Below are 72,089 nucleotides of genomic sequence, written 5' to 3' on the forward strand. Positions count from 1 at the left end.
AAATTTTTATTAGAAAATTTTATTTTTATTATAATTTATGATTTAAATTTAAAAATTTCCGAGATATAAAAATCAGACTCTAATAAATTTAAATTAAAAAGAATTATGTAGAAAACGGCATATTATGATACGTTCGAAATAATTAGATATTCTATGTCTATATATTTATGTTTAATCATTGATAATTCATACAAATTATTAAATTTAATAATCTCTAAAAATTTTAAAAATTTTGAATACATTTTATATTTATAATAATTTTTAAAATATGATTTTTTTTATTTTTTTAATCTTCTTAAAAATCATTATATATAATAAAAAGTATAATTAATTGTAATCTTCACATAAAATCTATATAATAAATCTATATAATAATAAATAACAATCATAAATTAATAATTATATCTAATTTATTTTTTATTAATTTAATATTATCTATATATATTGATGCTAATTAAATTTATTGCCTAATTAATATGTAAATTATTATTTTTTTTTAAGTACTTTTATAAAACTTAATATTACTTAATTAATATATTATCATTTAAAATTTCTACATTATTTGTTAAATGTGATTTGTTTTGATAGCGGTTTTTTTACTTTGTAAAAATCAATCTATATAGGAATTATTTCTTTTATACGCCTACGGCTTACATTCATATAGTGCTTCTAGGCTAGGTATCAGAAAATACGGTCAACTCTGAAACGGTGAAGGAATGCCAGAATCCCCCACTGTTCTCGCATACTCGTTCCACTCCTACCCCCGGTCCTCTGTAAATTGTGAGGAGATGGAATCCCCACTTCATAGGCAGAAGCACCTGTTGCGCAGCTACCTGTTTTACTCGATCCATGGGTCTGTTCTCTCTTTTCTGTTTCTCTTAATGCTTCTCTTTCTCTTTCTCTTTAGTATCGTGCACAGTGTCACGACAGTAGGACGGTTTTCGATCTTGGTGCTGATTCTTTAGTAAAGGGCAACGACTCGCGAAGTGAAAATAATGTCTCCTTATGCACTTCAAACGGAGATACGGTGAACAGTGTGAAACTAATTTATTTAAAGGTTTAGGACGGATATTTGTTAAAAAAGAAACGTGAGTACGTTTGCAGTAAGTATGTTGGAAATGCATCGAAGAAGAATTTAAGAAGGAGCAATGGAGGACGAGCCACGGGATACCTGTTTCGGGGCAGGAAATGTGGCAGGGGCTGTGATCGGTACTTTCCTTACAACGATTCTCCTGCTGCTGATTGCTGCGCTCCTTTACAGACAGTGGCGTAGGCACAAGGGTAAGTCTTGGCATTTTTCTATAAATATCAAAATTATATCAACTGCCGGTAATAATAATCTGTCGGCAAGATTTGTAGTGATCATGATTTACATTCATGCTTTTACATATATTTGTTCAAACGCTAAGTTTGCGTTGAGTTCAAACTATTGCAACATCATTCTTGCGACAACTAATTTTCTGATATTTAATAATGTTTTATCATTGAATTTTATCATCGAGGACAATAATTTATCGTACTACCGATTTGCTATCGTGCTATTACTGCACTAGGCGTATGTAAACTCAATGGAATTTGTTGCACAATGTATCGGAATTTATTCCTACACGTTATTTCTCTGCAACTTCTTTAGAAATACATCAAATGCATGATGTAAAAAACTCTGTCTTAGCATACGAAACAATAGATAATTATATATCTATTTTAATATTTATTTTAATACTTATTTTTTATCGATTGAAAATTGAATAATTTGAACAACTAAGTCTATTGATAAAAACAACATAATTATATAACTAATTAGCACATTTTATTAAATAAACTTTATATTATAAAATATTCTAGAATATAACTTAAAAAATATCATATCATTGAAGATGTAAAAAGGAAAATTAAAATGCTTATAATATATATCAATTGAATTTTCATAAAAATTTTAGACGAATATGTAAAAACATGAAATATATATATATATATTAATGTAAAAAATAGCTGTAAAAAAGTATTCTTGATGATTTCTAATAAATTCTATCATTTACATGTTACAAATCTTTTCGTTATTGCGTCGCAATTGATGGGTATATTCACGCAAAAGATAGACCTTGGAATGCTTACTCAAGAGACACAATAGATCACGAAAATCTCTCTAGCTCGATATATTGAAATTTCTATTTGATAAAATAATTTATAGATTACTTTAATTTATGGATTAGAGTATAAAATGTTTTTCATAAAAAATATATTTCTTTGTAATCATTTTTAAAATTGACTTATTTGTTGTCATTGCATTAATGGAATATATTACATATGGAACTTAAATGACTCAGATACTATTACTATTAAATATTATTTTTAATAAAAAAAATCTATAAATATACAATTTTTGCTAATTCGAAAATACGAGTTTTTTTTTAAATTTATATATATTTTTCTTTTTCTTTTTTTTTTATTTTTTTTATTTTTTAGAAGTTCTATCTAGAAATAAAGAGTTAAAAGAAACGCTTATATAATGATCGTATTGCCTAGCGTAAATTTAAATTGCAGATATGTATAATTAAATTTTTTTAGATGTAAGATACAAAAGAGAACAAGTTTAAATTGTACAATTAGAAATAAAATTTTAACGTTTTCATTCAAGTATCCTGTTTAATACTAAGAATTTTATTAATTATATAATAATCTATATCTTTTTTATAGATTAAAATTTGTTTAACAAATAATTATTTCTTTTATTATTAGAATAATAAAATAATTAACTACAAATTTATCTTTATAATTATATAATCATGATTATATGATAAAGTAAAATAGTTTTTTCAAATTCCTATATTCTATTCATTGTTAATGAAAGTTCGCATATCAAAAATTGATTATATTTGAATATTAATTGCTATTCTTTAAAATTAATTTATAAAAATAAACTTCTAATTTATTGAAAAAAATAAAATTCGATAAATATTTATTTAACATAAATAGATAAATAATTATAAATATTGCTAAATTAAAAAAATATAAAAATTGGTAATATCATATAATTATTTTATATAAATAAAAATAATATATAATATAATAATAATAAAAAATAAAAAATAATATATTTAATAAATATATGTATAATTATATATATTATACATAATTTATAATATATAATATAATATATAATATAATATAATATAATAATATAATATAATAAAATAAAAAAATATCTATAAAATATAAATTATAATAATCTAAATTAATAATAATAAATTATTAATAAACATTATTATAAACAATATTATTATAAACAAAAATATTGAGACTAACAACATCATATAATAACACCGTTAAAAAGTCTTATTAAGCATATCGAGTTACATTATATCAGATAAATGGAACCTAAAATAATTGAAACACTGATCATATATATCAATAATTATAATATAATTAAAAATATATGATATATCGGATATAAGTAACAATTAATCTAACAATAAATATTTATTATATATCTGTATATAGTATCAATCAAATATATAATATATAAATACGTAAAAACACGCATTTTTTTAAAACGTTATGTTAATATATTAACATTTTTTATTAATTAAATAATAAAAATTATTATGTCACAAAATATATACATAACAAATGATGAAGAAGTGAATAATGATAAAATGGTAACACTTTAAAATATTAAAATGTTTTCAATGCTTAAATTCTTATAAGTATTTATTAATGTTTATAAAAATTTGTTGTTAAAGAATATTTAATAATAGATATTTGAAATTTATTATTTATATATATTTTATATATATAGTATTTTATGTAATAAATTTTTTGAATACATATTAAAAAAAAAATAATATGTATATTTTATTATACATATATTATATTCTTGTTATAAACTTATTATAACAATTTAATTTGCTTTAAGTCTCTTAACTGATAAAATCATGAAAATATTTGAGTAAAAACGAAATTTAACAATTGTGATAAACTAGTGTATTGAAATTAATGTACTGAAAAATTTATTACATATTTAAATTTTATTTATACAAGAATTATTTTATTTTTCCAAATATTTAATTCAGTATAGAATACAATTTATTTTGGAACTTAATAATTTTTAATCTAATTCGCCGAGAAAATATTAAAATAATTAAAATTAAATTAAAATTAAATATTTGCGTAAAAATATATACTTTGAAAAAACCAGAATAAAATACAAAATAATTTTTGTATTTTTGTATTTTATATAAATGTGTGTATGAATATGCTAAACATAATAAACAAGGATAAATCTACAACTGACGTCACTATTTCTAATATAATTTACAAAGTTTTAAATATCATTTTTAGAATTTAAACTAATGATATATTTTGTATATAAATTATACAATGTATATTGTAATTTTCCTATATTAATTATATAATTCATTCCATGCGTAAATTCAGTTATCTAAACCTAAGCCAATCTTAATAAGAAAATATATATATATATATATATATATATATTTAATATTTTTAATATTAATTCATACATATGCAATAATACAATAAATGAATATTTTTAATATACCATTTATATAAGATTCATATACTCATATTTCAATGTTTTTCTATTGCAATCCAGTTTTCTTAACGCTTATTAAGGTTCATTTACATACATTATAATGAATAAATATAAATAAGTAAACAAATTAAATATTTTAAGTACTATTAACTAGTAGCAATAATTACGATATTAGATAGAAGATCACAAACTATGATATTGAATATAACTATTAAAAATTATATTCATTATATATAATAATAATTAAAATTAATTTTTTACTATTATACATTTATATAAAAAAATCAAAAATATAATAGTATTTAATAAAATTGTTTAATATTATTATAATTTTAAATTTTTTAAATATATAAATATATAAATCAAAAGTTTTAAATCATTAATATATTCCATGAAATTCAAGAATTTGAAAAAATAGAATATTGTTAGCACAAAAATTTTTTCATGTTAAAATAAGTGACACTGTTGATATTTATATCTTTAAATTAATTAATAACAAATAAATAAAAAATAACATATAATAAATTAATAACAGATATTAATGGAAATATAACAGATTTAAGATAACTAAAATTAGTAAAATTTAGAAAACTTTTGAATAATGTAAAATAAAAAAAAGTAATATATAAATATATATATAATAATGGTAAAAGTAATATATAATAATGGGTAATATAAAAAAAATATAAATATAAATCTTGAATCCTTACATAAATTTTTTTAGCTAGAGATTCTATTGATTTATAAATTATAAAGAAATAGTTTAAATTATATTAATATTATCTTTATAAATATAATAGAATTTAACCTAACAAATCCTACAAGATTGAATCTTTAAATACATAAATACATAAATACATGATTTAATTCAATAATACATACATATATCGAATATTTTTTTAAAGATCCAAAGAAATGAAAGAAAAAAAGATTTTAGATCTTCTACAAAAAATATTTATCCAATGTAGATACTATTTTTCTATTAAATTTAAAACGTAAATATAATATATATATATATAATTATATATAATTATAACGTAATATATATAATGTTCTTTTCATATGACATAAGATTTGTATCTATTGTTAAATTTAAAAATTATGTGGAAGTTTGTTTGGATTCAAAAATATTTTATAATTCTTTCATTTAATTGATATCAATAATTAAAATATTTAAAAATGTAATTTTTTTATTTTTTAAAATTATCTTTTTGATGTGAAAAATTGCTTCTTAAATTTTTGAACATTTTATATAATATTTATTGTATATTCAAATTGCATAATAATTTTTCAATAATTTCTTATTTTTTTAAAAATAATTTATATTCAAATTACAAATTTTACATTTTTTAGCTAATATTTTTCTATTTCATACCAAAGTAAAAGAAATTTTAAATATAAATATAAATATAAATTAATAATATATACATAAATTAATGATATTAATGATATTATTTTATCATTATTAATAATATTATTGATATTTCATATTATTAATTAATAATATAGTAATTATAAAATAATATAAAAAAAATGATTTTTTCGTGTTTTAATCAATACTTAATTTTAGAGAATTTATTTATTTATTTAATTTATTATTTATTAATTTTTTATTTTAGAGAAAAAAAGGATTTAATAATTCTATGTATATTTACAAATAATTTCCATGTATATATTTACAAATAAAATATTTTTAGAAACTTTAACTTTAAAATGTTAAATTAAAAAAAAATTGAATCATAATATTTAGTTAATAAATTTTTTATAATTTTTAGTTTATTCTTCTTATTTTATTTCAAAATTAATAATTCAATAAATACAGTTATTTTTTTGATTAATATTTTCTTATTTATTTTTCTGCAACTTAAAATAAATATATGATCAGTTGAAACAGAACATGATATTTACAAGAAAATGATTTAGAAGATAGAATAATTTACCATTTTTATGACTAAAATTTTATATTTAATAAAATATTATTATTTGTAATTATAAGAAAAATTAAAATAATTTTAATAATTACTATCAATTAATTAAATTAAATTAATAATTAATTTATATAATAATAAAAGGTATAAAATGATTGATAATTTTTTCTTTATGTAGAAAATACGATGAAAAAAATAAAGAAATTTGTATGAAAATAATTAAGAATTGATCTCTTTAAATGAAGAAAATTATGAAAAAAAGAAATTATTTTATTTTACATAAAAGTCATCAAAAAATTATAAATTAAAAACAAGTATTAAATAGACCATAATAAAAATTTATTTAATATAAAATTAAATTTACATTGTATAAAAATTAATAGAAATTAATAAAATTATAAAGATTTAAATAATTTTTTTAAATTTTTACAAAAAAATTTTATTTAAATACAATATAATAATTTATATAACAAGAGATGCTAAAAACTGATATAAAATATATATAAAACTATTTTTAATATCACAATTTTTATTTATTGATATTTATAACACTTAATATTAAAATATATATTTTAAATAATTTACATCTAATGAAATTTAATGATTATACACAATAATTGAAATTGATAAATGATTAATTACATGTAACATTGTATCTCGTTTTATTTTAAAAAATATTGTATAAAATTTTTAAAAAATTATTAAAAATTTCACGAAAAATCTTTGAATATTTAAAAAATACATTATATATATTAAACATATATATGTATAGTGAATACATTTATAATTAATAAAGAATATGATTTGAAACTTCCTATTAATAAAATTATTAAATGTTTAAAATATTCAAATAATTAAATATTCATTTAGAAATTTTTTAAAATATCATGTCATATTGCGCTAAATATACATATGAATGAATAATGAATAGCTCTGTCTCCGTTACATCTCACTCTATCTGCTTCATTTAACGTATTTAATAAATTTAAATTACTTATAAATTATTTATAAAGATTCAATTAATACTTTTCTATATCAATTTTTGTATTTATTTTGATTTTTAGAATCGATTTTACAAAAATATCTCAGAAATATATTAACATTCTGTATATGAATGTTAATAAAAAAAAATTATTTAATTTTATAATATTGTTAATATTATTTGTATGTAATATTATATGTGTATAATATTATTTTTGTTTTTTATTTATAATATATATATATATATAATAATATATATATATATATTATTATAATATAATATAATATAATATAATATATATATATATATATATAATATAATAATATATATATATAATCTTAATCCATAATAATATTGAATAAATATTTATAGGAAAACACTTAGTATTGGTGACAGATCCAGAAATCGTCGAAGAAGCCTATGCCTTTGATAATCCTTGTTTCAAAGATGTTACGATATCGTCCAATCGAAATCGAGAGACAGCAATATCTCTGACATCTGGGGATACTCCAGGTAAAGATTCTTCACGATGGTCTACCTCTTGGACATCTTTAGGATTAGGTTCGACTAATCGCAATGATAAACGGAAAACTCTCGACGACTCTTGTCTTGGAGTAAGTTTTATCTTTTTTTTTTCTTTTATCTTATGATGTAATATGGAAAGTATGTACGATATTATACAAGTATGTAATAATTATCCATATTTGTAATATCTTTGATATTATAATAATTTATAGAAAACAACTTTTGTAAATATAAAGAAATTATTTATTTTAATTTATTAAAATTAATTTATTTAATAATGTATATGATACTTTCAAACAAGAAGATTTAACCTATTGTTAAATAAAAGCTATTATTTTACTTGTAAAAGTAATTTTTTTATAAAAATTATTTTTTTTAATACATAAAAACGAAAAAATATGAACAAGTATTCTAATATAAAAAAATTAAATTATAACAACAAACATTATCAATATGTATAAAAATGTATAAAGGAATTCTTTCTTCTTTTTGAAATTTATTTTTTTTTTTTTTGTAATAAATAAAGAAAAAAATTTTATTATAATAGAAACTATGGTGATTAAAATACATTTCGTTTTGAAATCATTCCAAACATCGAAGCTATTGTACATGGCCAAATTTAGATGCATGTACAGTTAATCTAGCCATGTTTGATATGTGCCCTTATGCTTCTTGACAAAGAGGAAGTCCGCAATGTATGAGTCGAATTATAAAATTAATTTTTACAAATGAATGTCAAATGAATATGAAGTGATAATTTTTTAAATATAATACAGTAAAATTAAAGTATCTTTTATTTTTTCAAAGAATATCGATTATTTAGAAGAATATAAAGAAGCTACTTAATAATTTTTATTAATTTTAATTATTTTAATATAATTAAAAAAAATAATTAATAGCATAATATATAATTTATATATTCTTTTCAAGTAATTAATAATTTCTTTTCTCAGCCAAAAGCAACAAGAATTAATGTAGTTAGTTTGAAAAGTCGAGATTTCACAGGACTAGGATTTAATATTTGTGGCAACATGAGAGAAGGTATCTTTGTTAAAGATCTCCTACATCGTGGACCAGCATCGGAATCTGGTCGAATACATCCAGGTTAGTAATTATTTTTATATTTGTAATCTATTTCAAAAGATTTGCATTTATTGTAATTAATATTAATAAATTATTATAAACAAAAATTTTTTTAATTATAATTTAATTATTAAGAATTTTAATCATGTAAATATAATTCAAAAATCATTTTTTATTGAATTATTTGTTTAATTAATGATTAATTTAAATGCTTCAAAAAAGTAATAATTATATTTGTATGTATATATTTATATGTATATATATATATATATATATATATATATATATATATGTGTGTAATTTAAGCAGTAAAGAACAAATCAATTTATCAATTTATTAATTTTTTGTTACTTTAATAATCAAAAATCATATTGTATTATTCAATTATTACGCTGAAATGCTAAATGAATAGTTTAAAATTTTAAATAATTATTACAATAAATTAAATATTAAAACGCAATAATTCAATAATATTTATATTTTATACTAATAAATTACATTTACTTTACTTTATTTTATATTTATTTTTCTATATTTATTTATAACATTTATTATCAATTGTTTTATTATCAATTAATCAATTTGATATCGATAACTTTCGATTGATATATTTTTCATTTTTTAAACAAATAAATCTATATTAAAATATAAATATTATTATTATTTTTTTAAATCATAAAATATATTGATATATAATATAATATTCATCAAGTATATTCTGTTTTTTTTTCTTTTTTTTTTTTATTAGATAGATATAAGTAAGAATATATAATATAAAAATTTAATTTTTATATTTTTTCTTATTTTTGTATTCCAGGTGATCGTATAGCTAGTGTAAAAATTAGTTTCCGCAATATGGTATACGAAGATGCTTTAACGATTTTAAGTTATGCTTCACCATATGATGTAAAATTAGAAGTAGAAAATGGAGGAATTGGATCGAAACCAACTACACTTTTGAAAAAAAGTGTTGGTCCTAGTGCAGCAAGAATTTGTCATCCTCTGTATAGGAGTCAATCGATTCCAGAACTCTCACAGTCAAAAAATATCGCGAAAAGACTTTTTATAGTAGATCCAAACGAATCTATGAATTCTAATTATTCGACAATGAATTCAACATTAAAATCTTCGAAATCTATATCAAATAGTCAAACATTTGAAAAGTCCCATGATGAATCCAAGAGTAATCACCATAAATTTGGTATCAAAGTCTTACCTTCCCTTGATGGAACTGTTCATCGTATTGAAAATCAAAATGAACATAACACGAATCTTGAAAGAAGACATTCAAAGAAACTAGGTACAGAAAAACATTTGCCAAATATGAATAAAACTTCTTTATTTGGTGATAAAAAAGAAGAAGTTCAACGTCAACAGACTTCACAAATATTGCAAATTACCAAAGGAAAAAATGAAATTTTCGAATCGCGTAATGTTGATGTATTAAATAAAAGCGGTAAAATCATTGATACATCAATTCATGTTCCATCAGAAGTACCAACAGAAGTCCATAATGCAGCTATGGCTGCCCGTAGAAATCGAAAAAATAGTTCTGAACTATTAAATAGCCCAAAAAATATAGAATTTATTGAAACAGAGGATTCTAAAAATCAACAAAAAAATAAAAGAAAAGCTCCACTACCACCAAAAAGTAACAGTTACGATGAGTCTCCAAAAAAGGATTCATCATCCATAAAAGTATACGATTCAAAAAAAGAAGATGAAATTAATAGTATTACTGATTATAAAGATTCTTTATCTGATTATATAAAGAAAGTACATGAAACGGAAAAAGTAGATTCATGTGTAGAAGAAAAAGTAGAAACTTTAATAATTGATGAGAGACATTCTGAATCTGATACAGACAGTGAAATACAAAATAGTTTTACAACTATTGAATTGAATTCTGCTGATATTACAATTCATCGGACACCTGTACCTGAAATAAATAATGATGAAGATGAAGAAGATGATGTTTATAGGAAAGCTGCAAGCTTAGGTGATTTATCAAAGTACGAATGTAAGACATCAACAACTCTTGAAAGAGCACAAAGTTTAGATATGACTGATACTGGCACGAAAAAACGTAAAGCACCTTTGCCACCAGAAGATATTAATGAGTCTACTGAAGATTTAACTAAACTTGATCAAATAGATACGTTTGATAGACGATTATTAAAGAAATCAAATGAATGGGGTAATTTAGAAGATGTTGTTTGGTGTAAAAAATTTGATTCAGAAGATAAATTAAAAAAATTAAATGTTAAAAAAAAAAGCAATGGCTCACTCGAACGATCTAAATCTGCCGTAGAAATTAAATTAAAAAATGAAGATTCTGAATCAAAAGAAGAAAATCCTGCAGATGATGAAACTAGTATAGAACTTTATAATCTTCCTTTGAGTAAAAGACTTACAGAAGAATTTATTCATACAGAACGAATGTTTAATCCAGATGAAGATAATTCTTTGATCAGGATTATTAACAATGGTAATGTTATTAAAAGTCCTACACTTGAGGAAGTAGAATTACAATTTAAAAGAGAAATTTCATTACCTAGTGATCTTAATGATGATATTAAAATACCAAATGAACAATTTTCAGATGATGATGAAAAAATATTACATAAAAATTTTGGAAAAACATTGAAACATTTTGAAACGTATACACAAAAGCAACAATTTTCCGATTGTTCTAAACACAACTTATTTCGTTCAAAAAATTGGAAGGAAGATAATTTATTAACAACGAATGATATAATTTCATATACTGATAATAAAATCGATGAAGAACCAATGACAAAAATTAATATCAAAAGAGGATGCCATGCATGTGATGAAAACTGTAATCGTCATGAAACCTGTAAGAAAAAATCTTTTTCCACGAAACGATCATCTACTCCAATACCTTTGCAAGACTATTCTTCCAATTCAATAGAAGGTAATGATTCCGATTCGATAACAATTAATGATATGGAAGAATCAAATTCAATGACGCATACATATCCATCGATGTTTAAAGATAAAGAAAGTACAAATGAAAAGTCATCAATAAATTCAAAATCGCTGTCAAAACGATTTCTTAATCAAAGAATTGATCGAGAAAATGATGAAGATGAAGATGAATATGAATTTGGTTCTGGTGTAACTATAAATAACAAAAGTTTATTTGATCGTGAGGATCGTCGTAACATTAATAATATTAGTGTTTCAAGTGGTGAAAACAGTGAAGATAGCGGGTTAGTTGGTGAATCTATGGATTATAATCCACAAGACTTTGATAATAGACCACCACTTCCAAATACGCCAATGCCACATAAAATGACTTATATTACAGAGATCAAACTTTCTGCTAATAGAGAAAAATTTCAAGAGAATGATAATGAAAGCAATGAGACAGTTTCCACAATCGAAAGTAAGGGTAAGAAATCAGTGCAAAACGAAATTAAAACAACAAATGGAAAAGCGACTTCTAATAAAAAGCCTCCTGTTCCTCCTAGAAAAACAGACATTACAAAATATAATAAAAAAGAAAGTACTGAAAAACAAGTTATTTATGTATCCGAATATAAATCTAATGAGTCTAAAGAATCAGATGATTCAGATACAAATCATGAAATCAAATAATCAGATAATTGATCCGCAGAAATATAATCGATAGATTATTTAAAAAAATAAAAAACAAAATCCGTACAGTCACAAAATTAAATTATTAGTGAATTAGAAATAATCAATAATGTTCTTCGGATCTTTAATCTATAATTTTCAATCATATTTTTTTGCATTACAATTTAAATTAAAATAATTAAAAAAGGAACTCTTAGATATTGCAAATTATTAGCAATTTTTTTCTACTAACCGTTTTTTTTAATTATTATAAGAAAATTAGATAAAGAATAAGTAGAATATACTGTACTTAAAAGTTTTTTACGCAAAAAAATCAAATTTCGGTCATTATACGTAATATATGTATGTATGTATGTATTTGTACTCATTCTTAACAGATCTGCTTTTAAACTAGTCGAAAAAATTTAAATTATCTAAGTTTCTTCGATATTGTGAAAAGACTGGTACTTATTTAAAAACAATGTTTATTATACATTTCTTATTTTAAAAATGATTATAATTAGAATTTGTATTATGTAAAAATATACTTGTATAAAATAGTACAGTATTATAAAGTATCATACATATCAAAAATCGTACATAATTTGCAAATATTTTTCTAAACATTATATTTTTATTATATGAATAGTATTACAAAATTAATTCATTTATGATGTCTTAAATAGTTTTACAATTTGATATAAATTAATATCTTATATAATATCTTATATAATATGTGGTTATAAATCTATCATGAAATTTTATTACTAATGATGTCAATATTTAATGTTAATTAATTATAAAATAGAATAAATTTAGATAGATATTATAATTTATATTACATTTTATATAAATATAAAAGTCATATTACAAAAAATATTGACTAAAACAAAAATACAAAAGATATAATATAAAGTAAATATTCAGATTTCACAAGTAAATCTTTTGAATAGTTTAAAATTTCTTATAAATTTCATTCATAAATAATTATAAATTTTATTCATAAAAATTTTATTAATTGTATATATTTATTATTATCAATAATTTACTATTTAAAATATTGCAATATGCATAGCTATATTTAACAAATTAGTAATAACTAAAATTAGATATAAAAAAAATTGTATCTAACAAAATTAAAATTTTATATATTTATAATTCTATATATATATGTACATAAAAATTAAATTTATATAATAGTATATTTTACATATCAAACTTAACATAAATCAAACTTAACATAATTGTAAATTTTTAAAGTTCAGATATAAAAATAGAAATAATGTGTTTAATATATTATTTATGATTTGTGTCATAATAAAAATATTAAAATACTGTTATTTGTATATATTTCAATTTTTTTTTTGTTGTAATATCAATGATATATGATTTATTAAAAATTTACATGTAGAGTAATAACCACATGACATCTACATAAATAATAAAAATTTTAATATTAAGATTTTAAGATTATTTTATACGATTATTGATATTAAATGATATTTTACAATCAATAATGATTCAATATGAGATAAAAAGATTTATACAAATTTTTTAAAATTAAAAATATAAATATTTATAAATATGGTTGGTAGAAAAATGTTTAATACTCTTATATTAACAATATTAACAGTAATAGGGTAACATGGGGCAAAGTAAAATGATAACAATAATGTAAAATAACATATATATATATATATATATATATATACATACATATATATATATATATGTACATATACATATATATATATATAATGTGAAATATCATATATATGCTATTTTTTTAATTAATTATTAGTTCTTATAAAAAAAATAAATTAACAATTAAAATATTATTATTTTTAAAACATAAAATGAATATTTATGAATAATTATAATTTTTTGTTTCTTTATCTATTAAATACTAAAAAATTTAATAAAAGTTGAAAATATGATTTTTTACAGAAATATATATAATATTTTTAATATACTTATTTAAATATTATATTATTTTGCAAATATTAAATACTAATGATAATTACAAAATAACAAAAATAACTCGCATATAAAAAAAATTATTTAAATATAAAATTATATATTGTTTATATCATAAAATATATATAAAAAAATATAAAACATGTAACAAATGATGGTGAAATAGATTATAAAGCTTTGATTATATAAAGAATATAATAATATGTGTATGTATAATATTTGTACAAATTGTTGAATTAATCGTTAATTAATTACAAAAAGAAAAATAATAAATAATGATTTATAATCATTTATTATATAAATTTTAACGTTATCTTTTACTATATATAAATACTAAATATTCTAATAAATATAATTTAAATTAATTTGTTATTTTACTCTATATGAGTAAAAGTTACTTTATTAAACTTATAATTTTTTAAACTTTCTAATTAAAAAATAAATAAACAAGTCTATGTTTATGTTTATTTTTTTAATTCTATGTTTCATCTTTTATCAAAATTCGTTTATAATTTCGTAATCATTATTTTGATAATTAATTGTTTATAATCTCAATTCTAATAGATATTAATGAAAAAATAAAGGAAAAGGAATAATTCCCTTTACCTCATGTTACTCACTTTAATATTATTTACTGTAGAATATACCATGAAAATTTATATTATATAGATACAAAAAATATTCATATATATAATATAAAATTTTTCCACGCTTGTTCATAATAAACATTTAGAAACTTTATTTTATTTCATATTATTAAATCCGTCCATTATATATAATTGAAAATATTAAATCGAAAAACAATGAAAAATAATAAATTAATCAAATTAAAAATTATGCAATATATATAAAATAATTTCAAAATAGGTTATCGAATTATAAGGGACTATAACATTTAAATAATTAAATAATTATTTATTAAATAATTATAATAAAATATCAATTATCCGAATTAATTGAAAGACAAATACATTTGAATAAAGAGATAATCGGTTAAAAAAAATCAAATTGTGAAACAAATTTGTATATTTTAAATATTCTTAAATTTAATAAATGTGTATATATACCATGTATATTATGTAAACAAATATTACTTAATATGTTCACTTCAAATTACACGTGTATATTTTCTTTTTTTAATTATAGGAAATGTTTAAATATATCATTATCATTTTATCCGGTATATTTATCCTGTTTTCGAATAATCAATAATTTTAATAATTAAAATTCAGATAATCGATGTTCTACAGTACTATTATATATTTTATTTTTATATGTTTTATATTTAATTATATCTTGATTGTACAGAATAGGCAATTATTAATTTTCCATAAATATTATAATTATATGATAATATTATTATATAGACATTGGACATCAATCTTATAAATCTGCATGCAAATCTTAAAAATAAAAAGTATTTTAAAGTATTATCTCATCAGTATTTAAAATGCAGATATAATTAGATACTTAAAAATTGAAAAATGCTATTGCGATAAATTTATTGAAATTTTGTTTAATTTTAATATTGTTAAAAAATTAATTTATTATACAATATCCCATTCGAAATCAAATCATCTTTTGTGTTCATCTTAATTAAATAATATAAACGGATATATGAAAAATTATTATAATTCTTTTACATTTAAAATTTGGAAATAATTTAATGTATTTAGCATTTTAATTTATATATAGGTGCTTTTTCTAGTCTATTTATTCGGTAACCTATTTTAAAATCATCTTGTGTGCACTTCGATTATTTATAAGGCTGTGTGCAAACAAAAATATAATAATTCAAAAAATTATTTCTTGTATAAGAAATAAAATAAATATGTAAATTAATAAATTTGACAATAATATCTTTTAAGTAATATAACAATTTATACATATTTTCATATTTTTTAGATTGATGATTAAATTTTACTTCATTAAATTTTAAATGTAAATACAAACTTAAGTCATTTAATTTTTAACTTTCAAAAGATAAAAGTTAAAAATATACATATGTATACATATACAAGTATTATTCGGGACATTTTTAAAGAATATATTATAGAAACAAAAATGAATATAATTGGTATAAGCATATCGATTCAGTTTATTTATTAAATTATAAACAATTTAAATTTACATCAATGAAATGAGATAAATAGAGGTAAAGTAAAATATTACAATTTTTACTTCATCTATTTATATAATTAATAAACTTCAAAATTATAACTTAATAAATAAATCAACATTTTTGAATATCAATTTTTATTTATTTTTATTTCTAATCAACCTTTAGTATCCTATGAATATTAACATTCTATATTCATATGTATATATATATACATGTGTGTGTGTGTGTGTGTGTGTGTGTGTGTGTGTGTGTGTGAGTGAGTGCGTGCGTGCGTGCGTGCGTGCGTGCGTGCGTGCGTGCGTGCGTGCGTGCGTGCGTGCGTGCGTGCGTGCGTGTGCGCGTTTTTTTGAGGATAAAATATATAGTTATAAATGTTTTTTGTAATAAATAAAGGCCAGTTACAAAAAAGTTGTTTTTTATACTTATGATTTAATTTGCTTATACTTATGATTTAATGAATGATCGAATGATAAAAAACAATAATTTTATCATAATTAAATTTTTCTTGTATTTCAACAACAATATTAAAATTTAAATAATAAAATTTTATAAATTTTATAAATGTTAATAATTAATTTTAAAAAATCTATAAACTTCGAAATAATATATGTAAGTACCTCAAATCTGTATGACGATGTATGTTTTGAATGATCTTATATTAAATATCTTTTCTTAGTATTAATTTATATTTATAAAGGAAAAAAGCTCAATAGAATGCTTTAAAAAATTAAAATTTTATAATAAAAAAGTATACTCATATGATAAAATCCTTGATATTTACTGTTATTCTATTTATCATTAAAATACTAATAGTATTCAAGGATTTTGCATTATTCCATACTGTTAAATAAAAATATTCATTTATTGTATATTGTTATTTTTATTCATTTCTTTATTGTTATGTATTTTTAATAATTCTTATTATATAAAGATCTATATACATAATAGAATAAAGATAAAATATAATGCACATAATCATGAGCTGAAAAATATTGTAATAAAATTTAAGAAATTAATACTAAGAATTAAAAAAAAAACAAATATTTACTAATAAATTCAATGTAACAATATAGAAAGTATGTAATATGTATGTATTAGACATAAATCAATTTTCTAGATTTATAGAATATTAATATATTCATGAAACACTTTGAAGGATCGATTATAGAAATCAAGTAAAATATAAAAGTTCGTATATAAAAATATCTGTTAATATTTTTTTTATTTAAGATATACATAAACAATTTAACTTTACATTTGATAAAGCAAGATAAAAAAAGAATGAAACTATTCTGTTTTTGTTATATTGGTACACATCTGTTCATTCTCGCTTCATTCAAAGCAAACTTTGAAATTGCTTGCAACCTAATAAATAAGTCTTAATCGATATTTTTATACATCAATTTTTGTATTTGTATTTCTTAATATTTAGAATTGATTCTTCAAAATTATACCATGAATACATTAGCATTCTATATATAGATTATTTTAAATATATGAAATTTTTAAAATCTAATGTATGTAAAATGTTGTAAATATAATATATTATTAATATTTAAAATCTTATGTATTTTAATCTAATCCCTTAATATTATAATATTATATAATACTATAATCCCTAAAGTTAATAATTTTGTCGATGCTTAATGATAAGATTGAAAAACAATATAATGGAGTTATAAAATAACAATTCAGATAACAAAAGATCGCAATTCTAAAACATATCTCGTGCTTTTTTTCAAATTTAATTAATATATTTTACTTTTATCATATTTTTAAAAAATTAAATATAATTATATATATATATATATATATATATATAAAACTAACTTATATTAAATAAAAACTATCAAATGACATATTTTCATGTAAAGTTTCATTTTCAAACAAATTTTAAAAATTGAGCATTTATCTCTCTCTCTTTTTCTCTCATATTTTTTATATATATATTTTATAAAAACTATAATATATTTGATATTTTATTATTTTATAATTTTATAAATTATTTTTTAAACTATATATAATTTTTTTTATATAAATTGAATTTTTATTAATCTGCAAAAATATAATAAAATATGATAATTTAATAATTTGAAAAAATATTGAAGTAAATTGATTCATTATTTTATAAATTCTGTAGAAAAATAAAAAGAACTATATAACAATAATCAGGAATCAACTTAATATAAAGTTAAAAACAATTAAAAGGTATTATATGAAATATAACAAAATATAATCTATTTTTCATATAATTTTTTTTTTATCTAATTAGTATTTAAATTCATTTAAAAAAATTTTAAAATAAAGATAGAATTCAAATATTTAAATGTTTTTCAAAATAATATTGATAAATGATTTTAAAAAATTATGCTGAGGAAATAATAGAAAAAATAATAGAAAAACAAAAAGAAGATAAATAAATAAATTCATATCTTTATTCATATCTTTATTCTCCAATTGAAAATAATAATTTTCTTTTAATAATGAGATAGAATTTTAAAAAAAAGGGAGTAATATTAAGAAAAGTAACTAAACTTAATAATTATTGTAATTATATCATATAAAAATTCTATAATGTAATTTTATATGATTTATTACATATTGCTATTTATAAAAAAATTATAATATCGAAATTTACACATTTTCTATCTTATGAAAATGTTTTTATTGTTTTCATATTTTTAGTCAACAGTGTATATTATCTTAATATGAATATAAGATATGTATAAATAATAATATTTCGTGTCAGTTGATTAATATTTGTAAACAATACATGTACTTGTATTTTAGTTGGAGACAAACAAGGATTCCTTTATTTGTTCATTTTCCAGTTCATAGTCATAATTCATTACAACAGTATCTTCGTCAGTTAGAAATAATTTTTAAAAAATTTTTCATCATAGTATCGACCGATAATTTTTTAAATTATCACCTTTACTGATTAGAAATCTACTTTCAATTTATCTTTAGCTAGAAAGATAAATCTTTATCGGTGAGTAAAGAAAAATCAAGAAATACTGATATAGACAAAATTATTGTCAATAGAATATTATATAATTCTTCATTTTAATTTAGCAACATGAACACCAATGCTGATGTAAATGATATTCACTTAGCATTTAGTATGATAAACGAATTTGAAACTGTATGGTTAACGATAAGTAAAGAGGAGCCTAATCAAGTCAATTATCGTATAATAAAATCATATTTGGAATATATAAAGAAGCAATTAGATTTTATCATGAAACCTCATGCTTTTGATCCTGTCGAGTATCCAGATCTAATAGAAAAAAGAAATCACTTTATGAGAAAATGTATTCCACTTATGGCTAAAGCGGAAGTATATTTGGTGAGATACAAGGAGTTTGACTTCAACCTTGAATTATGGACATGTGAATAACTACTAACATTCCGTGAATAATTTCATAAAACTTTATTGTTTTTATATGTATATTTCTATACATATATTCAAAATTTTCAACAATTTCTATTTGGGGTTATTTAAGTTGGCGGTTAGTAAAAGTTTGGGAAATATGCACGAGTTATAATTGCAAAGTTTATTAATTCCTTAAGGTATTATAAATATCTATGTTAATTTTTTTTATGTATATCAGCTTGTTTAGACTAAAGTCTTTATACACTCTTTTTATAATAAATATGTAAGCATCAATGGAAAGAAAATTATATTTTAGTTAGATTTTCTATAGATTGTGGAACATCTTTGGATTCAATATTCGTTAAAATAAATATATTTGGATTCTAAAGGTTAAAACAAATATAAAAATTAATATGAAAAATATCTATTGAGACTTGTTTATTAAGTTATTGTTTATCAAGTAAGTAATTTTATTTTGTATTATAAAATGAGACAATTTATCAAATGCTGATGATGGATTGAGAAGGACAATAAGGGCGATTTTCTTTCTTCTTTATTTAAAAATTATAAAAAATTATATCGTATTTTAAAAAATTGTTAGATATACTTAATTTAATTTAATTTATTATTTATTAAATTGTTTTGTATGCTTAATGCTTAATAAAAATATATAATATAAATTATAAATATAAATATAAAGTATAAATTAAAAACGAATTTTTTTAGTATATAGAATTTTAAAGTATAAATTAAAAAATCATGTAAAAGAAAATTCAAAAATCAATATTTACATAATTTATCTCTTTCAAGTATGATATCCATGATTTTATCTAACACAAAATATAATTTGTGATAAATATCTTTTTCATAATTATAAATATATAGAGTTCATTCGATTGTATATCATCTTTTATATTTATTTTGACTTTTAGAATCGATTCTTCAAAGATGCTCCATGAATTATTAACATTTTGAATAATTTAATATACATAATTATAATATTTTACTTTAATTTATTAAAAAATAATCATTGGATCAATATAATGAATAATTTTTTGCACTCTAGATCAAAACTTCTGTTTCAAACAGGTTACACATTATGATGCCGTAAAGTATTCTACGAAGTAAAACAACATGGAAATAATAAATAAATAAATAAATTCTGTGTTAAATATATAAATTCTTATTATGTAAGTCATTACGAGAATCATGTGCATGAAAAATATTCATATAATTTCGTAACAAATTCTATGTAAGTATATATTAATCACCGTGTTATATTGCTATTTCTTGTATTATATAAACCATATTGTAATATATATAATCCATCTTAAAAAAACTAATATTACGAATACGAAATTGTACAAAATGAAATAGCAAACTTTACTTCGGAATATTAAAATTTTTTCTCTTTTTTTAAATTTTTTTAGATTTTGATTTAGAACCCAAAAATGTTCTTAAGTGTTTATTGGTTCAAAAATTACATATGTGTTTCGCATTTTTTAAATATTTTTTATATGACATTATTTTGATTTTATATAATTCGCATTAAGATTGAACGCATTAAGTTTAATTATCTATATATATGTTCTATTTAAATTTTTAAATATATCTTCTTTTTTTTTTACAATGAAATTTATAATGAAATCTTCTAAACTAATAATTTTTTATTATAATAATATTTTTGCTATATAATTATTTTGAAAGAAATGACGAAATACAAAAAAAAAATATAATATTACATTGTTTGATTTTATTGATTGTGCAAAGATTATATTTAAGATATTTAAAATATTTTAAGATATGTTCATCGAAAGAAAGATTTTTACACATTAAAGTGTTATGCAAGTTTTTTACACATTACTAATTATTATTATTAATTACTAATACTAATTATCGATTTCAATAAAGAATAAAAAAATAAACACTACTGTTAATCGATATATAATTAAAACTTAATTAAAAAATATTTTTAATTAAAATTAACTTTAATTTAATCTTAAATTAATAAGACTTTTATTAAACATAATCGAATATAAAAATAGAAGTTCAATTAATATAATCATATTCATAATATCCTAAAGCGAATACAGAATAATATATATTGTTATTTCTATGAGTTAAAAAAAGCTTTAACATATTGATATTTTTGAGAGAATTGAGAGCAAAATTTAAATTATTCGTGGGCATATAAAATATTACATATTTTTTCAAATAAACAATTTAAATAATATTAGCAAAGAGAAAGTTAGAACTCAATAGAAAGTTTTCTCTTAAAAATTCTAAATTTAATCATTATTGTTGTAATAAATTAGAAATTTAATAAATCATGCATAATCCTTAAAATTTTTGAAGACATTCAACTTAAATTATTTATATTATTCTTATTTACATTATAACAAAAATAGATCATAAATTTTGTTAAAAGCTTTTTGATTTTTTATATTCTGTTATTAATTGCAACAACAAGACACTTTCATTAATAGCCTATATATAAATAAAAATTAATGGGAAATAATTTTTATTAATAGAACTAATCTATTATCGAATCATGAACTATAGAAAATTAATAGATTTTGAATTTAGAAAGAGGGATTACAAGAAAGAAAATATTTTACAAATAGAATATTTTAAAATAATTTTCTATTTCGAATAATTAACATCTTACTAAATTATATCTATTATAATAAAAATAATTTTATCAATCAAAAATAGAACATTCAACACTGTATAGATACCAACTTATGCTGAATAAAATAATTCTTGATCACTAAATATTTACAGCTTTCTTTAGATACTTTTGATATAAAATAATGTTAAATTTGGTAATATTGTTTTTACTAATAGTAATAAGAAGAAAACGAGAATTATATCGTTCTATGTTTTATATTCATATTTTAGTATTAAAATAAAATTAAAGAAGTTGTAAAAAAATTGATTTAAATATACATAATTTATAAATTTTAATATTAATTAAATAATGTGTAAGTATTATAATAATAATAAATAAAAATAATATATGTAAAATAATAAAAAAAATATACGAATTTGAGGTTATATTGCTTATATTTAAGCTATTTACAATTAATTTAAACAAATTTTATTAATGTAAAGTTTAAATTATTTTTTAAACAAAAGTATAACTTTTAAAAGTGAATACAAATTAATAAAAATGAAAAAGGATTTTCAATATTAAACAAAAGAAATTAAGTGAAAATATGAATTAAATGAATAAGATAGAAATTTAAAGAAGAATTCATAGTCAAAATTTATAGAAATAATTACAAATCTTATTAAAAATCAAACTTTATTAAAAAAAAATATTATAAATATTATTATTCACTAATTATAAATTAATAAAATTTTGTATAAGTTAATAAATTTATAAGATTTTAATATAAAAAAGTTATATGATACTACTATATATATACATAGTAACACATTATTATTATAGAACTACTACTAAATTACTATATTGTAATATAAAAATATATTATAATATATAATATATATAATATATATATAATATATATTAGTATAATAATATAATATAATATAAGAAATTTAAATATAATATGATAATAAAAAATATGAAATAAACTTATCGAATCATGAATATATAGTATAATATATATCTTATATAGTATAATAAATAATATTATATAGTATAATAAAATTTAAATAAAAAAATATGAAATAAAAACTTACAATTTTTAATTTAATATTTTTATATAAATAAGAAATTCAAATATGCCACCAAAAAAAAGCACAAATACTTCAAAGGCAAATAAATCTAAAACTGTAGAAACTAACAATGGAAAAGAAGAGAAAAAAAAAGGAAATGCTGGGAATGCTGTAAAGGTATGTTAAATGTATATTAAAAAATAATTGTATCCTACTTATATAAAAATAGATCTATTATTATTATATAGATATATAATTATTATATATCCTTTAATTATTTTACTATAAAGGTTAGACACATACTATGTGAAAAACAATCAAAAGTTTTGGAAGCTTTAGAAAAATTAAAAGCTGGAGGGAAATTTAATGAAGTGGCTGCCATTTATAGTGAAGACAAAGCAAGATCTGGGGTAATGTAATGCTTATTATTTGTAATATATAAAATATTAATTTTTAAATAATTGCATGTATGTAATATACATATAATATACATATATATATATATAAAAAATTAAACTATAAATATTTAATGTTTAAGGGTGATCTTGGATGGATGATTAGAGGATCAATGATAGGTCCATTTCAAGAAGCTGCATTTGCATTACCTATTTCTTCTATTAATTCTCCAATCTACACAGATCCACCAATTAAAACAAAATTTGGTTATCATATTATAATGGTAGAAAGTAAAAAATAAATGATGTATAAATAATTATGTATATTTATAATCTATTGATATATTTAATTTAACTGTATGAAATTAATAAATAATTTATATTTTTATTTTTTTATAAAAAAAAATTAAATAATTATAAAGAAAATTAGAAAAATAAAATCTTACTGATTTTGATAATTTTGAAATATTTTGCTAAGAATAACATTTTAAATAATTTTTTCTTGTATATATATCATACTATTCAGCTTTATATTTCAGAATAGTAAAAAATTTTTAATATTATATAATGTATATTATGTAACATATCTATATGTATGCATTTGTAAGAGCATACATATCAGTATTTAACTGCCTTTTTTATTGCCTTTTATTATTAAATATTCTTCATACAAATTATTTCAATCACTAAATATAGTCATTTTTTAATCATTTTTTCATAACGAACGAATGAACAAAATATGTAGAAATTATATTTGAAAAATATAATGAGTTATATGAACTTTTTAACATATGTAATAATTATGATAACTTATTTTTGATTTAATTGTGATTGATTTTTTCTAATGAAAATTTATCTTAGAAAAAAACAAAAGAAATTTCATTTTAAATTTTATATCATCTCTTATTAACTTATTATATATTAAGTTAGATTAAAAAATATTTCTTATTTTTATTAACAATATTTAATTATTTCATGAATAACGAAAATTCAATATTTTAATAACTTTTTAATAAATTAATATTAAATAATTTAATAAATAATTTCAAAATAATTTTTTATATCAATTTTTATCTTAAATTCTCTGAATTTGAAAAATATTCAAAAGTTTCATGAATAATATGATATTAATACTATATATATATATATATATATATATATTATGGAACGATAGCTTGACATCGACTGAACATAAAAATGCTCTCACTTAGTACCAGTACATTTCTGACTAAAATCTATAAAAACTATCAATAACGTATCAGCATTCAAATACTTTTGTAACCTAAAAATCTATAAAAACTATCAATAACATATCAACATTCAAATACTTTTGTAACCTATTAATAGTGCGTGCATATAATAAATGTATCATAACTATTGCATAAATTAGTGAATTATTTTCAAATTTTGCTGACATAATCTTGAGATTTCCTTCCTATTATACCTCTTATTGTCTTAAACAAGTTTTTTTTAGCATATATATTTCATTCATTAAAAATTGCAAATATAAGCATTCGAATACTTAAGTTACATTTATTATATTACATTATTGATTGACAAATTGGCAGTTGAAAAGAATCTGATTGATTTCGGCAATACATTCATAAAAATGAATATTCTTCTGATCTATTTCATCTCAACTACCAATTTATTACTAATGTATCGTACTTTATATTTAAAATTACTTATATTATGTATGATATGTGTGTATGTATAATTTACAATGAAATAATATAAACTAGTAAAATTAAATTTTGGAAGAATTAAATATGTATAGAATCAATTTACTAAGTTTTCTCTTCATTGATTTTATTGATTTTGAAATATCTTTGTAAATATCATTATTAAGAATATCATTTTGATTAAATTTTTTTTCTTTACACAAAATTGATAATTGGTTTTAGTTTTTAAATTATTCGCAAATAACTTTCGATTCTACACATTAAATTTTATCTATACGTACGATTCATAGTGTGATAAACTATGTATATAATTCGTTATAACAATTAATCGATTATTTATAAAAGTACATTAGAGTATATTGAAAATTTACTTTTATATATATATATAAATAGATTTTAACGAGAAGTTTTTTAAAATTCTCTTCGTGACATATGTATGAAGAAGAATTTAATATAGTATACTAAAAATAAGATTAATTGCAATTTTAATTATTGTAATTGTTTTATATTTTATTTTTGTATTCCGCAAATCCAAAAGTTCGATGTAATATCAATAGTTTTTTTATTACTAATTTGAAAACCAAAGTTTTTATATCAGAATGACGTTTTTTATGTATAATATATAATATCCTATAATATATTTCAAAATCAATATTAAAATCAATGAGAAAAGAGTTCACCAGATATCATATATAATTTTACAATAGCATTAGATATGAATTTATATAAAATACTAAATAATTATAAGTATACAGGTATAATAACAATGAATATAATATAAACTATATTTTATTTACTTTAATTACGATTATTAGGATTAGCAAAATGAACATATCTTAATAAAGAATCATTATCTTCACACACCCATGGTTTTTTATGATGACAAGCAACATCATGCCAATTTACTCCATCATTATAAAATTGATTTAATACTGCTAAACAATTTTCTGGTGCACCTCCTTGTTGTATAGCTTCACGATTATCAGGTTGCGGTTTTCCAATTCTACAATATATTGTCATTTGTTAATTATTAATATCATATAAAATAATTTATTTTTTTTATTTTTTTTAAATAATACATTTTTTAAATATATTTCGTATAAAATAAGACATTGATTAATTATAATATAATGAAAAAATAAATCACTTTTGATATAAAAATAAATTAAAATAAATTGTGCCAAAATTTTTTAAAATTTACTATTTAATAAAAACAATTATAAAAAATTATGAGAAAAAAAATTTTATTGTATTATTCTATATCAATATTATTCACATTAACGTTGATATATTAGTAATATTATATTAGTAATAATATAATATAAACAATACAATAGATTTTTAAAAATCGTTCTTTTATTATTTTTATTTATTTTTATATAAGAAATTATTTATCATTAATTTTATTATGAATTTTAAAAAATTAAAAAAATATTTGAAAATTATAAATGCAATACTATATATAGTAAAAATACTTATAACTTATTAAATTTTAAATATTGAAAAAATAAAAAATTAATATTTTTAATTTTTAATATTCATAATAATTTTTAAAAATTTACAAAGAAGAATACTTACCCTCCACTCTCAGACCAATCATTTTGAGAGCGATCAGTAGTAGGGGCAAGTTTTTGTAATTCTGCAGTCCAGAACCAACCATTAATATGAAGAGGTTGAAGATCAGGCCTATCACATCCTTTGAAATCACAAAGTCGTCCAGATGTCCAAATATATTTTACATTATCTAAAAATTATCATTTTTTTCTAATCCATGTTTAAATGCTATGATTTTACAATATATATATATATAATATTTCAATACTTTGAACAATGCGACTTTTAATAAATTCATTCTCTGCAGAAGTTTCCAAGGAAACAAGGTCCATACATCTTTGTCTACAGAAATTTCTGCCTGCTAACCAATCAAGTTCTTGTCCATTTGTTCTTGGATCAGCCCATGAATAATAATAACCCTTACCATTAAAACGTTCATGAATAATCCCTAAAATAACATATTTAATTTTTTATTTTAAATAATATAAAATTATTAATAAATAAATTTGTATTATCTCGATAAAAATTTCATTCAATATTAAAATCTATTTTATTTGAAACACTATCTTGACATTTTTAAATAATTAAAATAGTTTATAGTTTTTTATAAAAATTAAATAAATATTCATATTTGTGATTAATTTTTTTCTTGAATAATTTTCATTTTAATAGAAATGATCTTTTAATTCAAATAAAGTAAATTTTTTTTATAAAAATTCATAAGCAATTTCGTTATAATTTAATATACGTATAACATATATTATAAATTAAAATTAATTTATTAAGTTACAAACAATCGCGTAAAACAAAACAAGACAGAAAAAAAGTAAAATCAACCTTTTAGATATTACACATTTTAAGATGTATATAAAAAAATATGTAAAATTATGTTAAATTATCTTTTAATAATAAAATAATTTATTAAATATATTAAATATATTTTTATAAAAAAAATTGACAAATCTATTCTAGTTATTTATTTTAGTATCATTGAGTAAATTCTCTTCTACATATATTTTGATAAATTATTGTTCAAATACATATTTCAAATTATAGAAAGTTAAATAAATATGTATATATTATTTAATATTCATATTCAATATTCAGATTTTTATAACTAAAATAAATTTATATAAGTTTTAAATAATAAATTTCTAATAATGAAGTATAATCATAAAAATATAAATATTTTGAAATTCATAAATTCAATTTCTATCTACGAAGAACACAAGAGAAAGTTTCATCAATGACACTCACGATTTTAAATATTACAGTCACGACTTAAATGTTAAATTGGTATGTTAATTATACAAGCCACTTTCTCGAATGACAAAAAGAAAGTTTAATGGTACATAATATAATGAGAACGCATTCCATAGAAAATTTAATAATCAGAAAAATGAAAGTTAGTAGTAAACAATAAGTTAAGATACTCAAACATATTTAAATTTTTTTAATAAAAATTTATATTTTTTGTATTTCATAAATAAATTGAAGAAAAGTTTTTTTTTATATATATTACAATAATAAATTTATACATTTTGAAATATATTTTTTATCATTAATCTGTTATTTATATTTTATATAAACTTATACTATATTATAATATTTATAAAATATTTGTATAATATATATAAATATATTATAATTATTAATTAAATAATAATGATGTTTTATAATAAATAAATACACATATTTATAATATATTTTTTTTATTATTTTTTAAATACATAATATTAGCAAAGATATAAATATAATAAAGTTTTGATAAATTTTAAGAAGAATTTTTTATATAAAAAAATCAGTATATAATAAATATAAGTAGTACTTATATACCTATATTTAAATATATTTATTATACTTATAATTTGATTATATTTGTCTTTTTTTTTAAGTTATTAATTAACAAATATAATATATTCAATATTAAATATTCAATGAATAAAAGTAAAAAATAAAATATAATAAATTTGTAAAATTATATAAATTTTAATTGCAAATTAAAAAAAAACTAATTTAAAGAAAAGAATGAGTATTTAAAAAATTATAGTAAATTTTATAATAAAATTAAAAATATTCGTGCATATCAATTTCAATATTGAAATATAACAAAATGTTGATTGTTTCGTTTCAATTTTATTTCAAAAGCATAAACATGAAGAACTTCCTCGCGTTTTTTTTTTTGATTTAATAATATTATTAATTATAATAAAAATATATTATAATATTATATATTATTATATATATTGTTGTAAAAATATTATGAGATATTATTCTATTATATTATTCTATTAAGACTATTTTTATTTATCGCAATTCAAATTTATAAAAAAACCTTATTATTAAAAAACTACAAATTATTATTAAAAATTATTATTAAAAAGCTACAAAACTCTCGTTATTGCAGCAAACATAAATATAATCAAAGTTATTTTGTATGAAATTATAATTTACTACTTACTTTGTGCACAAAGCGCAGGAATTGGTGCTTCTAAAATTCTTCTAGTAGGTTGAAACTGAGCCGTTGATAAAACAATTAATGTACCAAATACAATAATAAATCGTATCATTTTTCCAGCTAGAATATAAAAATATAAATATTAATTATATAAATAAATATATATATAAATATAAATATAGATATAATACTTCAGAAATAAAATTCATCTTTATTTGTATATTATAGTTACTTTGCAATAATGAAAAAAAAAATTTTCTAATATTTTTTCTAATTCTAAAATTTAATAATTGTTTATAGTGATAATTTTAATATTATATCTGTCAATGAATCAATATATAATAGGCCAATAAGTAAGTATTAAAAGAAAATTTATTCGAAATAAAATATATTATATTTTATAAAAAAATGTATAATATATATATATATATATATCAATATATATCAATTCTTTGATAATATAACAAGTTTAAGCGCTAACAATTCTTTTTCCTAAAGTATTTTTGAAATTATTACATACATTTAATTATTACAATTATTATTTATTAACAGTAAAAATATAAAAATATATGATTAAAATAACTATAACAAAACGTTATAATAATTTCATACTATATATTCCGTATATTACAATTATACATATCGAGTAAATGGTATTTTCTAAAATAATTTAAACGGAAAATTTTCTTTTTTTTTTACTTTTTATATTTTAATATTTTTTGTGATAATGAACATAAAGATAAAAAATTATATGCGAAGATAAACATATATATAAAAATAAAAATTTTTATTATTATAAATTTTGTAAAACAAAATTAAAATAAATTAAAATTAAATTAATCTTTAAATAAAATTAAAACAATAATTTTATTTTTTTTTTTATTATAATATATTTCAGCTAATTATATGATATATAATATTTAAAAAATTATGTATAATACTATTCCAATTATTTTGACTATGAAATTTATAATTGAATTTGTAAATATTCATAAATACTTTCATAATAATTAATTAAATTTTCATGCGTAATATTTATTTAAATATTTATTGTTGATATAATGAATCATATAATTAAAATAAAGAATTATAAAATATCTACTGTCTAAATTGTATTTCTTAAGAAAACTTAATTAATAAATATTAATAAAATTTAAGTTTCTTTTAAGGATTTCTTTGATTAATATAAAATCAAAAAAAATCTTTTTCGTTGTATTGAATCAACGATGCTTACCTAAAGACGTTCTCCGCAGAACTGCGTTGCTCCCACAAGTAGCACCCCTATATATACATATATATAAGTACATGCAATGGGGACATGATGTCAATACTTTTACGATTATACGAAATATTTTCGAGAAGTATTTAAACAATTTTGTATACTATACTCGTATATTGATATTTTTGTATATCATCTGAAAAAAAAATTTTTAAAATATTATTTTAATAAAGATATAAATATTATAATAGTTAATTTCTACAAAATGTAACAGTATGTAACAATTTTAATACATGATATTGATGATAGAATTTGATAATTTATTAACACAATAATAATATATACTTTCATTATTATTATAAGATATTTATACAAAACAAATTAATTAATTTCAAATAATATAGAAATCTTCCTTTCTGTTTATACAAATATACATACTGTTCACTACCTTTATGCCTTTATATTTTTGCGGGTGTTATTAAAAGATATATAATGAAATATATATATCTTTTTTTCTGTAAGTATTACAAATATATTAATACAATTACAATATTAATTAAATTGATTGTAAATAAAATAAATAATTAATTTTTTTATTTTTTATTATGAAAATAATTTAGTAGAAAAAATTTGAAAAAAGATTCTTTATTATATAACTTTTTTTATATTTTCTGTCAGAAAATTAGCAATATTTTTTTTTGAATTATAATAAACTAGATAGAAAATGTATTGTGCAAATGTTCTAAGTTATCTATATATACTTAAGTTTCAAAATATTTATCTAAATTATATTTATTACAATTAAGAGAATTCTTTACTTATTTTTTATATACTAATATTTTTAAAATATTTCTATCTTAATAATGAAGAACATTATAGGTACCGTTAGAAAATAATTTTAAAAGGTAATGTAAGGAGGTGACCTGAAAACCTAAAAAACATATCGATTGGATGAATCGATTTTGATTGTATATACAATAAATAAAAAGAAATAAATTTAATAATTTTTTTAAATATATATTAAATACACATATTTAATAAATTTCACATTGATAATCGTTAAATAATGAAATATATTATTAAAAATGTCTTTTTAAAAAGAAAAATTATTATTACTATTATTTTTACAATTTTATAAAAATTATAACAAAAAATAAAAATTCTCTTTGAAATAATTTTTATTGAAAATAATAATTAATTATTGAACTTTAAACAATTTTCTCTTTTATTGTATCTTTGATTATTTTACAAAAAAAAAAATAAATAGATACTATTAAATAATAAAACATAATTGCTATGAGATTGATTTTTTTATAATTACAATATATTATATTAAATCAACGATAAAAGAATAACTATTTTTTATTAATGATCTGTAAATAAAAAAAACAGAAAATATTTTAAAATAAAAACAATATTTTATTTTTTAATCTATATTTTTTATTTATATATTATAAATATATATTAAATATATTAAATATATATATTATAATATATATTAAATAAATATATATTAGAAGTATATTATAAATGTTATTGTAAAAAATAGACATTAATTGTTTGATTTTTTAATTGACTACATATAATTTTATGTAATATGAATTATCTTATATTATTGCTATATTATTAACATTTAAATATTTACAAATTAAAGATTGATATATAGTGATTTAAATTTTTACAAATTATAAAATATTTTTTTAATTACAAAATATAATTCAAGGAAATTATAAATTTTTTTAAATATAAATTATATTTATTTATATATAAATATTTTTTTTATAAATAATGTTAAAAGTAACGTTTTATTATACATAACATAAAGAAGTTTTTAGTTAACATTTAGAAGTTTTTAAAACAAGTAAATATATATAATATATATGTATTCTATATGTAAATATCAACTATATATAAATATTTTTCGATATTTATTATTAATATATTTTTATAAATGATTTTTTTTATATTTAAAAAATAAAAAAGTGAAATAAAATATTAATTTAATAATACAATTTCAATAAAAGTATACATATATACATCGCAATAAAGATTATATTTATATTTATAATATTTACATAATAATAATAATAATTATTTATAATTATTATTATTATTATGTAAATATTATAATTAAATTTTAATATATAAAAATATAAATTATGTTTATATATAATTTTTATTATATTTAAAGTCAATTTTCTTAAAAATAAAAAAATTGGAATATGAAAAAATTTCGTTTTGTTATTTTTTTTTATATTATATCTTTTTCAAAATGTACCATCAATTACAAGATATTTTATATAATATATACTAGTATGTATGAAGTTTTAAATACAATTGATAGTTTGGATGAAATTGTAAATATTAATTTTAATATTACTATAATAAAATTCTTTTTCAAGAAGTAATTTATCTATTTATATCATATAATTCATGATAATTATTTATACAATTAATATAATTAATAATAATTAGATGTTGAATATATACAAAAATGGAATTTAAAATATAAATTCTTTTCTTCCTTATATATCATAATGTGTACTATATTTTTCAATTTTTTTTATTTTTTTGTATATCATGTATTTATATTCTGTATTTTTTTATATATATATTTAAATTTTTCATAAATAACCATTAATAATGATTATTTAATAATTAGTAAAATTAGTTATTATTTAATAGTAATAATTATTAACTAATAATTATTAATAGTAATTAATAGTATCATTAAATATTGAAATTAAAAAATGTTATCTTTTTAACATTTTTTTTAATAAAAAAAAATTTTTTAAATTCTTTTTATATAACTTTCAATGTATGCATTTATTATATAATATAAAATATATTATATTTTAATTGTTAATTTAATTTAAAAATGCTGTGAATTTTGAAATTTATAAAACAAGATATGTATCAGAATCTAGTAATTTAAATTTTACGCATAGTATAATCTCAAAATCCCTAGTAATACTACAAACATGCTTATATATATACAAATATATATACTTTTTTCAAGAAATGTAATGAAATGATTGTGTACTTTCATTCGAATATAATGTAATGAATTATTTATTATTTAATTCAATTATTTCTTAAAAATTTGTTATTATTATTCATAAATGTAATAAATATAAACAAATATTTATAAACCTTATATGTATATTAAAAAATTGTTTATCTTGTGGAAAGAAACAATATGTCCACTATTCTTCTGAGCATTCAATATTTTCAATTTATTAAATATTATAATATAAATGTAAGATAATGTAATTTCATTTATCGCTTTTTGACAATGTATTTTGTTGCAAAACTTGTTTTCGGATTTTATTTGTGAATCATGACAGAGTCGGAACTTTGCCGGCTCTGTGCCGAAACCAAAGAGAATTTTATTGGAATTTATGAAGCAGAAGGACAAAAATTAGCCATAGAAGCAAAAATTGCTAAATGTTTACAAATTCAGGTAAAAATAATTTCTCTTTTTTTCTTCTTTTCAATATAATAAATTTAACGAGTTTTTTTATTTATATACTTATATTAATAAAATATGTCTTTTTTTTTCTATATTTTATAATTATTAAAATAATTATTTGTATGTATATTTAAATACAATATATATTAATATTTAAAATAAAATATTACTTGCAGGTACTAACAAATGATGGATTACCACTTACAGTTTGTATAGATTGTTGTATTTTATTGAATCAATGTAATGAATTTTTTGAAAAAACTAATCAAGCACAAGTATCTTTAAGACAATTACTTCTTGATCCTAAAGTTGAACCACAACCCTTAGAATCAAATATAAACTATATTGATAAAACAATTACATTTCCAAAGGAAGAAGTTAATGAAGGAATTGTTGAATGTCATTTATCAAATTATATTCATGACACATCTAATGTTTCACATAATTATTTTATCGAAGAAAATAAAAGTGATAATCAAAAACATGAAACTGAAGAACCTCAAGATATTATAAAACAAAAAAAATGTAAAATTCAATTAAAAAAGACTTCAGTTAAACAAACTAGAAAAAAATTAAAACGAAAAAATCAAAAAATGGAAGATTCTGATGTATATATGAATACTGATTTAAAAAAAGAAAATAAGAATATAGATATAAAAAGTAATATTAAAATTCCAGATAATTATATGACAGGTAAATATATATATATTTATATCTATATTTATTATATATATTTATTATTTATATATATATATATATATAATATAATAAAAAATATATATATTAATATTATTATATGTAATATTTTATATATATAATATATATATTATATATATATAATATTTTATATATATAATATATATATTATATGTAATATGTCTAATGATTTTAATATATAAAAATCATTTAACTTTCTAAAATATTTTAAAATATAAATCATCTTCAAATTTTCATTTGTTTTTCAAAATTTTGTAAAAATAGATTCAATTTCTAAAAACTCTCTAAATTTAGATAGATTATTATATAATATTTTTTTCAATTTTTTGATTAAAATTTAACGGTATTTTATATGTATATATATATATAACTATATGTATATATATGTATATATATATAACTATATGTATATATATACAATATAAAAAATATTTATATATATATTTTATTTTATATTTGTTCTATATTTTATATTTTTCAATAATATTCAATTTTTAGTAATCATAAAAATACTTAAAAAAATATTACAAAATATTCTTAATTAATTAATACATAAATATTATAATAATTGTAATAATGTCAAAATTTTTTATTGTCATTATATAACATATATATATATATAACATTTGAAACTTTCATAGAGCAATTCTAAAATATAAATAATCAAAATTATATATAATGTAATTCTTGAAAAAATATTTAATTGTTATTGTTATTTTTATGTACTAAAATTCATGTAAAATGGATGAAAACAAAGTTGAAGAAATTTATTTCAGAAACTCTTAAAGAAATGATTAAAGAAATTAAAAATATAGTAATTATTCATTTTTATATAGTAATATAGTAATTATTCATTTTTTAAACAAGAAAATCTAAAATTTGTAATTAAGGATGATTTGCTTAATCATTACTATATAATTTATTAGTACAAAATAATCTCCAAACAAAAAATAAAATATAATATATAAATGTAACACAAGAAGTGACCATATAATTTCCAATTATTAAGTAATAGTAATATATAATAGAATTGCAAATTAAAAACTAGAAACTTATATTATAAACTTATATTATAAAATATTTGAAAAAATTTTTATATACATCTATCTTTTTTTACAGTAACATTAGATATGTTATGATCTTTAAAAAATATTTCTTTTAATTTATTATAAATAAATAAACTTATAGTAAATTTTATATAAATAGTTTTTCATTTTATTTGATCATTTCTCTCTGAGTTTCTTTATTTATATTTATTTATTTTTTTTTTTTATTTCTTACTTTTATTTCTTCTCACTACTTAGCAATAATTACTTTTAATTAATTCTATATATCATACAAGTTTTTAGTTTTTTTTTTTTTTTTAATATCTTATGATTCTAAATGATATTTAATTTCAATGTACCATAATTTATACAATACAAATGTTTTATATTAAAGAGATTTTATGACATAAAATAAGATGAAAATTGCGTTGAAATTTTTTTCGAGAAAATGAAATATTTATACATAAAATATAAAGTATTATAAATAAATAAATTTGGCTGATTCCCATTTGAATATAAATGAATATAAATGAAATTATAAAAATATTTTACATAAAATACAGTAAAATATAGTAAAATAAGTAAAATATATAAAATAACATTATTGTTTAAGACTTTTTTTTTTCAAGAATTATATCTTCACTTAGCAATCAATTATAAATATACTTGATTAATTTTTAAATGCATTCAGTTAAAAATAGTATTTTGTAATAATAATATTATTTTATTATCTTTGTTTTTTTATTTTATATTTTGAATTATAGAATTTTTTTAACTTCTTTTATACTATAAATTACAAGATATCTTATATATTTATATAAAGTTTTAATAAAATTACATTAGTTATTTAAAAATTACATTTATTAAAATATAATTTTTCAATATAGGCACAGATACAGATTTAGAAATCATAGAAGCACATGCTGTAGAAATTTTAAAATTTGGACGCAAAAGAGAAGAATCTTTAAATAGGTATCCATGGCTTTGCACTGATTGTAATGATAAATTACCCAGTTTAGAAAAATTGAAAGAACATCATGAAACTATTCACAATCAACAAGCAAAATATATGTGTGTATTATGTTGTAAAGTTTATGACAAATATTATGGTTTTCTTACTCATGTCAAACGACATAAAAACAAAACAAAATTCAGGTAAAAAATATTTATTAATATATATATTTATATACATATAAAATATTATTTATATAATAACTTTAATAAAACTGTTTAATGCATATTATAAATGTTACAAAGTTGTGAAGATTGTGGAAAATCATTTGTACATAAGAAAGTATTAGATTCTCACAAGGCAATTCACAGTGAGGAGAGGCCTCATATATGTCAAACTTGTGGAAAAGCATTTAGGCAACAAAGTGCTTTATATATTCATAGTAGATGTCATTTACCAGATACTATGAAAAATAGATTTCCTTGTGATCAGTGTGATAAAAGGTATAATTCAATAATTGAACTTAATTTATTTATTAAAATAATATATTATTTATTTATATTTATATATNAGAATCAAATCTAAAGATCAAAACAAATGCAAAAATTGTATATATAAAAATATTAGTTTTATTAAGTTATAAGTTTGCGTTAGAGCAAAATGGAGACAGAATAAGGTAATAGTATAATAATAAAAATAAAACTATCTCATTCTATCTCTGTTTTGCTATATTAAATAAAAAAATCATAAATCATTGAATGAATATACATATTAACTATTATATTAATCAAATCATTTTTCAAATATTTAAAATTATATAAAGATCATTTTAGGCAAATCTTTTTTTCAGTTTCTATAAAAATAATAAAAAAATTATTTTAAAAAAATTTTCTTTCCGCAATATTTTTCTTTTACAATTATTTAAATTACATTATTTTTGTATTGTTAAAAACAAAAAAAAAAGAGAAAGATATTTAGTTCAAGATACTCTATATTTTATTCTATTCATTACAGGCATAAAAAGCATTAAAAGAACCATGTTTCACAACTTAACTAAAATATTATTAATATTAAATTTGATAATTGCAATTAAAAATAACAGAAAATTAATATGGTATTTTATTTTTAAAAAATAAATGCGGATTTCATTGTCCCTTTAGGAATCCTCTTTCAGATTTATACAACTAAAATGATGTTTTATTTAATTTAAAAGAAAACAAAAGCATATTTGTAGATTTTGAAGAAAATGACTTATCTACTTTATATATGATTTATCCTATATCATCGAATAATAAAATCAGGTAAATAAATTTTATATAATAATTTATAATTAATAGAAATTTTAATAATTTTATGTAATGTTTATACAAAATTTATAAAAAAATTGAATGTGATTTTTAACAAGAATTTTCATATTATATATATTATACATTTTAGGATATCATCTTTACATGATGATGAAAAAGTCAATAATATAAAGCCAAGATATTTAATTGCTGCATTAAATAATACAAAAAAAAAAATATTTGAAATTAATACTCTTATTAAGAAGGAAAGAAAAAAAATTAAAATATTAATAAAGTCTGATAAATTTTAATAAAAGTGCATTTAAAAATAATTCTGTATAAAAAAAAATAATTATCTTAAAATATCAAAAAAAATTTTTGAAAAAAAAGTTGTTTAATCTTATACATATATTTTTTAAATATTGTAACTTTATTATAAATCATTATATAAACAAATTGTATACATTATATATTTACCTGTTTTTTAAAGAAAAAATTGCAACGAAATATAAATATAAATAAAGTTACTCTAGAAATCTACTCTACTAATTAAATTTTAAATAATTAATTTTTTTTCAAAAAATTTTTTTCAAAAAGTTAAGTTACAACACATGGTTCCTTTAATATTATTTATTTTTGTGGTAATTATAAAATATAACAAAAAATAATTATTTTAATAATTTTTTAATGAATTTTTATCAATTTCAAAATCAATATAATTATTAAAAATAATAATAATATTTAATAATATTATATAATATTTGATTATTATAAATAAAGTATAAATATGCAAATAATCAAGAAAGTTTTTCAGATTTTCAACAAAGCCAAATTTAGTCACACATAAACGCATCCATTCTGGTGTTAGAAATTTTACATGTGATCAATGTGGTAAAAGTTTTATTCAAAAAGGAAATTTAGAAGCTCATTTTTTAACTCATTCAGCAGACAAACCATATAGTTGTACCCAATGTTCGAAAGCGTATGTTTACTAAAAAAAATAAAATTTTTTATATATTTACTTAGTAATTTTAATTATATTTAATGTAATTTTCAGTTTTAAAACGCCATTGCAATTAAAAAAACATGAAACAGTTCATACAGGAGCAAAACCACATCAGTGTGCTGTATGTGGAAGAACTTTTAGAGAAAAAGGTACATTAAGAGAGCACCATAGAATACATACTGGTGCAATGCCATTTACATGTGAATTTTGTGGTAAATGTTTTCGCTTTAAAGGAATATTAACTGTAAGTTAATATAATAATTAATTCAGTAAATGAGTTTATTGAATAAATTATTTGTTTTTAAAACATAAAATAATATTATTTAAAAATTTATGTTTAGACACATAGAAGACAACATACTGGTGAACGTCCATATAGTTGTTTAGAATGTCAACACCATTTCACAAATTGGCCAAACTATAATAAACATATGAAACGTAGACATGGAATTAATACATCACATACAAAACATTTGTCACAATCTCAGCAAATACAATCACAGCAGCAACTACAAGAACAGCCACAACCAGAACAATCACAAATAGATCAATCAAATGCAGAGCAGTCATTGTCTATATCTAATACGGAATCATCAACTGTACATGTAAGAAATTATAATTTAATCTAATTTTATAGTTTATAGAAAATATAAAAAATATATAGCATTATAAAGCATACAAAATTTATTTCAGAGATAAATTCAAAATATTATGAATTTTATATAAATCTGCAACAAATTATTTTCAAAATATTATGTCTTTAATATCTCTAAAAGTTAAGATGAAGATCATGAGAAAATCTTAATTATTTCTCATAATATATATCATATAATTATATATATATCATATAAATCATAAATATCTTAGAATTTTTATTTTTTAATTAACTAGATTTTTTTCATTTTTAAAACCCAAATATTAAGAAATTTTGAAATTCTTTGAATTTTTTTTTTTTATATAAAAATTGATATTGCCAAAAAAATGAATATATATCACATAAATCATATAAGAAATGCAATTACAATCATTGATTTTTCCAAAATTAATAATAATTTATAGAATTTCGAAAATGATGATAATATTTTACATAGTCGATTTTTAAGATATTCAAATAATTCAAAATATATTATTAAAATTTGAAAAAAATTAGCAAACTTAAAACAAGTTATTTAAAAATATTATAAATAATAATAATATTAAAAACAAGTTTATTTAAAAATATAATTTTAATAATTATTATAAAATAATAATAATAATCAGTATTAAAAAAATTTAGTTACTATCTTGATATTATATTAAAATATAATGAATGAATTTTTTTCTATTATACATAAAGTTCTTTTTTACTTCTATTGTAAAATATTTATTATTTTCAATTATTATTTTATTATAATAATTTCATTAAGTCAAATTTTTTTAAAGGATTATTTTCTTTTAAATCCTCTCAAAATTTATTTCAAAATAATATTTATTAAATAATTTATTTTTTATTAAATTTTTATTTAAATAATATAATATAATATTTATATTATAAAATCAAAATGTAATATTATGTTTATTTGTTAAATATTATTTTCTTTTAAATGATATATAAAATTAATATAATTCTAAAAATATTGAATGTGACTTTATTTGTGATTATAATATATGATTCTCCTTCAATATTTATATAAGTGTCATCAAAATATGTTTTTATTATGTAATATTTTATCATATTTAATTTAATTTTTTCCATGAAACTATTATATTTATGGTATTATTATCCTTTTTTTTTACTGTATCATTTTTTATTATCTGATGTTTATATGAAAATTATCAGTATAAATCTTTATTTTTTATATTTTAATAGCAGAAAAAAATTAAATTATATTTTATCAATATTATAAGCATTGAAAACTTCTTTTATAATATTTCTTATTAAACTTCTTTTATAATATTTGATAATTAAATATTAAATATTTAAATTTTATATTAAATATTTATATTTTACTACATCAAAAAATTTTCGAAATATTACTTGAATTTTTTCAAGATATACATAAATACTTAATATTGAAAAGCCATAGTATGAATAACTTTTAAATCAAGTGTTTTATATTTCTATAAATAATATTAAAAAATCTGACTTTAAAAAGTATATATATTTAAAAAATATGATTTAAGTATGATTCTATTATATATTCATTTATTAATTCATATCATAATTGATCTCATATATTAAAAAATCATTAATTTTAATGATTTTCTTATTTTCTATATAAATACTATAATATAAAATAGATTTTAATTTGACCAACAATAAAATTTATGCTTCAAATATTAAAAAATTAACAATATAACCTCAATTATTAAAATTAGTTCTACTTGAAAACAATATATAGAAAACAATATAAAGAAGAAAATTATTATAATAATTCATTCTTTAATATATTCATTGACAAAAATATATCAATTTCTATGTAGTGTAATATAATGGATGAAATTTATGACGTTTATTAATATTCATAATGCGAAATATAAATTGTAAAAAAAAAAAAGAGAGAATAAAATATTTAAATCTTCTCATGCAATAAAAAATATATATATTACTTAATTACATTTCTGAAAATAATTTAAATTGTTTAAATTGTTTTCTTATTATCTTATGAATATCAATAAAATGTGTTTTATAGAAAAGTCACAAGTTAATGTTTTGAAAATGTTTTGATGCCAGTAAAAGTATAAAGTATAAAAGTAAAAAATATAGTTTTTAACAAAAAAATATTGAAATTTACCTTTATACGCTTTTTCAAGATCAAACTAAGTCGAATATTAGTACTATTCGTGTATTTTGGTATATTATGGCTTTTGTCTTTAATATTTCTTCGTGCTTTTTATATCTTTCTAAAATATTTATATGCTAAGATTAAAATAGGACACTCTGTATATTTCATTATACAAGGTAAACTATAATAAGTAAATGTCAATTTTATTATTTGCATAATTATTATTTGTATAAAAAATTATAACAAAGTTATACAATTTGAAAAAAAATATAATGGTGAAAATTTTTTAAATAATTTTTTTTTTTTTTTAAGATTTTAAAATAATCAGAATTTTTTAAATAAAATCCTATTTTATCTTTATAGATTAGAAAATAAATTCAATTATCATATTATTAAAATTTTTTAAAGACAAATAGCTACACGAATAAACGTCCGTTATCAATCAAATACTTCGAAAAAGCTGTTTTGCTGATGGTGTTTTCGTTGACTATAGCATAAGTTCATTGTTTAGCCATGTTTTGCAATATTATTTATATTTGCAATATAATTTTTTGTTATATTTATTTACATAATATTTATTATTAACATTGAAAGCATATAAATAATTAATGATTTTCTTTGATATGTAAATGCTGCTTTAAATATTTTAAAAAAAAATTTTGCAGGCTATCAATAAAGTAAGTGTAAGCATATAATAATTGTATATGTAGATGTCAAATATGTATTTACCAAAGTTGAGCATTATATAATGTTCTTAACATTTTATAATATTCAAATTAAAAGATTTTCTTAACAAATTTAAGCATATAATATCATTATTATTACAGTAAAATTTATATTATTATTATTATATTATTATTATAGTAAAATTAAATAATATTTTTAAAATTACTTAAATTAAAAAGTTTTTTTAACAAATAATTTTTCCAAATAATCAGCTTTTTTGTAGATAATGATTTTGTAAATGATGATATAGTTCAATTAAGATATTAAAAAATATTACATTCAAGAAAACATTTGATTTTTAAATGTTTTTCATCTATTTATTTATAAAAAAAACTTACTTATATTATATCAAATTATTTTTCTCCTGAAATTATATAATTTTCATACAAAATATTTATCTTGTATATAGAGTGTCCTATATAATCGTTATTACGATTTTTCAGACACTTTGTAAAAAAATTTATAAAATAAATTTTTAACATAATCTGTGAAAAAAGTATTTTCAACATAATTTTCAAATTTCAATAAAAGTTTTCAAAAAATTTTGTTTTCAATAACATATTAAAGTAATATTAAAGTCAACTTGAGTTTTTTAAATAGTACCATATATTTTTCACAGCAATCTAGCTGATGTTAAGACAAGTTCAATGACCTTGTATACTATGATCTTGAGATAACCTTGGATTCAGAAATATGAAATCTAAAAACGGAGACGTTAATGTTAAAAACAACGTAATACAAGGTATGTTGATTTTTATTTTATTTATACTTTTTTTGTAATACGTTTGTAATTGTTGAGTTTTTTATGATTTGATATAAAAAAACATTTAATGAAAATTATAACTTCGTGTTTCTGAATCTAAAATCACTTCAAGATCATAATCATTACATCAAGATCATACTGGATTATTGAATTCGTCTTGACGCTATACTAATAAAATAAAAATACACCTAAAAATGAAAAGATTAATTTTTGTTATTAGAAACAGAAGTGCAAAAGAAAGGAAGGAAGAAAAGAAAGAAAGAAAAAAAGATTTTTATTTATATTATTAAATTTATTAAATTTTAAATACTTATATTTATTTAAAAAATCATTTTTTATTCATTATTTACTTAAAAAATCATGATTAGAGTTATATGGAAATCTCATATAAAGTTTCATTTAAAAAAGTATCAATGATCTTGGAATCGATTTAAAAAAAATGACTATAAAAAACAAATTTTTTTATTGTATAACGTATAAACTTGTATTTTCCAAAAATCATTGCAGATTTCCTTTAAAATCCTTTAAAGTTATGTACTATTATATTTTTTTATAAATTTTTTTAACAGAAATTTTTATGATAGATTTTATAATTTATAATATCTATAATATATAATATAATATCATTTATATCGTTTATAAGTTTTAATAAATGCTATTGCATCAGTAATTCTTAATATTATATTAAATCTAAATTCGGATTTGTTATGAACAAATTTTAATAAAACATAATCAAATATTAATATATTATATGTATAATGCTAATATTTAATATTAGTGTGATTTCGACATATTTAATATATTAATTAAGGATTAAAGTAGTAAATTGTATTATAAAAAGTAAGAATACAATTTCGATTATATTTTTATATTGATCACGAAAGATAATTTTAAATGTATTGCTTATTATCAATAAAATTTTAAATGGCCATTTTTTTTTTTAAACTAAGTTTTGTATTACTTTCAACACAATTATTTTTTTGTTTTTGTATAAACATATTTTTTTTATGTAACATGTTACTATTAATTATTTTTTTTATTCATATCTTATATTCATAAATTCAATGCATTTTTTACTTTATTAATCACATATTGTACTATAACTTTAATATTTTAACTCTTTGCGCTCCAACGCTGATTCTTGGTCACCACTTGAGTTAATGCCGTAACTCCAGCGGTGACTCTCCAGGACCACTGGGATTGATGCGAACGGCGACTTGAACGGCGACAATATTTATTTATGTTTGATTCTTTTAGAATATCGCTTCATAAATAGATTCCTAAGCTCTTTACGTATAATCTTATGAGGTAGAATAATATATTGTTAAATGGCTAGATTTTTTATCTCAAATTAGACCGTGATCGTGAGTCGAATATTCAGCATTAATCTGAGTTTGACAGTCATGGCAATAGAAATATTATTTTCAAAGTTTTTGAGATTTGTAAGCATGAAATACCGTAATGAAATTAGTTGAAATAAAGATGAATTTGATTTTTCGTTATTGAATGACAAAATTATTCTTTCTATTGATAAAGAAATTAACGATAAAGAAAGCAATGATGAACATAAAGATGAAATAAGAAGTATAAGAAGGCGAAAAATAAGAATAATAGATAGTGAAAGCAATCAAATGAAGATATCGCAGAAAACACAGAAAATTCCAAATGGATAATGCATAGAATCGGAAAATATATCGCGAAGAATACAATTTGTACCCGGTGAAAAATTTGTAGGACCGCAAGTATCTTCGAATATAAATAAACCATTAGATTTTTTTAAACTATTTTTTATTGATGAATTTATTAATGAAATAGTGCACGAAACAAATAATTATGCAATAAAAAAGTTAGAAGAAAAAGTATTATTGCTCTACTTACCCTGACAAACCGAAGATGCATCTTGATAATTGCTTCATAAAATATCATACAAAACAACAATATAGATTTTAATATTCAATAAATTTTGTTATATGTAAAGATACATAAAATATTAAAATATAAAAGTTTTATGCGTTAATTTGTGTGTGAAATCATTATAAATTAGCTTAAATAAGAAATTTCACCGAATGTACCGAACGCACCGAACGCGCGGTCTGAGTCTGGAGTTACTGGTTCGACCGAGCGAAACAGACCTGGAGTGCAAAGAGTTAAAATATACCAACAACAGAATTATGAATTAATTTTTTTTTCTTAATAATTTCATAAATTGGATATTCATTTTTCATTCATACAATAATGACATGATTTTTTTTCTATTATTATTAAATTAATAATTTTCATTTTTTAAAAGAAGCATTTTGCAATTTTTTTATGTTCATTTTGTCAGCGTCATATTCTGTTTTGAGATCATTATTAAATAAAATAAAATATTGTTAATAATCTCTTAAGCAATCAAAATAAAATAAAAAATTTAGATCTATTTATTTTTTGATCGGGTATTATAATCGGGTATTTAAATATACGATTAATAATCGATCTAAGAGTAATATTTTACTATTTAATTTTTTCAAAATGATTAACCGTTTGATAATCGTAGATATAGGCATTTTGCTATATCATGATAATGTAATAAATAATATAATAAACATATATTTTTTCTAATATAAGCAGCATTTGCTTTAGAAATATATTTAATAAATAATAAATAATAATAATAATAATAATTTATAATTTAATAATAAACAAATTATATTGATAATTTATATTTATAAATATAACAAAGTAATTTGATTGAGATATATAATTTGAAAAGAAAGATATCAACGAAAAATAGTTTTTAATGAAATTCTTAATTAATTAATACAAGAATGTTTTAAAAAAAATTAATATTTATAAATTGTTTTTTCTATAAAAAAAATTATATATATAAAAAACAAATAATTTAATTTTGAATCAAAAAATAAATATATATGATTCTAAACAAATAAAATAAATATTAAATTTATTTTTTTTTAATTAATATTTAAAGCTTTTAGATATAATATAATTTATAAATACATTTGCTATCAGGATTTGAAAAAAATTTCTTGCTATTTTATAATTTTTTTTCTGGTTATTTTTGTCTTAATGAAAATTAAGCTTTAAATTGTATAAAAAGCAAGATGTTTTATAGACTAAATATTTTATATTAGTATATAATATTTATTTTTCTGTTTAATAAAATAGCATTAAGATTAAATAAATTAATTTTAACAAAACTAATTTAAATCAATATTAAAAAAGAAATATTAAAGGATAAAAAATAATATAACTTAAAAAAAATAAAATTGAATTTATAAATTTAATAAAATAAAATAAATTAATAAAATATTAATATATAATCTATCATTTTTAAGTATTAAATTTATCTCTGAAATAAGTAATTCTACTCAATATAGTTCAATACTTTTGATAGCAAATAATATATAAAAATTGATATCATAGATTTTGTTATTAACATATTTTTAGATAAAAATATAAAAATAATATAATAAATTTTAAATATGTTTTATATAAAATCCCATTATAGAATTTTGTAGCATTAAGAAATTATTTAATTAAAAATATCGAAAAAATAAATAATAAACAGATGAAAAAAATATAAGATTATTATGGAAGTATTTAACTATATTGATTAAAATTTATTATTAACTATTATTTTGTATTTAAATTAGATTATAATTTATAAGTATAAAGATGATTAATATTTACATTGTATTTATTTTTTATATAGGTGATACAAACTGTTTCACATACTGCAAGTCAACCACTTATTGTACAAACTATTCCATCTAGCACTGTTCAAAATTTTCAACCTGACGTATCCAGCACAGTACAAGATACAGTCTTTCGAGAAAGGAATGCAACATATTTTAATACAGTGCCAGCAACTTTGCAAAATTTCTTACCACCTAATTTATCATATAACTTTTATAATATTTCTAATGTTACATATAAAGAATGATTTAATATAACATAATATAATCATGTTACTCAAATCAATTTAAAGAAATACATGTATAAGTTTGTTTAATCAATAAGTAATAGATATTTCTTTCTGATTTTTAATTATTTAACATAATTTATATTTTATTTTAAAAATATAGAATTTCAAAGAATGTAAATAATTAAATAATTTATTTAAAAATAAGAGTAAGAAATAATTGTTTTATAAAAATTGTATATTTTCATTAATGAATAATCACAAAGAAAAAATATTTTTCAATATTTATATATAATATTTATCAATATTTTATTGATAATATATTTCGGAAATATTAAAATAAGAATGATGATAAAGAAGTTTTCTTTTTTATGACTTGAGTTGCTTAAGCTATGTACAAATAATATCTTACAAAGTCTATCTCGCAAATTATATAAGATGTTAATATTCAAGATAATTTTGATTTAATTCTAAAGGTCAAAAATTGATATATCGTTTTAGGGTTATTTATTAAATTTTAAGCAATTGAAGTTTGACAAAGCAAAACAGAAATCGTTCTATCCTAATTATTCTGCCTTTATTTCTGCTTCATCTAATTTATTTAAACTTGTTTAAATTGCTTATAACTTAATACATATATTTTAATCGATATTTTTATATTCCAACTTTTATGTTTGTTTAACCTCTACAATCATTAAAGAATTAATATGTCACGAATTAACATTTTATTTATTTATAGATAATTAGGTTGAAAAAAATCATTTATATGGTGTCATATATAGACAAGATAATGATGGAATTTTTACTATTTTTACTAAAAATAATGTATAAATATTCACAAAATGCAATTTATTCATTTTTAAGTCTAAAATATATATTTTATTTTATATGTTAATCTTTATTAATTATATTTTTTTTTTATTTCTATTTTAAATAATGCTCATAACATATATTCTTTTTGTATGAAATTGTAATTTTGAAAAAAATTAAATTTTAATTTTTAAATATTGATAATATTTAATCTGTAATTTTTATCTTATAATTTATTTTAATTAAAAATAATAATAAACAATAATAAGAATAATACTTAGATATTTTTTAAAAAATGTTTATTTATAATTATTAATTGCAAAAAATGTAGTTTTTGTAAATTTTTTTTATGTAAGAATAAAGTAGATTATAACGCTTTAACAATATTTTTGTCGTTTTTTATGATTTTTTATACATGTTTACATTTATTATTATTAATAATAATTTACAATTATTATTATTAATTATTTAAAAATTATTCATAAGCAAATATGTAATTTCATTTACATATTATTTAGTATCTTACATATTATATAGTATCTATTATTTTAAATTATCTTTTATCCACAAATGACATCACGTTTTCCCTATTATTACTTCAATTTAACTTGTGTTCGTAATATTCATAAATTCCTATATATAAACTCTATCTATATATATATATATATATATATATATGATCTAAGATCTGAGAATAGTGCTATATTTAAAGATGGCTGCAATAAAGTTCGGTCCTCAGTTAAAAGAACTACGAATTCTTTTATGTCAAACGTCAAAATCTAGTCAAGGTGTCAGGTAACAAAAAATTAGTTATATAAAATTTAGTATTTTTATACATTTATGTATTAATTTTAATTAATATATCGTTTTAAATATAATTAAATATTTTCCATTTTAACCTATTATTATTTTTAGAGATTTTATTGAAAAACAATATGTATCTCTTAAAAGAAGCAATCCACAATTTCCAATTTTAATTAGAGAATGTTCTTTAATAGAACCTACTTTGTATGCACGATATGGTAAATTTTACAATAAATGTTTTAATATTGATAAATTATATATTAAGATGTCTATTTGAAATTAATATATTATTAATTTATTTATAAATAAATTAATAATATATTAATTTATTTATAAATAAATGTTATATTTTAGAATTTGGAGTAGAACGATCTTTTTCCCTTCAAAATCTACAATCTGAAGAAATACTTCAGAGGATTCAAGAAATAGCAATTAGCAAATCAAAATAATATTTTTGATATTTAGTACATATATTGTAATTTATTTAAATATTAAATAAATTAGTGATATAAAATAATCTATAAGTTGATCAGATGATATCTAATTTATTGTAAAAATTATTATGTATTTTATTATATATATTTATATATATATATGTAAATAAAATATTTATATATATAAATACTTTATTAAAATATATATAATATATATAAATATATATAATCTAAAAATATTATAAAATATATCATACCTCATTATAACATATACATACCTTATACCTTAATATCCTGTAGAGATGCAATAAAAAAATATAATTGACGAAGATCCATATTTATATATAGATAATTTTATTTTCTATGTATTATTTATCAAAATAAATAATAAAAATATGAAACAATGTCCATTATATTGAACAAACAAAATTTATGATTAATAAATTCGTTTATTAAATATTTATTAATATAGTAAAATAACTTCTTATTTTTATAACTATACTGTATATACTACTATAACTATATATTTTAGTAATATTATTAATAAAAAGTTTTAGTCTATTATATGTTTTCTGAAAACATTATTACTATTATTTAATATGTTAACTTGAATTTTTCAATTTTTTTAATCATTTGAATACTATTTTAAAATATTAAAAAAAAAAAAATTTAACATAATTAAATTAGGACATATTATCTATTTCAAAAATAAAGACATAAAAACAAAAAAAATAGATGATTAGTTTCATGATTAATTAATGATTAATTTGTCTTTTGATATTTTTAGATTAATACATATATACATGTATATTTAGATCTATATTGTTTCATTTATAATAAAAAATTATAAATATATAGATTTTTATATATTATGATAAATAATTATTTATTTTTATTAGAAATCCATATACTTCATAATCACAATAATATATTGTATCTATTTATACAAATTTATAATATATCGTAACATTCATTATTAGTTATATAAATAAATACTTTTTATTTCTTGGATTTTTTGATTGAATTTGGATTTGGAACTTGGATTGAATTTTTCAAATTTTTTTATATTAATTCTTTAACCAATCAAAATAACTTTCAAAACAATATTATCTATTATAATATTGTACATATAATATAATTGGTATCTGTTATAAATAAATTTGTTATAAGAAAATCATTTCTTAAAAAAATCTGCTAGTAGTATTTTTAATATTACATATTAAAAATATAATATAAATATATATTATATATATATTTATATATATTTAATATATATATTAATTAATATATATTATATATATATATATTATATATATATTTTTATTATATATAAATATATATTACATATAAATATATAATTTTTTTCAAAATTAATCTGATATTTTTTTTATTCTCAGAGAAAAGCTTTTTGTTCTTTTCTCTTTTTACTTATCATATTTTAAAAAACAATCTATGAGCAATATGCAACATATTTTCACATTATTTGAATTTTGTATATAAATATATACAATATATATAATGAAGATATAACAACCTATATTTATATGTATCTTTATTTGGGATTTTATTTAAAAATTGCATTATTATTTATTTATTTTGACATTATATTCCAGATAAATTTGAATAGAATTTATTTTTAAAATATTAAAAATATTACCATTCTTGTAAAAAAAAATATTGTAACAAAAATATCATTTTTATAAATATTAAAATGGGAGTCAGATCTAATATTTAAATGTAATTTTTCGATTGATTATATTTTTCTTAAACTAAATCTTTTTTTTAATATCCCATATATTCTAAATTCTGTTCATATATTAAATCAAAAAATATTCATCCACAATCACAAAAAGTGATCGCCATTTGTTGTTGTTGCTATTATTGTATATCTATATAATTATATAACGTATAAAATCTAAAATTTTGATTTTTAATATGTAACATTACACTTTTATTTGGAAATACTAAAAAAATAAACTATTTGAAAACATTAATCATGATCGTTACAATTGTCACGTGAAAATATGTTCTAATAAGTGATAATAAAAATGTTATTATTTCCTTCCCAACTTACTTTTCCTCCTTTATTATTTCTAAATAAGAGTATGACGTTACATACTGAAAGAACTTTATCTGATAAATCTTGTAGACAATAATTATATAGTATCATTCTTTTCCCTTTTCTTTAATTAATTTTTCTCTCCCAAGTAGAATGTGACATCAAATTTTGTAAATTTAAAATCTATATCTGAATCTTATTTATAGTATATTTTTTTCATTCTTAGTCATTCAATACTTATATAAATTAGCAATAAAAAAGTTCATCAATTATTAATTATGATAATATATATTAATATGTATTTTAACATACAATTTTTATATAGATGATTAACAAATATATAAACAATGCTCGTTATACGAATTATAAAATTATTATCGAATTACATATTTACTAATTAAATTCTTATAACTTCATTTTTTTGCAAATTATGTTTCTAGCAATCGAAAAATTATAATTTCTCTAATTTTACAATTTCTGTGATGCTGACAATGAGTGAACTTACATGCATCTCTCTGCGATCAAACGATTTATGTAATACTTAATTTTGGATACTTATTTTTGAAAATATTAAATAATAACTCAAATATGTGCAATATAATACAATTACATAAAAGCAAAAATTCGTTTTTAAGAATTACTTTTAAATGAATGAAAATTTATAAAAAAAAATTAAAGAAAAAAATACATATAAAAACTTAGAAAATTATTGTTTTAAGAAATATTTATTTGTACTAAAAAAATTAATTTAAACATGTAATAAAATATTTCAATAGTAAATATTTGGATCAAAATCCAAACCGATCGGGCTTATGATTAATTTATAAAGTTATATAAAATGTTACCAAAAAGAATATTTGGTTGAAATCTTATTGATATAATAATTTTACTGCTTATGTCTCAAATGTATTTTGGGAATATTTTTTGCAATTGCATGAAATTTTTTATAATTAAACTTAATAATAAACTTAATTTCCTTGATTATATGAAAATATTGCTTATTAAAATATGATTTAATTTTTCAAAATAGAAAAAAATCATAAAATGAATTAAATTTAATAAGACTGAAATGTAATCGCCATTTACTTCATTCATTCGCTATTATTGAGATTCAAATGATATATTACATAATTAAAAAAAAAAAATAGTATTGCACTATTAATATATTAAAAGACTATTACGAAGAAAAAATAAATTAAATTTAGATTATATTATTAAAATATATTAATGAAACTTATAAAATCATACTAAATAATAAATCATAATTTTAAAATATATTAAAACATAATAAACTTGTTCATGTCTATTTTAAATAATAATATCTCAACATAATTCAAACATAATTCACTTTAATAACAAATATTATATCATAAATTTATAATTATATTCCATCAATATTTTTATATTTATCAACTATAATTTTTTTTTTCTATTATTTTTGAAAACAATCATCTATCTTTTTCGTTTCAAGCATATCTCACTCATATCATACTGATACATCATCTATATCATACAAATTTTATACTATAAAAATTTGATATTTTTAAACTTTTCCAATTTTTAGTACTTTTATATAATATATTAAACCAATTTTTTTCCAACCATTCTTAACTTGATATTATTATCTTAATTTATAGTAAAGAAAATTCGTATTATATTCGTATTTGTCTATATCACATATATCCACAAATATAACAGTTATAAAATTCATTGCCAATAACACCCAATAAATACTTTTGAGACGTTTTTTAACTTTTTCTGAATTATACTTCAATCCAAACAGTGAACCTGATATAGCAGTCTTAATTATTATAAAATCTTATACTTTAAAATCTTTAACTTTATATCCATATTGACATGAAAATAGTTTTTGTACAATAGCATAATACTATATATGTAAGCATGTTTAAAACATGTTACACACACACACACATATATATATATATATATAATTTTACAAATATAATATTGTAATATGAATATTAAGTGAAAACAAAAATATAAAACATAAAAAATTACATTAAAAATTATGAATTATGTCAATATTAAAAAATTACAAAATATTTTCATTTTACATTAGAAATAAATTTATTTATACTTACAAGAGACTTAATATTCTAAATTTTCTAAAATTTCATGATACACAGATTATTTATGAACGATAAAAATATATTTGCTATTTATCAGTGTAACTGTTGATTATAAATCATCATTTGTCATTTCAGTAATGAATAGATTATTCTGAAATTTAAAAATTTAATATTTATTAATTTTATGTTAATTTAAATATTATACATATGTGTATATTATTTTGTAAATGGTAATTGCAATTAATATTTTTCTAAATAGGATCAAACTCAAATCTTAAATAAAAAATTATTAATTTTAAACTATTTAAAATATTTAAAGTAAAATATGACAAATATTTAATTAATTTTATAAGTAATTGATGATTTAAATCTAATTAACAAATTAGCCATGTGAGATTTTTATGTAATTTTAATAATTATAGTATATTATATAATTATTATATAATTTTAAAATAAAAATTATAATAAATTATATTATCAAAATAACTTACTAATAAATAATAATAATAATAATAATAATAAAATATAATTTTTTTTGAATTTATAATTATTTGTATTTATAAAATCTTTAATTATTATTTTCCAAACTATTTATTTTTAAAAAATAAAATTTTTTTTTTAAAAATATTTTTAAAAGTAATATTATCCTCATTATTAATACATAAAACTTTTTAAATATAAAAATAATAGTAATATTTTAAAGAAATATTTTAATTTTATTTCATGATTTATAACAAAATGTGCATTCATAATTTTAATATATATAAATATATACAAAATATTATATATACATATATATATTCATGAATATATAATATATATATTCATGGGATATCTTTGAAAGATCTAAAGATTCTAAAAATCAAAATAAAAATATTTAATATATAAAAATATAATAATAAAATATAAAAATATTGATTAAGACTTATTAAGTTATAAATTTATATAAAAAATTGAATAAGAATTAAATAATATAAATGAAATATAAAATGAAATTATAATCAAATATAAATGAAATTAATTTTTATATTTGTTTTGATTTATAGAATCAAAATATCATACAAATGTACTAATATTCTGTATTTAAGAAAGTTTTGTAAATTTTAAAAATTTTGTAATTTTAAGAATTTACTTAAAAAAAGAATAATATTATTGATTTATATGTATTTATATATGAATTTTAATTTGAATTCTGTCTTATTCAAAAAATTAATTGCAACATTAGTATGTTTTTTATAATATACCTTATTATATTATATATGATATCTGGCAATGTCACTTGAATTGTCACACATCAATTTGTATATCACTGTCTTCAGCTTCACTTTCAGTACTTATCATAGCATCTTCTCCTACTAACAAGGCAGCAGGTAGATTTTGTGGTACATTATCAATATCTAATCTCGGAGTTGAATAAACATTTAATACTTGAATTGTTGTTGGAGAAGTTGAGAGGCATTGTGATACTGATCCTAAAGGATCTGAATTTAATGCATCACAATCCAAAGAAGTTGATAATTGTAACTGTAAGTTATGTAATTCAGGTATATGTGGTCGAATCTAAAATATAATATAAATTATATCGCATAATAAAATTTGGAAAATTAATTTTATAAATTTAATTTTATAAAGAAAGAAATTTGAAGATAAATATTACAATTTGAAAATGAATATAAAACTAAATTATTATTATGATGATAATTTATATTTTTATCATTTTGCAGAATATATATATATATTCATATATATATGATATATATGAATTATCAATTATATTTATTTATCTTCTAACTCATATGTATTAATACATATATGTAATTATATGTATGTATAAATAAAATGTATGTAAATATGTATTAATTATTTAAAAAGAGTTAATTATAATTCCATAAATTCTACCTTTAAACCATCTGCTGTGTGAGGATTTCTACAACCTCTGCATCTACATTCAACACAAGGTTTACTTTCAACATAACAAGGACAACGTTGACCACAACATGTTAATTTCCCAGGTATTGCTGTAGCGTTACCACATCTACATCCTTTCCTTTTACTTCGAGCAGAACTTGACCTTGGTTTTTTAAAAGCTGATGACTGTTTGAAGTGAAATATTTTTTTACTTTTAACTATTATAGAAAATTTGAATAAAATGAAGATTATAGATTAATGCAGAAATAAGTAAAATATTTAATATGTAAACAAAAATATAATATAATATAAAGTTGATAATATATCTGCATTAATCTTGGTATGGGACCTAGTAAAATATATATTTAAATTATTTAGATCTAGTAGTGTTAGTATTGAAAGATATTAAAGAATGTTAATTAAATATGATCTACATTAAGTGTTATGCAAATCTAGAAATATGATTGTACCTTACAAGTAATATTAACGAGGATGGACATCATTTAGCATTTAAATAAAAGTTATAGTGCAATGTAAACTTCCTGTAAGGCATAAGATTAACCGAATATCTATTGAAATTACTTTGCTGCCCTTTGAAGATTTTTTCTGAGAAGGGGTCCCATATTTAAGGTGGGAAGATGGAATACATTTTACCCCTCCTACAGAGCTGTGTGGACTTCCATCCATATCCTGTTGTCCTACTTCTGTATCATCTGTAGCTGCTGCTTTCCGTTTTATTGTTATTTTGTTACCAGATCCAGCATACATCACAGAATATATTGAAGACCCATTTGATACAGTACGTATGGCAGGAGATTCTATGCAATATATAAATAAAGTTTATACAATAAAATTGATTAATTATTTTTTTCTTTTTTCAATATATTTCTCATTTATTAACATGATCAATATGCAAATAAATTATATAATATATGAATCACATATGTTATTCACTTCAAATAATTTCTGAAGTATATTTTATAAAAAAGTGAAATTTTTAATATAAAAATAATATTGAAGAAAATGCTAATTTTATATTAAATTTAATATGTCTTAAAACTTATATAATATAATAATATAATATAATAATTGATTAAATATTTATAAAAATATTATTCATGATATTATTATTTACCTTACAGTATTTATTTAAATATTTAAAATAATATTTATTGGCTTCTATATATTTATAGATAATAAGAACAGAATTCACAATTTATCCACATTTATATCATTCAATATTTTGATTTTAATTTTTCTTTTTAATAATTACATAATAATTATATATTTTATTAGTAAGTATCAAATATAAAATATATATTTTAAATTTTATTTATCATAATAACAATAAATAATATCATGAATAATTTTTGCAAATATAAAATATATATTTTAAATATTACATAACCATAACAATAAATATGATATTATGAATATTTTTTGCAAATATCTTATTAATTATTATTATTAAATTTTAAAGAAATTAAATTAATATTTATAAAATTCATTTTTTTTTAAATTTTTATATAAGACAATACAAATTCTATTTAAATAATTCAAGATTATTTAATATATTGCAAATTTAATAAATATTATGTAAAAAAACTGTTTCAGCAATAATTCAATTTCTTATAAAGAAATTTTTATTATTTTATTATCAAAATTTTATAAGAAATTTTTGTATATAATATATTTTATATTATTTAAAATATATAAATTTTATGTGATTTATCCTCCATAATAAATAATATAAAAATAGTTTTTAATAGAAGAAAAATATATAAACATAATAATAAAAACTAAATATTTTCAATAAAAATTACAAAAAATTTATTATTAAAATATATTATTTTCATAATTAGTAACTTTTATATAAATTATTTATATAAGAAATAAAAAAATATAATATGCATCTTTTATTATTTTTTGATGAAATAAAATTAGAATAAAAGTATGAATGATTATAGTTTTATACAATATAATAAAATTTCCATTAAATATTTGAAATATACTTAGTAAAAGCAAAACATTAAATAACTTTTTCAAATCTTAATTTTATTAGTTTTAGCATGAGTTTAACCAATTCTTTTTTCCAATATTAAGAGATTTGTATTTATGTACATTGATTTACATACTATTTTAATAAAATATTTAAATTTTATATAATATTTTATTTCTTTATATGTATCTAATTGTATGGTTATTTTTATAATTATAATTGGTAAATCATTTATTTTATCTATTATTTTGATTTTATAATTACACATTGTTGTGTTTGAAGCAAATTCTTTTACATAATTCTTTAAAAAAAATTATTACTTAAATTAATACATTTTATTTAAAAATAATCATATATTATTTATATTTACTTTTAATAAAAAATATGAAAAAAGTTATGTAAGTTTTTATATAAATATTATTAATTATTTAAGATATAATAATAATAATAATAGTAATAATAATAATAATAATAATAATAATAATAATAATAATAATAATAATAATAATAATAAATAATTATAATTATTTACAAAAAATTAATAATTAGATGAAAATAATGAATTATGAAAAAAGATATATATATATGATAATTTTTTTCTAATTTTTCAAATCTTACATCTAAATGTTTTCAATATATTTGATAGATATAAGAAAATAAATACTATATAAACTTTAATCTTTTAAAGTCTACAAAAATTTTTAATAAAAATATGAAATACAAAAAAAATATATACCTGATAATATATCGTTATAATTAGTATTTAATATAATATCTAATATATATATATAATCAAATATTAATATATATATATATATATATTAATAATGATGTATTATATATATAATATAATAAACAAGAATATATTGATAATCAATATAATTACTAGTTATTATTGTAATGTTTCAAAAATGATTATTTCTATCATTAAGTATAAGGTTAGAAGAAATAAAAAATTTTATTTAAAAGTTTATAAAGTTCATTCTAATTTTATATTATTAAATGAACATTAATATCATTATATGTATTAATATTATTGTATTAGTATCACTGTACGTTAATATATATTATATATAATTTTTCTTTTAAAATTTCCTATACATAAAAATCTATTGAGAAGTTAAAATGTCCCTTTATATTTTATTATATATTTATTATAATTATAATGTTTATTATTGTATATTTATTATATTTATAATGTTTAATGAAATTTTAATTAATCTATATTTTTACATCTTATATTATTATACATCTTACATCTTATATTATTATATCTTATATATATATTATAACATCTTTCTTTTATTTTATATTTTTCTTTACTTATAAAATATAAATATGTTACAGATTATTTAGATGAAAAATTCGAAATTTGAAATAAATTTGAACATTTATAAAATTTTAATATTAATTTATTTACAAGTATTTATTAATTCATTTTATTAAATATAAAAAAAATAAAAATAATAGGAAAATATAAAATATTAAAAAAATATATATAAAATAAAATTATTTTTTTTTATCTTATTATATACATGTATATTTTTAAATATTTTTAAATAAATTTTTTTTTAAATTATTTATTTTTTTTTTTCTAATTTTTCTAATTCTAATTTTCTAATTATTTATTAAAAAATATAATATGATCAATAAATTTATAGATATAGTAAATATTATATACTATACCAGATATAGTTTGTGACACTGTTTCAGAATTTTGTATAGTATTTCCTTGAGTTTGAGTTGAGGTAGTACTTGTATAAACACATGGTAAAATACTATATGCAGACTTTGACAAGCCAGCAGTACTTTTAAATTCATCTTTAAACCCAGAACCCTCTTGTATAAGTTCCATAAGGCTACTAGCACCAATAGCTGATGCATTATTAGCTGTTTTATTAGAGGACACTGAAAGTATTAAACTTCGATAAATGTTTGTATTTGTCAAATATTCACATAACTTTTTATAACACTGTAATAATATTCGTAATTGAACATTTTCAATATATTTGTCATAATCTTTGCACCAACCACACGAAGGTTTCAATTTCTTACGTCCACCTCTACACCCACGACACACATGATGTTGACAATTAGTTTCAGTTGGTGTATGAGGTTCAATTAACAAATTTGAACACACAGTACAACTTAAACTTTGTCGCAAATACGGAACTAGCCTATATAAATCTGTCCATGAATTTGGATCATCAGCATCCGCTTGTAAAACTAACCGACACGTTGATACGTAAAGACTTGTGGCATTCATTCTTTCTTGAACTCTGAAGAGTTCCACAAGCAATACGTATAGTTATATCGGAAAGTTAATTAAACAAGATAATAGAACATAATCACTACACACAAACAAAATATCCGCCATATTTAATTTTCTTTCATTTGTATTTACTATGATATTTATAGGGGGCTCTTGAATTACTTCAACTAAAATATTTTACTAGATAGGAAAGTTCCTTTAATAAAAAATTATTAAAATAATAACAAATTAACAATTAAATTATTAAATATGAAACTTTCAAAAATATATATATTTCTAGCGGAAATTTTTCATTATGCAAACTTAATATAGTTTATAAAAAATATAAATTATTAATATATATGTATCATAAATTATATAAAATATTTTTATTTTTATTATAAATAACATGTTAATATATATATATATAATATTATATATATTTAAATTATTAATTAGTTAATTTTAAAAGAAAATAGAATAGATATCATTTAATTATATGAATTTGTAATAGATTATTTTATTATATGATTTCAAAAGTAAAACAAATAGTGACGCATATCTTCTATCTTTATTATATATGATCATTTATATATCATATAGTTATCAAACTGTGAGAAAAGGATATGTATGTAAATTATAATTATTTAATTCTTTAATATAAAATGTCCTAAAATATATATATTTTTGGAAGTATAACAGTAAACTATATGTGATAATGAATTATAAAAACTTTTAAAAATATTTTTCAAGGACTGGTACAAGGTATAGATATTTTTTACTAATAACAATTCTTAATATTTTCTGAATAGTATAAAATTTTTTAAATTTAATTATAAATTTTTTCATTAAATTTATCAAAAATTTCTTTATTTAAAAGTAAATAGTATATGTTTAATAGTTTTTAGAATTTTTAAACCATTATTATTTACTAGAATTATAAATTGTCAATGTTTTAGGTTAAATTATTTACAAATGGCAGATAAAGCTATTATGAAGGTAAAACTAAATAAATTTATCTTTATCTTAATAAAGATAAATTATCATAAATTTATCTTATATTTTACAATTCTATGATAATTGTTTTAAATAATGGTTACTTAAAATGTGTAGCAAATAGCAGAACAAAAACTTAAAGCATTTTCTATTGGCACAATGGGTAAAAGACCATTAAGTAAAAAAGAATTAGAAGAACAACGTAAAAAAGAACAAGAACAAGCTGCAGCTCAAGTATGTAATGTTTAATTTATTAAGAAATTATTATATAAACATTACAAATATTATGTATGTTAAATGTATAAATCCATATTTATTTATGATATGTATAGGCATTTGAAGAATTTGTAGCAACTTTTCAAGAAACGCCTAATAAAACAACTAGCAAAGTTTGGGTAAAAGCAGGAACTTATGATGCAGGTAAACGACGTAAGTATCTATTTTATAACTAAATATTTTTTAATTATAAAATATACATCAATTATAAATTTTCAAAATTAAATCAATTATCAGTTAAATAAGAAATATTACTGATTATTATTGAAGTATTTTTTTAAAAAACCTACATAACTAATTTGTAATTTAAGTTGAATCAATTACTTATCTTAATATGAAATATGAATGTATTTATTTGATAGAGGAAGATACAAGAGAAAAAGGAAAACTTTATAAGCCACAATCAAAAATATCAGAGCTTGTTGATAGCAGATCATCAGCTGAACAAGCACAAGAATATGCAAGATTATTAGGATCTAATGAAAGAAAATTAGACAGATTAGGAAAAAAGAAAAAAGAAGGTGAAAAAAAGAAAAGTAACCTTGAATTATTCAAAGAGGAATTAAAAATGATACAAGAAGAACGAGAAGAAAGACATAAATATAAAGGTGTAGTGAAAAATGTTATTTCTACCCAATCAGAAGATCCAATGTTGGCAGCTTTAAAATGTGTTGAAGGTAATTTAATATTGAAATTTAATATTTTATCATAATTTAATTATAATAACATTCATAAGTTTTTTTTATAAATAAATAAATCTGGTAAGAATTTACACTCTTTTATTTTATAATAAAAGTTATAGTGTAAATAAATATTTCTTCCTTTATATTAATAATTTAAATTTGTTATTAAAATATATTAGGTTGTACTTCCTCATATCCTGATTCACGAAAAAATAATCTACATAACCTTATTGATGATCCACGTCTCCTAGCCCTGATTTATGAGGGTAAACAATACCCATTTCTAGAATTTCCTTTATGTGCTTTTTTAATATACAAATTGTATAAAAAATATAGAAACATTCTTTTTTGTAGATGGATCATTTGACAATGGAGATCCTAATACTACTAATCTATATTTGGGAAATTTAAATCCAAAGGTACAAGATCAAGTTTAAATATAATTTTATAATTTTTATGTAGAATTAAATTTTTTTTATTCTTGTAAATAATAATAGATTACAGAACAACAATTGATGGAAATATTTGGCAAATATGGTCCATTAGCTAGTATTAAAATTATGTGGCCCCGCAGTGATGAAGAAAAAGCCAGACAAAGAAATTGTGGATTTGTTGCATTTATGAGTCGTAAAGATGGAGAACGAGCATTAAAAAATCTAAATGGTGAGAAAATAATCATATTATAAAACTTATACAAAACACTTTTTTTATCCTATTACTTATATTTTTGATATGTAAATTTTTAACATATAAAAAACAAGAAAATATACAAAAGAATATTTTTATCTTATTTTTTATACAAAAAATTTTCCAAAATTCAAATATTAAAATATTTTAATATTATAAAATAATATAAAAATTAAAATATTTTCTAAAGATATTTTCATTTGTCATGATAATAATGAGACTACAATTTTACTTATAATTTTTAACATATTTTAACATTTAACATATGAAAACATATTATTAAGATGAAATCAATAATGTATAATGTGAGGAATTAAAACGTATAAAATTATAAATATAGTATAAATAAATATATAAAAATTAAGTAAATATTTTGAAAATTTTATAACAAGTTTATTATTGGATATATAAAATTTTATTATCATATAATTTGTTGTTTTTGTATATTAGTATCTTTGAACTTTATATTGTTTAAATAAAAAAGTGTTAGAAATTGAATTTATTTCTGTAATAATTTATTTTCATTTTATTGTAATATTATTAATAACAATTACTTATAAATATAAGTGAAAAACATTCATAATTTCATTATAAAAAAATAATATAATTTCATTATAATATAAAATATCTATTCTAATTATAATCTATTTTAATTATAAAAATCTTATAATCTTATAATCTTATATATATAAGAAAATAGTAAAATTTATTTTTTTTTATCTTTCTTACAAATCTACTATTTACAAAAACAATTTTAGACATAAATAGTTATATATAAATAGTGAATATTTTATATATATAACATTATAATATAATGTAAATTAGGTCGTGATATAATGCAGTATGAAATGAAATTGGGCTGGGGAAAAAGTGTTCCAATTCCACCTTACCCTATTTATATTCCACCTGCTTTAATGGAAATTACACAACCACCACCTCCATCTGGTCTTCCATTTAATGCTCAACCGCATCGCCGTGATAGACATAAGGTATATGAAGTTAATAAAAGTTATGAAAATAATATATATAAAATATATAGAAATTAAAAAAATTATAAAAATACAATAATTAGTATAAATATAACATTGATAAAAAATTTATAATATTATTCAATTGCTAAAAAAAATCTATTTATTTAATTATTTTACAGTCATATTTATTATTACTTATAATTATTTATTCAAAATAATTTCATAAAGTCAAATCTTTAATTATATTGTTAACTATAATTATTTTTTATTTTGATATTTTTTATATATTTTATTATTAAATGAATTAAGAATACTATAAATCACTAATATTTATAAATATAATCTATTTATAAATATATATATTTATAAATAAATTTTATTAATATTATCTAAGTGATCAATAATTACTATAATTACTATAATACATAATTACTATTATAATAATATAATTACTATCATAATATAATAAAAATATATAACAAAAATAAATATAAATTTGTATAATTTTATAAATTTGATTATAGATACCTCGTATTCGTAATCTTCAAACAGCAGATCCTCAGGAAAAAGAAAATTTTGAAAAGGTAACTTTCTTTCTATTGATAAAAAAATTAAATTTTATTCAAAAATATATATTATAATTTCACAAATATTTTATCTAAAGTTGATATTAATATTTAAAATAATCCATATTATGTTAAACAAAATAATATTTAAAATGAAATACAAGTTTTATTATTTTATTTGAAATTAAAATTGAACTTTTAAAATAAATAATAAAATATAATTTTTTTATATATTGTATATAATACTTATAACTTAAAAAATTAATATAAAAAATATAATAATTGAGTAAAAGTTATTACCATTATTTGGAAACAATTTGTTGAATGAAGAATGTTATTAAATATTCCATGTATAATATTATTATCATATGAATTATCATATTATTATTTAAAAATAAAATTAAAAAAGGCGAAAGATTTCTCAATAATTTAATAAGCTATTGCTGATGAAAATAATTAAATATAAATTAAAATATTTAAGAAAGTTATAGTAGTATAGTTATAATATAGTATATATTTTATTATAATCTTATAGAAGTACAAAGGCAATACAAAAAATATTGATAACTTGTAAACAGAATTTTTTATTTTTATTTTTTATATTTATTTTAAAATATGATTACTTTTATTTTTATTAATGTGTTTGAAAAAGATTTTCTTTTTTTTTTTTTTTTGCTAATTCTTACAAATATAATAATTCACAATTATATCATTGAATTTTTATTATATTTATTAATTTTTTATTTTGAAATTTCATAATCAAAAACTTATTTATAATTTTTATTTATAATAATGTTAAGAAACAATTGTATTCGTATATATTATTTTCCATATATTGCTTTTTTATGTTCTCAAAATTTATAAATATACAAAAATAATGCAGTAATCAAATATATTATTACATAATTCAAAAAATTGGAATTTAGATCATTTTTAATGTTATTTTCATGGAAATTTTATTCCTTTTATAAAAAAATATTAATTTATTACTTAGTAATAATAATAATATTTTCTTTTTTATTTACTCTTAATTTCTGTTATTAGTTTAAAAATAAATAATTAATAATTATTTTATTGATATTTTATTAATTAAATATTATTACTTTTAAATATTGATTTCCATTAATATTTATTAATTTAACATTAATATAAATAAATATAAAAATGTATAATATATACTATTTATTATATATATAAATAATTTATTTTAAATTACTTTAAAATTTATTGTAATTTATCTGTTACAAATTACATTATACTGAATTGATGATAATTATGCTTGGGATGAATCAATTTGGACTGAAATATTCGATTAACTGCTGCACTGTAATGAATATTATCATAGGTTTTACAAAATGCAGTTGTCAAAGTGGTTATTCCTACAGAAAGGTATATTTTCATTTTTATTAATTAAATATAAATATTAAACATGTTGATTATTATTAGATAATATACTTTATATTGATTTATAAAAATTAAAAATAAAATTTTATTTTATAGAAATTTAGTTATGTTAATACATAGAATGGTAGAATTTGTAATTCGAGAAGGTCCTATGTTTGAAGCAATGATCATGAATAGAGAATTAAATAATCCAATGTTTAGGTTTGTATAATTTCATGTAATTATAAAATGTTTCTAATATATTATATTTAAATAATAATTTTTTAATTGTAGATTTTTATTTGAAAATTATTCTCCAGCGCATATTTATTATCGATGGAAATTATATTCTATATTACAAGGAGATGGACAAAAAGAATGGCGCACTGAAGATTTTAGAATGTTTAAAGGTGGAAGTGTGTGGAGACCACCTCCTATTAATCCATGGACACAAGGAATGCCTGATGAATTGATTGAAATGGAAGAAAGACAAGAACCTAGAAGGGGTAGTTTATCGAACAGGTATAAATAATTATAATTTATATTGTATTTTTATTAATCTTTTATTTATCAATATAAAAATTATTTTTAAAACTAATTTATATTATAGCCAACGAGATCGATTAGAAGATTTATTACGAAACATATCACCTGAAAGAATAAAAGTTGCAGAAGCAATGGTATTTTGTATAGAACACGCTGAAGCAGCAGAAGAAATTTGCGATTGTATTTCGGAATCATTATCAATATTACAAACTCCTGTTAATAAAAAAATTGCAAGATTATATCTTATATCCGATATATTACATAACTGTGGCGTAAAAGTAAATAATGCTACAATTTATCGTAAAGCGTAAGTTAATAAATTAGAATATAACAAACTTAAATAACAAAATTATATGATATATTATTTATATATATTTAAATATATAATTAATATAAATTTCATTGATTTTTTAATATTTATTAACAAATGTATTTCTAATGCAGATTTGAAACTCGACTTTTGGATATATTTAATGAAGTTCATCAAGCTTATAAACAATTTGATAGTAGATTAAAAGCAGAAGGATTTAAAGTTCGTGTAATGAGAATGTTTAGAGCATGGGAAGATTGGGCAGTTTATCCACGAGATTTTCTTGTTAAATTACAGAACACTTTCCTCGGGCTTGTTTTAGTAAATTTAATCCTTTTATAAAAGACAAAAAAAAATAAAAATAAAAGATAATAATAAAAAGTAATTTTATTTTTATAGGTAGATGAACCAGAACCTGAAAATGATGAAGATATTGATGGAGCGCCTTTATCAGATGTAGATGGAGATGGTACGGAAGATTTAGATGGAGTACCATTAGATGGTGCCGCTCTTCTTAAAGGTGCTATGAAACATGGTTTGACACCACAAACAACTAATTACGATGACATTGATGGTGTACCTAGTAAGAATATATATATTTAAATATATATATTTTATATATTTATTTTTAATCATTTTATACAATCTATTAAATAGCATATTAATTTGTTAAATCCAACATGATACTCTATATTTATATATATTTTTATATATTTATTATTTTTTTATAATATTATATATTATATATTTTATTATTTTCAGTGGATGAAGATATTGATGGTGTTCCTATGGATGAAGATGATTCTTCAAATGTACAAAGTAAAGAAGATGATAAAAAACCATCAATTCCTGCAGGATTTGTACCATCTCGTTGGGAAACTGTTGATCCTGATCAGGTTAAGATAATTAATTTACAAGAAAAAAATTGCAATCTTTAAGAATGCATTGGATTCAAGTTATAGTTATCAATGACAATAAAAAAATATATAAATTTTAATAGTTCTAAACAAGAATAAATTAATTTCTTTAACAATATTATATGACTTTTGTATTTTTCTTTGTTTTATAAAATAGTTTATTTTGTTATATTAGGTTGAAGCACAAGCTATGACGACTAGCAAATGGGAAGAATTAGGTCAAAATGATGATTCGAATTCTCAAGATACTAGTATGGATTCTAGGTAATATATATAAATATTCATATATTTATTTTTTCAACATAAACATGTTAATTAAATCAAATATATAAAATCTTTATATATTTCTTTATATTTCACTTTTTAATTTGAAATCTTAATAAAAATTGATAAAAATAATTATTAATTACAATATTTTTTAATTTGATAGTGGTAGGGATTATAATGAAGAAAGACGAAGTCGACTACGTGAAATTGAAGTTAAAATAATGCAATATCAAGATGAATTAGAAAGTGGTAGAAGAACATTAAAATCTGGTATGACAATTCAAGGACAAGTAGAACATTATAGAAAAAAACTCATAAGAAAGGTAAAATTTTTTTATTATAATAATTTTAAAATCTGAAAAAATTATATCATAAGCTATTTTTATTAGAGTGAAAGAGAAATGAAAGATGTAAAAAGTGAAGAACGTGACGATGAACGACGAAGAGAAAAAAAGCGAAGCACAACTCCAGAATCTCCAAGCCATTATAGAGATCGAAGACGAAATTCAACAAGTCCATCTTCTAAAAGTAATAGATATAGGTAAATATTTTTAATAATAATTATTATTTTTTAAATATATAATTATATATATATATATAATATTATATAATATTATTTTCTTAAATTCATGGATTTCAATATTTTAAAATAATATTCTTTATATCTCAGATTACAAACGTTTTTGTTTTAAAGACGTATGGCATTATAAATATCATAGAAATATTTTAAATACTTATGTTAAAATTCATTTTTAACATTTTGATACTATACTTTTATAGTATAATAAAACATAGTATAATAATAAAATTCTACATTCTACATTTTGCTTTTAAAATAATATATATATATATAAATAATAATAAATTAATAATATATATATATAAATAATATATATAATAATAATAAATAATTCTCAAAATGTTAAAAAAAGTTATTAAGTATTATCATGCAGTAAATTGTTTGAATTTATTGAATAGAATTATAATTATATCTTAATACTATAAAAATTACATATATTATTATTATATATATTATATATAATTTTATTACATAATTATTATAATAACATAATAAAAATTATATAATAATTTTATGTAATAATTATATATAAATTATATATGTAATTATATATAATATTTATATAATATTGTATTGTAAAAATAATTATTTATAAAATATTTATTATAATATTGTTTGATTATTTCATAAAAATGTCTTAAAAAAAATATTTAAGAAACATCTTTAAAACATTCATAAAAATTATTAACTTAAAATTATTTCATCTTTTGCAATAAAGTATTTTTTTCGATTTATATATATAATTTTAATGAAATTCTATGTTTGTATTTGAATATTTTATATTTACATTATTATATTATATTATTATATTATATTATATTATTGAATAATTTTTAAATAATACTTCAGATACAAATTATATAACTTCAAAATTACATATAATAATATAATATATCATATTTATATTATGTCGTTAAATTTGTTTCATTATACTATTTTAATTTATTATATTATATATTATAAAAATATAAAATTAAACATATATTGTTATTTAAAAAAATATAAAATAATTAAAATGATGAAAAAAATACTCAATATTATTAATATTAATTACTAACATTAACATGTATTTATTTAAAATATTATTTTTATGAAATTATCAGAATTAACTCAAATATAGCAATCAGTTTATAAATCAATAGATTGTAAAATAATTAAAAAAATTAATAGATTATTATAAAATGTTAGTTTATAAATTTAGATATTACAAAAAATATTTATTAAAAATATTATTTATTATAATATATTTACAAAATAAATTTCAGATCACGTAGTAGATCACCGCGAGGTAAACGTAGATCACGATCACCATATAAAAAACGGGTACCAGTGACACCATCACCACCACGTATTCGACGAACACCTTCGCCTTCCTTTTCATCCAGAGTATCTCGTAGATCGCCTACTAATGAACGAAATGACAGAAAAAGAAGGGGTAGATCACCATCATTGTCACCACCACCTCCACCACGTACTTCAAAACATAGAGCTAATAGTCCTCCTTCTCCATCACCACGCAAATATAGGCATAAGCATAAATATTAAATTATTTTACATTATATTTTCTACATTATAAGAAATACATGTCAATAGAATTAAAAAACAAATAGCGTTATAAAAATAATGTTATTGTTATAAAAAATTAGTTACTGCAATACTAATTCAATGATACAAAATACTTTTATGTTTTTTTAAATATTTAGATACTCTTTTTTTCAATTTTCCTTAAATTAATTCACTTTATATGTATAATTGTTTATATATACAATGATATGTGACAAATACATGGAGAAATATACTGATTCTTAATTATAATAAAAAAATAATTCTATTTATATATATAATTTTTTATATTATAGTATAGTTTGTATTATAGTAGTTTAATTATTATTAGTTCATATGAATGAACTTAAAATATCTACAAAATATTCAACATGTCACAAGAATTGATTTATTGTAAAATTAAGATCATTTCAAATATGATCAAATATTTTTATTGTCTAGATTTTAAATAATACTTCTTGAAATGTAAATATAACATAAATTAGAAATTTATATAATTGTATATGTATATTCAACATAAGGCAAAGCACGATTAATAGTGGGGGAATCGTTATTTAGTGGTAGGAGTTGTAAACCAATGGCAAGGAAGTTGTATAATTTAGTCTAAATCTAGACTAAATTATAGTCAAAGAATTCAGAATCGGAATATTATTGCCAAAATTACTTTCATTATGGTTTGTGATCTCATCTTCGCATGAACGTTATAATTCCTAGAAGTTACTAATTTACATCCCTTTATTTTATGAAATATTTGTTTTATGTAATATATATTTTCATAGCAATGATATAATAAAATAATTATAATGCACAATAATACGTATAATATAATAAGTTTCTTTCTAATAAGTTAATATTGAAACTGAAGCTATAAATTTAATTGCGAAAGTTAAGATAAGAATTAAAACATTGCCGGGTTTTTTCTTATTTTTTTATGAGTAATAATTAATTCTAATAAACTAATTAAAATATATAATATATAATATAAAATATATAATATAATATAATATATACTAACTAAAATATATAATAAAATATATAATATAAAATAATATATATAAATAAATTCTAATGTAAATATAGTATTAATATATAATTACTTCTTTCTAATCATCTGAAGAAAATTAATATTCATTTATCAATCAAATATTTTTTTTATTTTCGAATATAATCGAAAAATAAATAATTATTTTTTATTAAATAACTAATTAAAATTGAATTAAGAAAAAAAAATTTTATTTTCTTTTATTTTTTTTTATTATGTACATTGTTTTTAATAGCTATACAAAATTCTTTAAATTCTTTTTTTATTAATAATTTTCAAAATAACATTATAAAGATAAAATTTTAGAAAATAATTTTACCTCGTATATAATATAAGTTACCATAATTAAAAAAGCTATGTATCCATTACTTGCACCTGGTTCATAAACCTAAAAAATTTAATTAATATCGGCATCGAATACTTTACGAATATTATTTATTCGTAAAAAATTTTTAAATATTTATATGCATAATACAAAACTTAATTAATTATTTAATATATATTTTCTTTATCTAAGACTGTAAAAAAATTATTGCAAAATCCTCCATGCTCGTATAATTTCATCTATACTTTCTTACATATTTATATATACTATTCAGTTTCTATAAATATATATTTATTATTTTAATTAATTATATTTAATTTGTTTTATATTAAAAGAAAATATTATATATTATTATTTTTTATATAATAAAAAACATTCAAAATTCATTATCATATTAAATATAAGTTGATTATAAAGAAATAATTCTGCAATTTTAATATAATTAAAAATGTTTCTCACATTAAATTATATTATATATGATATGATACAATATGATAAATTATTTTTTATTTTTTAATATTATTGGACTGATTTTTTCTTGATCATTATTTCTTTTTCATGTTCACTATCTTTTTAATTATCATTTTGTAGTTTTCCATACCGAGCCTCCAATTTTGCAATCAATTCAGAATCATCAAAATCTTCAATTTCTTCTTCTGTTTCTTCTTCTTTTGATATTGTTTTTTGATCAATTCCTATTTGATTTTTTTGTTTCATTTTATCAATGTTTTTATTTTCTTTATGTTTTCTCTTCCATTTTTCATTTTGATTTTCTATTTCTAATATTCTTCTTTGTTCTTTTTCTTTATCATCTATTTTGTCAT

The 72,089-nt window shown here is 17.9% G+C and overlaps 10 protein-coding genes across 13 annotated transcripts in view; 7 read left to right on the forward strand and 3 right to left on the reverse strand.

The window, feature by feature from the left end:
• The first annotated feature begins 842 nt into the window (after positions 1-842).
• On the forward strand, positions 843-12,811 carry LOC122719233 (uncharacterized protein PF11_0207-like). Its single transcript, XM_043944884.1, has 4 exons — positions 843-1,281; positions 7,838-8,079; positions 8,944-9,094; positions 9,891-12,811. The coding sequence occupies exons 1-4, from the start codon at positions 1,149-1,151 to the stop codon at positions 12,695-12,697; spliced, it is 3,333 nt and encodes a 1,110-aa protein (XP_043800819.1). The 5' UTR covers positions 843-1,148; the 3' UTR covers positions 12,698-12,811.
• A 6,840-nt stretch (positions 12,812-19,651) lies between these two features.
• On the forward strand, positions 19,652-21,387 carry LOC122719241. Its single transcript, XM_043944896.1, has 3 exons — positions 19,652-19,767; positions 19,851-20,124; positions 21,241-21,387. The coding sequence occupies exons 2-3, from the start codon at positions 19,855-19,857 to the stop codon at positions 21,277-21,279; spliced, it is 309 nt and encodes a 102-aa protein (XP_043800831.1). The 5' UTR covers positions 19,652-19,767; positions 19,851-19,854; the 3' UTR covers positions 21,280-21,387.
• Positions 21,388-23,804: 2,417 nt separating this feature from the next.
• LOC122719240 (peptidyl-prolyl cis-trans isomerase NIMA-interacting 4) lies at positions 23,805-24,547 on the forward strand. The gene is made up of 3 exons (XM_043944895.1): positions 23,805-24,012; positions 24,126-24,245; positions 24,374-24,547. The coding sequence occupies exons 1-3, from the start codon at positions 23,902-23,904 to the stop codon at positions 24,530-24,532; spliced, it is 390 nt and encodes a 129-aa protein (XP_043800830.1). The 5' UTR covers positions 23,805-23,901; the 3' UTR covers positions 24,533-24,547.
• A 2,137-nt stretch (positions 24,548-26,684) lies between these two features.
• On the reverse strand, positions 26,685-31,259 carry LOC122719242. The gene is given in 6 exon segments (XM_043944898.1): positions 26,685-26,915; positions 27,491-27,656; positions 27,735-27,914; positions 29,928-30,044; positions 31,159-31,213; positions 31,215-31,259. Coding segments are annotated over 6 exon segments (753 nt in total). The 5' UTR covers positions 31,245-31,259; the 3' UTR covers positions 26,685-26,710.
• Positions 31,260-34,227: 2,968 nt separating this feature from the next.
• On the forward strand, positions 34,228-35,297 carry LOC122719261. Its single transcript, XM_043944928.1, has 3 exons — positions 34,228-34,606; positions 34,792-35,236; positions 35,287-35,297. Exons 1-3 carry the CDS (start codon positions 34,484-34,486, stop codon positions 35,295-35,297), a joined length of 579 nt encoding a protein of 192 aa, XP_043800863.1. The 5' UTR covers positions 34,228-34,483.
• On the forward strand, positions 35,255-47,957 carry LOC122719239 (gastrula zinc finger protein XlCGF26.1-like). 3 transcript variants are annotated; one of them, XR_006347550.1, is made up of 8 exons: positions 35,255-35,308; positions 37,266-37,533; positions 37,636-37,833; positions 39,431-39,598; positions 39,674-39,866; positions 39,964-40,227; positions 43,733-43,855; positions 47,589-47,723. XR_006347550.1 is itself a non-coding variant. In XM_043944893.1 (7 exons), the coding sequence occupies exons 1-7, from the start codon at positions 35,302-35,304 to the stop codon at positions 47,817-47,819; spliced, it is 1,329 nt and encodes a 442-aa protein (XP_043800828.1). In that variant the 5' UTR covers positions 35,255-35,301; the 3' UTR covers positions 47,820-47,942. The 3 variants fall into 3 exon arrangements, 2 of the variants coding, with proteins under 2 accessions (XP_043800828.1, XP_043800829.1); XM_043944893.1 differs by lacking the exon at positions 43,733-43,855 and having other exon boundaries at positions 47,589-47,942; XM_043944894.1 differs by lacking the exons at positions 39,431-39,598; positions 43,733-43,855 and having other exon boundaries at positions 47,589-47,957.
• A 1,363-nt stretch (positions 47,958-49,320) lies between these two features.
• On the forward strand, positions 49,321-49,933 carry LOC122719270 (NADH dehydrogenase [ubiquinone] 1 alpha subcomplex subunit 2). Its single transcript, XM_043944936.1, has 3 exons — positions 49,321-49,403; positions 49,524-49,630; positions 49,767-49,933. Exons 1-3 carry the CDS (start codon positions 49,321-49,323, stop codon positions 49,859-49,861), a joined length of 285 nt encoding a protein of 94 aa, XP_043800871.1. The 3' UTR covers positions 49,862-49,933.
• A 4,080-nt stretch (positions 49,934-54,013) lies between these two features.
• Positions 54,014-60,256, reverse strand: LOC122719258 (E3 ubiquitin-protein ligase MSL2). 2 transcript variants are annotated; one of them, XM_043944924.1, is made up of 5 exons: positions 59,589-60,256; positions 56,558-56,721; positions 55,895-56,089; positions 55,240-55,555; positions 54,014-54,146 (listed from the first exon to the last, which is right to left on the reverse strand). In XM_043944924.1, exons 1-4 carry the CDS (start codon positions 60,166-60,168, stop codon positions 55,283-55,285), a joined length of 1,212 nt encoding a protein of 403 aa, XP_043800859.1. In that variant the 5' UTR covers positions 60,169-60,256; the 3' UTR covers positions 54,014-54,146; positions 55,240-55,282. The 2 variants fall into 2 exon arrangements, with proteins under 2 accessions (XP_043800859.1, XP_043800858.1); XM_043944923.1 differs by having other exon boundaries at positions 56,486-56,721.
• A 542-nt stretch (positions 60,257-60,798) lies between these two features.
• On the forward strand, positions 60,799-70,171 carry LOC122719219 (U2 snRNP-associated SURP motif-containing protein). The gene is made up of 20 exons (XM_043944861.1): positions 60,799-60,918; positions 61,113-61,152; positions 61,267-61,383; positions 61,482-61,578; positions 61,788-62,102; positions 62,463-62,527; positions 62,606-62,771; positions 63,621-63,784; positions 64,291-64,350; positions 65,678-65,721; positions 65,833-65,937; positions 66,010-66,237; positions 66,326-66,568; positions 66,706-66,892; positions 66,971-67,154; positions 67,334-67,467; positions 67,664-67,752; positions 67,919-68,078; positions 68,145-68,296; positions 69,601-70,171. The coding sequence occupies exons 2-20, from the start codon at positions 61,129-61,131 to the stop codon at positions 69,878-69,880; spliced, it is 2,814 nt and encodes a 937-aa protein (XP_043800796.1). The 5' UTR covers positions 60,799-60,918; positions 61,113-61,128; the 3' UTR covers positions 69,881-70,171.
• A 1,562-nt stretch (positions 70,172-71,733) lies between these two features.
• LOC122719267 (glutamic acid-rich protein-like) overlaps positions 71,734-72,089 on the reverse strand; it is a 5,536-nt gene continuing 5,180 nt past the window's right edge. Inside the window, 1 exon segment of the mRNA XM_043944933.1 lies at positions 71,734-72,089. This exon segment is cut by the window's right edge and continues 306 nt beyond it. Within this exon segment, the coding sequence (XP_043800868.1) occupies positions 71,839-72,089 (251 nt within the window). The 3' untranslated portion in view covers positions 71,734-71,838.

The sequence above is a fragment of the Apis laboriosa genome, unplaced genomic scaffold (genome assembly GCF_014066325.1).
Source record: "Apis laboriosa isolate Shangri-la unplaced genomic scaffold, ASM1406632v1 scaffold71_cov137, whole genome shotgun sequence".
NCBI classification, from domain to species: domain Eukaryota; kingdom Metazoa; phylum Arthropoda; class Insecta; order Hymenoptera; family Apidae; genus Apis; species Apis laboriosa.

Excerpts from the sequence above, each read along its gene's own strand:
- LOC122719233 (XM_043944884.1), top strand. The coding sequence starts at position 1,149 with ATGGAGGACGAGCCACGGGATACCTGTTTCGGGGCAGGAAATGTGGCA. Across the intron at positions 8,080-8,943 it reads TCGACGACTCTTGTCTTGGA|CCAAAAGCAACAAGAATTAA; the intron begins GTAAGTTTTATC and ends TTCTTTTCTCAG. Across the intron at positions 9,095-9,890 it reads ATCTGGTCGAATACATCCAG|GTGATCGTATAGCTAGTGTA; the intron begins GTTAGTAATTAT and ends TTTGTATTCCAG.
- LOC122719241 (XM_043944896.1), top strand. The coding sequence starts at position 19,855 with ATGAACACCAATGCTGATGTAAATGATATTCACTTAGCATTTAGTATG. Across the intron at positions 20,125-21,240 it reads CTAAAGCGGAAGTATATTTG|GTTACACATTATGATGCCGT; the intron begins GTGAGATACAAG and ends TGTTTCAAACAG.
- LOC122719240 (XM_043944895.1), top strand. The coding sequence starts at position 23,902 with ATGCCACCAAAAAAAAGCACAAATACTTCAAAGGCAAATAAATCTAAA. Across the intron at positions 24,013-24,125 it reads ATGCTGGGAATGCTGTAAAG|GTTAGACACATACTATGTGA; the intron begins GTATGTTAAATG and ends TTTACTATAAAG. Across the intron at positions 24,246-24,373 it reads AAGACAAAGCAAGATCTGGG|GGTGATCTTGGATGGATGAT; the intron begins GTAATGTAATGC and ends TTAATGTTTAAG.
- LOC122719261 (XM_043944928.1), top strand. The coding sequence starts at position 34,484 with ATGACAGAGTCGGAACTTTGCCGGCTCTGTGCCGAAACCAAAGAGAAT. Across the intron at positions 34,607-34,791 it reads CTAAATGTTTACAAATTCAG|GTACTAACAAATGATGGATT; the intron begins GTAAAAATAATT and ends TATTACTTGCAG.
- LOC122719239 (XM_043944893.1), top strand. Across the intron at positions 37,534-37,635 it reads AAAAACAAAACAAAATTCAG|TTGTGAAGATTGTGGAAAAT; the intron begins GTAAAAAATATT and ends AATGTTACAAAG. Across the intron at positions 39,867-39,963 it reads GCTTTAAAGGAATATTAACT|ACACATAGAAGACAACATAC; the intron begins GTAAGTTAATAT and ends ATTTATGTTTAG.
- LOC122719270 (XM_043944936.1), top strand. The coding sequence starts at position 49,321 with ATGGCTGCAATAAAGTTCGGTCCTCAGTTAAAAGAACTACGAATTCTT. Across the intron at positions 49,404-49,523 it reads AAATCTAGTCAAGGTGTCAG|AGATTTTATTGAAAAACAAT; the intron begins GTAACAAAAAAT and ends TATTATTTTTAG. Across the intron at positions 49,631-49,766 it reads TACTTTGTATGCACGATATG|AATTTGGAGTAGAACGATCT; the intron begins GTAAATTTTACA and ends GTTATATTTTAG.
- LOC122719258 (XM_043944923.1), bottom strand. The coding sequence starts at position 60,168 with ATGAATGCCACAAGTCTTTACGTATCAACGTGTCGGTTAGTTTTACAA. Across the intron at positions 56,090-56,485 it reads AATCTTCAAAGGGCAGCAAA|TCATCAGCTTTTAAAAAACC; the intron begins GTAATTTCAATA and ends CACTTCAAACAG. Across the intron at positions 55,556-55,894 it reads ACACAGCAGATGGTTTAAAG|ATTCGACCACATATACCTGA; the intron begins GTAGAATTTATG and ends ATTATATTTTAG.
- LOC122719219 (XM_043944861.1), top strand. The coding sequence starts at position 61,129 with ATGGCAGATAAAGCTATTATGAAG. Across the intron at positions 62,528-62,605 it reads TGGGAAATTTAAATCCAAAG|ATTACAGAACAACAATTGAT; the intron begins GTACAAGATCAA and ends AAATAATAATAG. Across the intron at positions 62,772-63,620 it reads AGCATTAAAAAATCTAAATG|GTCGTGATATAATGCAGTAT; the intron begins GTGAGAAAATAA and ends AATGTAAATTAG.